This window comes from Meles meles, chromosome 18 (assembly GCF_922984935.1).
Source record: "Meles meles chromosome 18, mMelMel3.1 paternal haplotype, whole genome shotgun sequence".
NCBI classification, from domain to species: domain Eukaryota; kingdom Metazoa; phylum Chordata; class Mammalia; order Carnivora; family Mustelidae; genus Meles; species Meles meles.
Genome location: NC_060083.1, coordinates 19,397 through 89,789, shown reverse-complemented (window position 1 = coordinate 89,789; position 70,393 = coordinate 19,397). Strand labels below are relative to the sequence as shown.

The 70,393-nt window shown below is 46.3% G+C and overlaps 2 protein-coding genes across 6 annotated transcripts; both read left to right on the top strand.

Moving 5' to 3' along the window:
- Positions 1-10,967: 10,967 nt before the first annotated feature.
- COPS3 (COP9 signalosome subunit 3) lies at positions 10,968-39,116 on the top strand. Of its 2 annotated transcripts, XM_045985185.1 has the most exons (12): positions 10,968-11,121; positions 14,347-14,476; positions 16,519-16,631; positions 16,725-16,774; positions 18,473-18,565; positions 19,896-20,075; positions 22,985-23,125; positions 24,740-24,913; positions 26,817-26,903; positions 37,318-37,431; positions 38,402-38,482; positions 38,795-39,116. In XM_045985185.1, the coding sequence occupies exons 1-12, from the start codon at positions 11,067-11,069 to the stop codon at positions 38,846-38,848; spliced, it is 1,272 nt and encodes a 423-aa protein (XP_045841141.1). In that variant the 5' UTR covers positions 10,968-11,066; the 3' UTR covers positions 38,849-39,116. The 2 variants fall into 2 exon arrangements, with proteins under 2 accessions (XP_045841141.1, XP_045841142.1); XM_045985186.1 differs by lacking the exon at positions 14,347-14,476 and having other exon boundaries at positions 10,988-11,121.
- A 4,244-nt stretch (positions 39,117-43,360) lies between these two features.
- FLCN (folliculin) lies at positions 43,361-62,287 on the top strand. 4 transcript variants are annotated; one of them, XM_045984892.1, is made up of 12 exons: positions 43,361-43,606; positions 47,968-48,240; positions 49,603-49,749; positions 51,415-51,636; positions 52,844-53,004; positions 54,471-54,562; positions 56,093-56,283; positions 57,770-57,883; positions 58,687-58,810; positions 59,837-59,968; positions 60,072-60,177; positions 61,021-62,287. In XM_045984892.1, exons 2-12 carry the CDS (start codon positions 47,992-47,994, stop codon positions 61,220-61,222), a joined length of 1,740 nt encoding a protein of 579 aa, XP_045840848.1. In that variant the 5' UTR covers positions 43,361-43,606; positions 47,968-47,991; the 3' UTR covers positions 61,223-62,287. The 4 variants fall into 4 exon arrangements, with proteins under 4 accessions (XP_045840848.1, XP_045840849.1, XP_045840847.1 ...); XM_045984893.1 differs by lacking the exon at positions 43,361-43,606 and adding an exon at positions 43,626-44,643; XM_045984891.1 differs by lacking the exon at positions 43,361-43,606 and adding an exon at positions 43,630-43,764.
- Positions 62,288-70,393: the final 8,106 nt, after the last annotated feature.

Genomic DNA, 70,393 nt, shown 5'->3' with positions numbered 1-70,393 from the left:
TGCAAATGCCTTCCCCACTAAGGAAGTTGCCTTTTAGTTTGATTGTTTCCTTCATTGTGCAGAGCTTTTTATTTTGATGTAGTACCAATAGTTTGGTTTTGGTTTTGTTTCTCTTGCCTCAAGAGACATATACAGAAACATGTTGCTATGGCCAATGTCAGAGAAATTACTGAGTGTTCTCTCTTCTAGGATTTTTATGGCTTCGGGTTTCACATTTAGGTCTCTAATCCATTTTGAATTTATTTTTGTGTATGGTGGAAGAAAGTGGTCCAGTTTCATTGTTTTGCATGTCGCTGTCTAGTTTTCCCAATACAATTTTTTGAAGAGACTGTCTTTTTCCCACTGTATATTCATTCCCCCTTTGTCAAAGACTAACCAACCATATAGTTGTTCATTTATTTCTGGATTTTCCATTCTATTCCATCGATATAGGTGTCTATTTCTATGCCAATACCATACTGTTTTAATTACTATGGCTTTGTAACCTGAAGTCTGGAATTGTGATACCTCCCGTTTTGTTTTGGTTTTTCCAAGTTGTTTTGGCTATTCACAGACCATATTATAAATTTGGTTTTCAAACATTATATATATTTTAAAGAATCTAAGAAGAAAAATTTTAAAGCATTTAAGAAAAAAAATGCTTGACTCAGATAGTCACTATTTCTGTTATTCTTCTTCATTCCTACGTTTTTAGGTTTCCTTCTGGTATCCCTCCCCTTCCATCTGAAGAAATCTTTTCAGATTTCTTTTTTTTAAGATTTTACTTATTCATTTGACAGAAAGACAGTGAGAGAGCATGGGGAGTGAGAGAGGGAAAAGTGGGCTTCCTGCCAATCAGGGAGCTCGATGTGGGTTCGATCCTAGGACCCTGGGATCATGACCTGAGCCAAAGGCAGACACTTAATGACTGAGGCACCCAGATGTCCCTCAGATTTCTTTCAGATCAGGTCTACATGTGATACATTCTTCATTTTCTTTCTTGCGAGAATGTCTTTATTCTGCCTCAATTCTTGAAAGGTATTTTTGTGGGATGTAGAATTAGCTGTTGGCAGTGCTTTTCTTTCAGCGCTTGAAAAATGTTGTCCCACATCTTCTGACCCCCATGTCTTCTGATGAGAAATTTGAAATTATTTTAATCATTCTTTCCCTATATGTAGTTCTTTGTTATTCTTTGGCTGCTTAGAATATTGATTTTGTCTTTTATTTTCAGTTGTTTAATTGCGATGTGTCTGGGGATGGATCTGTTCATCCTGTTTGGATTTTGGTGAGTTTCTTCAATCTGTAATTTCAATCTGTTGCCAAATTTGGAATGTTTCAGACCATTATTTCTTCAAATATTTTTTATACGTAGTGCTTTTCCTACTGTCTTTCTAGAATTCTAATGACATAAGCGTTAGAACTTCTGGGTATTGTTCTACAGGTCCTTATGGCTTTTTTTTTGTTTTTAGTTCAGTTTTTTTTTCTCTCTCTCTGTTGTTCACCTTAAACTGTCTTCATGTTCACCAGCCCCTTCCCCCTTATCTCCATTCTATTAGTCATCCCATCTAGCTTTTTCTTCTTTCAGTTATTGTGTTCTTCAGTTCTATAATTTCTTTTTTGTTCTTTTTGAAATCTTCTATTTCTCTGCCCAAACCATCTATCTTTCCATTTGTTTCAAGAGTGCTCATCCTTTTTCTTGGAGCATGGTTGTAATGAACTTAAAATCTTTCTGATAATCCCAACATCTGTGTCACCTCTGAGTTGACAGTTTTTCCAAGGAGACTGTCTCTCCTCTTGTTAGAATTTGACATTTTCAGGGTGCCTGGGTGGCTCAGTCAGTTATGCATCTGCCTTCAGCTCAGGTCATGATCTCTAGGTCCTCAGATGGAGTCCTGCATCAGGGCAGGGAGCCTGCTTCTCGCTCTTGCTCTACCCCTCCCTCCCACTCTCTCTCTCTCTCTTTCAAATAAATAAATAAAATCTCTTTTAAAAGAATTTGATATTTTCATGTTCTTAATATGCACGCAATTTTGGATTGTATCCTGAACATTTTGAATATTGTGTCATGATACCCTGGGTCTTATATAAATCCTGTAGAAAATGTTGATTTTGTTTATTTGTTTGTTTGTTTTGCTTTGCTTTGTTTTAGCCGTTGACCTGCTCTAGAGGTTAGTTCTGGTTCTCTATTTTCGACCAGCTTTGTGGGCACGACAACGCCATTAGCTCAGTTCTCAGAGCTGCTGCAGTGCCGCTCAGACCTTCCTGTGTGTGCAGCCCTCGCTGCAGTCTCAGACCTGGGGCGTGGTCTACCCCGCAGTTCAATTTCCAAAACTTGGTGTACAGTTTAGGGTGCAATTCACACATGCATTTCTTGGAGGTGAGATGATGAATTCATACATAGCTTTATGGGATCACTTTTTTGGTGTCTATGATTTCCTTAATATCTTCCAGTCTCAGGGGGATATCCCTTGGTGTAGTTTGCTTCATATACTTTGAGTTTGGGGTTCATTGTGCTTCTTGAATCAGTAGGATTATAGTTTTTATCAAATTCAGAAAGTTTCCAGTCATTATTTTTTCAAATGTTTTTCTGCTTCCTGACCACAAGGTTGTCAATTCTATTGTTGTCTCTATGTTATGCATGATTGGAGTCCCTCTGTTTGGGGAAACAAAGACACATCATAACCAAATGGCTCAAAACGAGTAATAAAGAGAAAATCTCAAAAGCCTCCAGAAAAATAAAGACACATTATTTACAGAGAAACAAAGATAAAGATGACAGCAAGCTTTGTGTCAAAACATTGCAAATGACCTTTAAGAATGGAAAATGACATGAATAGACATTTCTCCAAAGAACATATATTAATAGCCCAAAAGGACATGAAAAGATACTCAATATCACTGATCATTACATAAATGCAGATCAAAACCACAATGAGATACCACGTGACAGCCATTAGGATGGCTGTCACAAAATTTATTTTTAAAATAGAAAATAACAAATGTTGGAGAGGATATGGAGAAATCAAAGTTCTGTGCACTGCTAGTGGGAAATGGTATGGTAGTACCTCAAAAAATTAAAAATAAAATTACTGTGTAATCCAGAAATGCCACTTCTGGGAATGTATCCCAAAGAATTGAAATCAAGGACTTGAACAAATATTTGTACACCCATGTTTATAGCAACATTGCTAATAATAGCCCAAAGGCGGAAGGGATCCAAGTGTCCATTAATGAATGAAAAAATAAACACGATGTGGTATATCCATACAATGGAGTGTTACTCAGCCTTTAAAAGGAGGAAATTCCGACGCCTGCTACAAATAGATGAACCTTGAAGACATTATGCTGAGTGAAACAGCCAATCACAAAAGGCCACTCAGTATAGGGTTCTGTTTACACCAGAAAATAGGTAAACCTACAGAGATGGAATGTAGATTACTGGGTGCCAGGGGTTGTGGGGAGGGTAGAATTGGGACTAATTGCTAATACATATGTGGTTTCCTTTGGGGGTGATAGAAACACTCTGGACTTAAATAATGGTAATTGGTTGCACAACACAGTGAATATACTAAAACCCATTGACTACACTAAATACTCTAAAATAGTGAATTCCATTAAATGAATTATATATTTGTCTCTAAATGACTATAAACCAGATAAAAGAAAACAGTCTCTTATAATATATAAATCTTCAAGGAAAAATTCACAATTATTGTCAGAGATTTTTAAATATCTACCTAAAACTGATAGAACAAGTAGACAGAAAACCACAAAGGATATGAAAGACTTCAACAGTGCCGTCAACCAGTTTGACCTAATTAGCATTTTTATAACACTCTACATAAACAACAGTAATGTATGCATCCTTGTTTAGTGCACATGGAACATTTATCAAAATAGGCCATATTCTGGACTATAAAAGAATCCTTGACACGTTTAAAAGGACCCAAGTCATACAAAGTGTGTTTTCTGAACACAGTGGAATTAAATTAGAGCTCTGAAAAAATCTCCAGGCATTTGCAAACTAAAAGCACACTTCTAAATATCCGTGGAGCAAAGAATAAATCAAAAGAAAAATTAGAAAATATTCTGACCTGAATGAAAATTGAAATACAACATATCAAAATGTATAGAGTGCCATTAAAGCTGTGGTGATTACTGAAACAGATATTTCACTCAAGAAGATAGATGTCAAAAAGCACACAAAAAGAGGCTTAACCTCATTCTTCATCAGGAAAATGGAAAATAAATCCGCAATTAGATATCACTCCATATCCACTAAAATGGCTGAAATTAAAAAGATTAGCTATAGCAACATTATTTACAACATTATTTACAATAGCCAAGATATGGAAGCAGCCCAAGTGTCCATTGATTGATGAATGGATGAAGAAGATAAACAATGAATACTATTCAGTTATTAAAAAAAAAAGAAAAAAATTTTGTCATTTGTAATGACCCGGGTGGAGCTAAGTGAAATAAGTCAGCAGAGGAAAACAAATAGCGTATGATTTCACTCATTTGTGGAATTTGAGAAACAAAACAGACAAGCAAAGGAGGGGAGTGAGTGAGAAAGAGAGAGAGAAAGAGCGAGAGAAAGGCAAAGCAAGAAACAGACTTAATAATAGAGAACAGTGTAATGGTTACTGAAGGGGAGGGGTGGGTGGGTTAAATAGATGGTGGGGATTAAGGAGTTCACTTGTCATGATGAGCACAGCGTGATGTATGGAACTGTTGAACTACCATATTGTACACCTGAAACTAATATAACACTGTATGTAACTAACTGAAATTAAGGGGGAAAAGACTGGGATGCAGCCTAGAATGGAAACAGAATGTGGGTACAAGGAATTAGAGGTATCAATTACCTTTTGGAACTTTTAAAGTGGAAGTGGGAGGAAAGGAGAGTAGGTCCTCCAGAAGATAGCTAGGAAAGCTCTTGACTGACCTAGCTCTGTACAATGCACAGCTTATTTGGATGAGCTTGTACTGTTAGCATACAAAGGCCATCTCTGTGATGTTGGCATGTACCATCATGAAAAGGAGTCTGGACTGGGATTCTGGCAATGGAGGTCATCTCTGCCACTAGTGTGCTGTGTGACCTTGGGCAAGTTACAGCTCCTCTCTGGCCTTCATTGACTCATCAGTAATAGGAAGGGGTTGATGAAATGATTTCAGAAAAACCATCTTCAATTCTGTCCATCTTTCAAACAACCAACCAAACAAATCAATTCTGCATTTGGTGGTGGGTAGAAACTTGGGCCTGCTGAAGTGATGGAAGAAAGATGGTTAATCTGAGAATATAAGGTATGTTGGAGCCAGTAATTTAGATCACTATATCGTAGGAAATGAAGAACTGTTGGAAAGCAGATTACAAGGTAGTAGGGCATGGTTTTGTTTGGGTTCTTTCTTTTCACCCTCTCACTCCCCATGCTCAATATACGCCAGCTGCTGTGGAGGGTTGCTACTGTCCCACTGATGGACACTGAAGGCCTTTTCTATCCCCACATTTCCCACTTGCTTGATGTACAGAGTGAGTGGAATTTCAGGCTCTGGAGTCAGATGGACATAGATTTAAAGTCTAGTTATGCCAGTAACAAGCTGCGTATCTTGGCCAAGCCCCTACATCTCTCTGAACATCAGTTTCCTCTTCTGAACAATGGAGAATAAAAGTTGTAACGAATGATGATAGGCTAGGTTAAGCTGCAGCAAAAATCAACCCCCAAATCTCTGTGGACTAGTCAAAGTTTATTTCTCACTCATTGTGGTAGAACCACTCTAAAATGGTTCCCGGCAAGTGCTCCTTTCTGGGAGTCATTATTTTGAAAAATCCCTGCTCATGGGTATGGGCTGGACCTAGGTTACAAAAAAAGGTAGGACTTCAGTATTGCTGCTGCTTCTGTTTCTTCTTCTTCTTCTTCTTCTTCTTCTTCTTCTTCTTCTTCTTCTTCTTCTTCTTCTCTCAATCCACTTGCCATGGTCTAAGTGGCCTTATGGAGAGGCCCAAATGGCAAGGAACTGAGGGAGATCTCCAGCCAACAATCAGCAAGCAGCTGAGGTCCTGAAGCCTGTGACTAGCTGAGTCTTTCCAATAACCACATGGATGACCTTGGAAGCCAACTCTCTCCCTGCCAAGCCTTCAGATGAGACCACAGCCCAGGACAACAACTCAATTACAGTCTTGTGAGAGACTTGAGGTAGCGGTACCCAACTAAGCTGTGACAAAATTCCTGATCCACAGAAATTGTGAGATAATATATGTTTCTGAAACACTCCATGTCAATCCTCTAAGTTATGAGATCGTTTGTTACATAGCTACATGTCCCCAGTGGTCTGAAAAGGAGTGCTTGACCTACTCTAGTCAGGGACCCAGGTTGTTGGAGGCTCCATCTCAACTGCCTCTTCTATGATCACCCCTACAGAGGAGGAATTGCACATTGACTCTTAAAACTCCCACCCCAAGAGCATCACATACCACTTCTATGTGTGTTTCATTGGCCAATGAAGTTACACAGTCACACCTAACTTCAAAGGAGAGTGGAAGGAAAATAAATACAATATTTGTGAATAGCCCCTATGTCTCCCAAAGAGACATAGGGGCTATTCTGCCTCGAAGGATTTTTGCGGGGACCATTAAAGTGCTGTATCAGGATGCTTGTGGCTACACATAAGAGAGAACGCCATGGGAACTTAAATAATAAAAGTTTAAACAATCAAGAGAATTTTTTGACTCATACTTTTTGGCAAAATGTCTAGAGGCAGGATTATTGCAGGTAAGACATGCAGTTACTCAAAGATGCAGAGGATTGATTTCTTTGCCTCTCTTCCCCATATTTTGAGATATTCGTTCCATCCTAAACCTTGCTCCCTTTAGAGTTCCATAGTGGTTGCCAGAAGCCAGAAGATTCCCTACTCAGTCCAGCAGGGAAGAGTGGTCACAGGAGTCCTAAGCTTTCCACTGATTGGATCAGCCTAAGTCATATGCCCAAGATGCCTTAAAGCAAATGGGATGGCATGTGAGGGTTGTTTCCCTGGGTCATTTGCTCAGATCTCCAAGTCAGTTTCCCAGAACCACATGGATCTCCAAGTAGAAGTGGAGTATGTGGACAGTGCTTCCACAAGTGCCTGACATTGTTTTTTTCTCGGTATTATCTACTATTTCTTTCCTATGTATTTAGTTATTTTACTATTCTCTTCTTTGAAGTTTCTTCACTTGATAAAGCTATTTCAGTGAAGGGCATGTGGCTGGCTCAGTTGGTGAGTGACTGACTGATCAAGTGACTCTTGATCTTTGGGTTATGGGTTCAAGCCCCACATTGGGTGTAGAGATTACTTTAAAAAATTGGATATTTTAAAAAGCCATTTCAGTGATGAATTTGTAAATATCTACTGGATTTGAAAATGCTTTGCAAATTGAAAGCACTCGACAAATCTCCGAGATTATTACTATTGTTACAGACAAGCAGTATTCAACTGAGACACACCAGCATCTTCCTCATTCACCCTATTTTAGCCACAGTGGCATTTTTTTTCTTTTCCAGAAACACACCAAGCTTATTTAGGTCTTAAGATCTTTAGATACCACGTTTGTTTCCCCTTCTTTTGATTTCTATTCCCCTGGATTTCTTTTAACTGGCTCCTCTCATCCTTCAGACTTCAGAATATTTCCTCATCTTTATATACTCAATCACTGTGTGACTTTCTTCATAGCATGTATTAATTATCAGAAATTATTTTGTTCATTTGCTTGTTTAGTGTCTTACTCTTCAAACCAGAACTTTGGGTAGGCAAGGACTTTCTGTCTTATTCACAGACACATCCCCAGCCTCTAGCACAGGACTTGACACATAGGAACCACAGAGGAGATGTGTGTTCACAGAAAGAAGGAACAAATGATTAAACAAGTGATTAACAAATGATCCACCAACTGCTGGGCCTCTGTTTGTTGTAAGGTGTGTCTCAAGTAATTGCCAGATTTTACAAATGACTAGCTTTAAAAAAGATGCAAAGAACATATTCAAGGTTATCCTTATTAGCACATCTGTTTTAGTCACTTCATTCTGGAGAGGAACAGAGATGGGTAGAAAGTCTCAGGCGTTTTGAAATGAGTGTAATTTGTCTTGTGGCTCCTCTGTTTAAATTTAGCGTGCATCAGAATTATCTGCTTATTTACCTTATTTAACTCAGAGTTTCTGGTGCAGTAAATCTTGAGTGGGGGTTCAAGAATTTGCATTTCTAGGAAGTTCTCAGATAGTGCTGGTGCTACTGGTTGCAGAAATACTCAGGGGAACGGCTGCCACCATCCAGATGGACAACACACTTTAAAGGAGGATTAGTATCTGCGGCTATTTTGAATTACTGTAGTGCTTTACTCCTCTGCAACATTTTTTGACTTTCACTAAAATCCATGTACATCCATAGACGTGTGTCCTAAAAGTCAAAATATCTGTTTTGTGTGTTGCAAGATCAAAGATTCAGGACCAAATGCTGCCATAGAACATTCAGGGTCATTTCCATCTTAGAGTGCATGTGTTACAGCCATTCATCCAAATATGTCCCCAATTCACCAATTTATTTCAATCCATACTTTCAAGATACAATTATTATTATATTTCATGTTGACTACTACAATATCTTCCTAAATGGCTCTCTAGCATCATCCACGTGAAGCCAGACAACCTTTTCTAAATACAAATCCAATGATTCTACTTGTTTATATAAAACTCTAATTTTCCATACAAATCGAAACAACAATGAGATATCACCTCACACCAGTCAGAATGGCTAAACTTAACAAGTCAGGAAATGAGAGATGCAGGCGAGGATGTGGAGAAAGGGGAACCCTCCTACACTGTTGGTGGGAATGCAAGCTGGTGCAGCCACTCTGGAAAACAGCATGGAGGTTCCTCAAAATGTTGAAAATAGAACTACCCTATGACCCAGCAATTGCACTACTGGGTATTTACCCTAAAGATACAAACATAGTGATCCGAAGGGGCACGTGTACCCAAATGTTTATAGCGGCAATGTCTACAATTGCCAAACTATGGAAAGAACCTAGATGTCCATCAACATATGAATGGATAAAGAAGATGTGGTATATATACACAATGGAATACTATGCAGCCATCAAAAGAAATGAAATCTTGCCATTTGCGACGACGTGGATGGAACTAGAGGGTATCATGCTTAGTGAAATAAGTCAATCGGAGAAAGACAACTATCATATGATCTCCCTGATATGAGGACATGGAGAAGCAACATGGGGGGTTAGGGGGATAGGAGAAGAATAAATGAAACAAGATGGGATTGGGAGGGAGACAAACCATAAGTGACTCTTAATCGCACAAAACAAACTGAGGGTTGCTGGGGGGAGGGGAGGTTGGGAGAGGGGGATGGGGTTATGGACATTGGGGAGGGTATGTGCTATGGTGAGTGCTGTGAGTGTGTAAACCTGGCGATTCACAGACCTGTACCCCTGGGGATAAAAATACATTATATGTTTATAAAGAATAAGAAATAAAAAAATACCACAGAAAAAAATTGTTTTAATTAAATAAAAAATAAACTTCTAAAAAACCACAAAAAACCTCTAATTTTCCGATCTTCTCAAGGAGAAGTCCAGCATCTTTAAGACAGCTGACTTAATGTGGTCCCTGTCTACTGTGTAGCCCTTCTCATACCACTCCCCTTCAGCTCTCATGAGCTCCTTCCAGTTGGTTGATGTCAGAGAGCAAACTGCCTCCCATCACAGGGTCTGACCATATGCTGTTTTGTCAGGAAAATTCTATTTACCTTACATTACTAACTCCTATTCTTTTTTCAGAGCTCAGCTGGTATCATTGCTTCAAGAAAACCTTTCCTATTGTTCCCAGGCTAGGTCAGTTTATTCTGTTGCCCGATCCTATGGAACTTTGTTTCATTCCTTCAGAGCACTACCCCCTTTTTTTAGGTCTTTATTTGTTCATTATCTTCAGGGAAAAATGATCATGACTGTTTTTACTCACCAGTGTATCCCTAGCACCTAGCACAGCACATTGCTTATGCTCAATAAATGTTGGATGAAATTTATTTATTTTTTAAGATTTTATTTATTTATTTGACAGACAGAGATCATAACTAGGCAGAGAGAGAGGAGGAAGCAGGCTCCCCGCTGAGCAGAGCGCCTGATGTGGGGCTCGATCCCAGGACCCCGAGATCCTGACCTGAGCCGAAGGCAGAGGCTTTAACCCACTGAGCCACCCAGGCGCCCCATGTTGGATGACATTTAAAATGTATGCTTATTTGCTCGGCCCCTACTACGCACCAGACGCTATGGTAGGCCCTCAGAGGATACAGACGTGGGTGAAGACAGATGCTCGCATTTAAGGAACTCCATGACAGTTAAGGGCAATGGATCGGTATGGGCTTTGGAGACAATTTTAGGCAACAGACTGGATGTGCCTGTATGAGGGGAACAAAGTGCTTTGGGGGCGACTGGAGGAAGGACAGGTCAGTTCCAGACGGGAGACCCATTCAGGCAACATATACCTCGGATGGACGCGCAGCTCTCACTGTGCTGTGCCCCGGTCATTGTCCTGAATCCCACAGACGAGGGCCAAGGGTCCTGTCCAAACTCACACGGGCGGTAAGCTGTAGGCGAGGGACCTGAAGCCAGGCTGCCTGCCCGATTCCCGTCTTCACGACAGAAGCGCCGCATGGAAGAGGTGGGAATGAAGCCAGGCTGGAAGGATCTGGCCGGGTGGAAAATGGGACCGCCATTCCCAGCAAAATCCGAGAAATATGCGCCTAATTACAAGTTGAATTTCCTCCTTTGCCCATCACCCCATTAAATACCCGGAGGAATTCACAAGCACACCCGAGGAAAAGGAAAAGAACGCGAACTTCCGGCTGCGCGGAGACGCGGAACTGTTTCCATGGGAACAGTAACGAGTTCCCAGGAGGTGTGCTCTCGCGGTGCTTGAGCCGGCGGAAGTGACGTCGGCCGCGGCTGAGGCCCCGTGGAGGACCGGCGCGGCCCCTCCTCCGACAGCGGCCGCCTTTTCCCGCGTGAGCTGCCGCCGCTGCTCGGGCCGCCGGGGGGAAACATGGCGTCTGCCCTAGAGCAGTTCGTGAACAGTGTCCGACAGCTCTCGGCTCAAGGTGAGGCCCTGGGCCGCCGGGCTGGGCCTGGCGGGCCCTCCGGGCTGCGGGGACGGGCTTGCAACCCCAGCCGCCAGCGCGGACGGCTGGGACCTCCCTGTTCGTCCCGAGCCTCGTCTCCGGGGCCGGGCTCGGGGTTGCGGCGCTCGGACCACGGAGGGGTCGGGCGCGCTTTCGGTCTCCGTTGCGCTCTCGTCTGCTCCGTGCGCGCGGCGACCTGGCCGCCTCCCGTCCCTGGGGCTGGCGGGACCCTCCTCCCCCCGGCCCGGGCCCCTTCCACCCGGGCGCTTCTCTTGACAGTTTTGGGGGCGTGACTTCCGCTGGCGCCTTCCCGAGCGCCGGTTGGCCCTTCGGCCTCCCCTGCCGGTGGTGATTGGTGCACGGCCTCGTCTGTCACGGTGGCGCCTGGCCGCCTCTACACTAGGCCTCGCCAGCGGGCGCGAGACGGATCCTTTCTGGGTGCCTTGGCCCGGAGGCTCGTCGGCCGGCGCGCCCTGGGAAGCCTCCGCGCCGGTTCCAGTCGGGCAGAGCGCCGAGCGAGCTCTCGCGGGTCGGGCTCCGCTTCCAGGGTGGGACGGTGACCATTATTGCTTAAGTGTTCGTACCCCCGGGTTCGTTCGTCTCATCACCGGGATCGGGAACGCCGGGCTCGGAACTGAAGCTGCAGCTGCAGGCTGGGAAGGGCCGTTAGCCGCCCGGTTTCTCGTCTCTACAGCACCCGTGTCCTGCTTCAGAGAGGCCTTGGGGTTGGATGGGAGGAAGCCTGTGCCGGCGTTGGAGCAGCTACGCGCGGCGCGGGAGATGCCGCCGTCAGCTAGGGCTGGCCGCGGGGAGCTGTAAAGCTCGAGGGGCTGCGTGACCTTGGACGTGTCGCCTTTAATCTCTTGAGTCTCTCTCCCTTGTAAAATGGGGGCGTGCCCTCACGGTCACCGTCCGTTGACGGACCAGCCGTGCTTAACGGAAAGCCGTGCTTTCCCTTGTCATTGCGGAAGCGAGGTCCGCGGCGAAGGCACAGACTCGCAGTCCCTGGGGCGAAGAAACCGCTCTTTCCTGCCTTCCTTCACGCCACCAACGACTTGGCTTCTGCCTCCTGGGATGTACCGCAGCTGCTTAGATTTGGGTTGGAATCTTGTCAGTCCCTTCCCATGTGAGCCACTTAATTTCCCTGGGCCGGTTTTCTCACAAAGTGGAAGTATTTAGCGTCAAGTGAGGTCCCCGAAAGCTTTGTATGCTTGCTGGGCAAGGCACAGGCTGCCAGGCAGAGATGACCGGGACCCTTCCACTGCCTGTGGCTTCTGTGCCTCACGCTCCCTGCACAGTAAGTGTTGATGAGTTTCTCTTTTTCCTGCTCCTGCTCAGAATTTTCTAATGTGGACCGTAAGCAAAGGCAATTTCATAATATCCAGCTTTCTTTGAGTAGAGGAACTCTCGCCGGCCACAGCTCTGGGCTCATGTCAGAGCACCCCGTTGCCTCTCTCCTTGGCCCGCACGAGTTAACGATCGTAGGGTTTCATAGTGACCCAGCTTTGACTTTAAGTCTCAGCTCTGCATTGGTTACTTAATTGGGGGAAAATAATGGACTGAAATGCTTATTTCTCTGTGTTTCGTATCATCGCAAGTTTATTTAGAGTAGTGAGTAGATTATTTAACTAGAAGAAGCGATTTCACATTTACCAGTGAGATTTGTGATAAAATGATAGCATTTCCCCCATTCGACTTGTGTTATCTTGAAAGATGGTAATTAATTAGATCACAGATTTTTTTTTTTAAATTTTGCAGTGCATGTGATATAGTATATTTCTTTATTTTTGGTGAAAATTTTAAATTATAGTAGGGAAGCGACAGAAACAAAATTACCAAAGTTCCTAGCTATGGTCACTTGGATTTTAAATATTATACTATTTAAGTGCTTTTGGGGGTTTTGATAAGGAAAAAAAGTCCCTTGGCTACTAAGTACAAATAGCTGATGTGTATAGCTTGAAGTTCAAAATACAAAAGAGAACTATAAAGGAGGAGACAAGAGGTTGTGGCGCATGGACTTATATAAACCCCATACGTGTCAACCTCATCCCCCGGGAAAGACAGCTAGTAGCATCTGGAAGTATAGAGTGTGCCCGTACTGTCTGGTATCAGTGTAACCCATCGAAATCAGTGCGTCTCCTGCAGAGTACCAACTCAGGCCTAATTACAGTCTATACCTTTTGTTAAAACATAACATTTTGGGATGTGAGAAAAATTAGTGGATCAATTAGGAGATTAATTAACAGGCTGCTGATTGACAGGCTAATAAGCACTGTATTCTGAAACTGGAGAAATGACACAGCCCATCGGCCTGACTTTATGTTAAATTAATTCACCACCACAACCCCAGGAGGTGCAGAGAGGACACAGAGAGAACACATTTTCAAGTTAGCTAGGGGAGAGGGCATGAGATGAGGGTTCAAAGAAGGCCCAGACTGATTGTTGAATGAAGAGGAAGATCCAGGGGAACAGAGTGAAGGAGGGAAGACCAAGCATGGAGAACAGGATATGTAGAGGCATAAAGGTTAGAGAACATGACATGTTGTGTGAATTTTCTGAGCTTGGTGTGACCAGAGTAGGTGTGTGTGTTGAAACGGGGAGGGCAGCAGGGGGTAAGGCTGGGGAGGGTCAGGGCCCTGTTAGTGGGCTGAGGGATTATACTTCTTAAAACATTTGGAGTTATTTGATTGAGTTTTACATTTTGGAAAGCTCCCACAGGTACCAGTATAGAGAATGGGTTGGAGGAGAGAAAGAGAGAAGCAGGGGGACTGTTTCAAAGATTTATGATGTAGTCCAGGCAAGGAACGATCAGGGTCTGCATTAAGGCAGGGGAGAGAAAAAGGAATGGAGCTAAGAGACTTAGGAAGTCAAATTAAAAGTGAAATTGTGTTTGGTGATGTTTTGGATACAGAGAGGGAGATGAGAGTGGTGGTGACGGGAACGTGTACATTTCTGACTTGGGGAATGGAAGAGAGAACGGACGGAACGGGTAAACTTTCAGGGGCCAGAGGGAAATCAGAGGTCTGGTTTTGAGGTCATAGTCAAGGCCATTTCACGTCTCTGGCCTTGCTGAGTCCTCATCTGAAATGAAGGAGCTACAAGAAATCATCATTAAGTTATTTCTTGCTGGGGTATGAAGTCTGTGGTTAGTTTCTGTAGTTTCTTAGTGCGTAACTGAATGATAGTGTTATTCCTGTTTTCCAGGGCAAATGACTCAGCTTTGTGAACTGATCAACAAGAGTGGGGAACTCCTTGCAAAGAACTTATCCCATCTGGACACTGTGCTCGGGGCTCTGGATGTACAAGAGCACTCCTTAGGCGTCCTTGCTGTTTTGTAAGGGGCATCTTCTTTTACAGTTCTGTGCTTGCTAACCCTGAGTGCTCTGCACTTTCTGGCTGTCACTTTTTTGGTGTAGAAAAGTAAACCGTGTAAACAACATTGCGCTCTTTTGCACAAGTTTGCGTTTAAGTCACCGTAGTTAACATTTTCCTCATCCCAGCTAATCATGGTGTGTTGTATTTTCAGTTTTATAATTTTTCAACTGTTGTTTATGTTTATACACATTTTGAAATTTATTTTAAAAAATCAAACGGCTATCTCAATTGTGGGCCCTATGGTTTGCATGTATCTGAATACTTTTCTTCATGTCGTCTGTCGAATCGTCCACATTTCCTACCTCAGAAAGCTAGTAGGGAGAGTGATGGCACAGGGCACGGTGGGACGTGTTGAGTGAAATTACCAATGATCCACAGCAACGTTGCTTCCGGTTCCCTTCAAACAAGGTCAAGCTGGTCAAGACCAAATGAAATAGATCTTATTTCATTTAGGGTTCCTTGTAACTCTGTGTGCGTGACAGAATTCTTTTCTCTTGGTGTTTTAGTATGACAGATTGGAAGTGTTATGGTTGTCGTGAAAGTTGAAACACTGTAAATAAATCCAGAGGAAGTGGACTTCGAGCAGGGTCTGGCTCCACTGGCCCAGCAATTCTTAGGCAAAGATGTGTTAGAATAGAGTTTAGAAAGGAGACCGTCAGAATAAGTCTGGAGCTGTGGGCTACAACATGGTAGTCATTAGCTGCATGTGGCTCTTGAAATGTAAATTCATGAACGGTAACCCTTCAGTTCCACTGGCTGCTCGTCAAGTACCCAGTAGCCTTATGTAGCTGCTGTGTTGGACAGCACAGGTAAAGAATATTTCTACCGTTGCAGAAGGTTCTTCTGGGATGGTGCGGGCAGGTAAAGATTTCTCCTCTGTGTGTTTGCTGGTTAAAACCAGATAGCACGCATTTTTATGCACACACACACTTCCATCTTGATGCGTATCAAGGGAAGTCAAGTACAGGAAAGCATTTCGAAGCTCGAAGGTATATCTTAAAAGAAAACCTGGAGGGAACCCTGAACTTGTTTCTGAGTACCCTGGATTTGAATTAAGAGCTTTCACTTACAAAGTGTGGGGCCCTGGGCTTCATATTTGTACTTAATAAAATGGAAATCACAGGGCCACACGGACCAATTTTGAAGCCCAAATGAGATTGTTTGAGATACATTTTGATGAGATGTTCGGTTACAGGTGTGTGGTCACACTGTTAAGTTGGGTAATAAACACATAGACAGGAGGACAAATGTGAACACGTAGAAGCAGGTGTGTTCAGGCAGTAATATCCATTTCATTTTTCTTGAAGTTAGTTTCAGCAATTCATTTATTTGCAAAATAGAAGAGCTTGTAGTTTACTTGTACGCGGTGCGGGAGCATTAGTAGCGTATCTGATTTCCTCCCCAAACCTGTCTCTGGCCCCCTCTCAGAGTGTCGTTGAAAGGTCCCATCTGCCAAGTGACTCAGGGTGGATCATCTGTGTCCTCCCTTCCCCCCTTTTCTGGCCTTCCCATCAGTTGGTGGGATGGACCACAGCACCCCGTGACCCACGGCTGCAGCCTCGAGCCAGTCTGGCGTTCTCAGTTCTTGTCCCCCTTTGGTCTGTCCTCAGAGCAAGAACAACAACAACTGCTTTTCAAATGAGTAAATAGCCCTAAGCACCTTGGTGCGCCAAAGAAAAATGGTTTGGAAAATTTGGGGGTAGAAATTTATATTCAGTTCCCTCGTGAATATTAGACCACATGGTGTTTGGCCTCATTTGAGGGAGTTTTCTATTTTCAAAGTTCTTTATTAAGCATATTTTTCTCGACCTTTATTTGTGCCTATGTTCTGTGTCTTGATTGTGCCAAGAATTAGGTCAGTGCATTTCTTAGTTTTTTAAAAGATTGTGGCTCATTTACCTTCATCGAGCACTGGAGAGAGGCTCGCCTTCTGGCCTTAGTTGCTTCTCCGTTTCCCTGATGAAATATCAGGATGGATTGATGCTTTTCTCTTTCTTCCAGATTTGTGAAGTTTTCCATGCCTAGTGTTCCTGACTTCGAAACGCTGTTCTCACAGGTTCAGCTTTTCATCAGCACCTGTAATGGGGAGCATATTCGATATGCAACGGACACTTGTAAGCTCAATAACACTTTGTTTATTTCCCACCGAATGCATTTTGCCTGACTAGCCGTTGATGTTGTCAACATTTTGTCATTGCTGTCTCTAGTTGCTGGGCTTTGCCATCAGCTGACAAACGCACTTGTGGAAAGGAAACAGGTAAGCAATGTTATTCAAGTATTTCTGGTTACTTTTTTTTTTTTTAAGATTTTATTTATTTATTTGACAGACAGATCACAAGTAGGCAGAGAGGCAGGCAGAGAGAGAGGAGGAAGCAGGCTCCCTGCTGAGCAGAGAGCCTAATGTGGGGCTCGATCCCAGGACCCTGAGATCATGACCTGAGCCAAAGGCAGAGGCTTAACCCACTGAGCCACCCAGGCGCCCTCTGATAAGATCTAACTTACACGGTGAACTGAATTGTTAAAGTTCCAGCTTAGTACTGAGCACCCTGGCAAACGTATGTAGTAGCCAAGCATTGGCTGTGGGGACAGCTAGCTCCTTCATTGGGTGAGGCTCTGAGACCCAGGGAGGAGGAGTGCCTCAGGGCAGCCTACTGCTGCTGGTGGATGTTTCTGGAATTACTATCCTAGCCCCCATTTTGTTGTAATATACTGGGGTTTTGTTTGTTTGCTAGAACTCTTAACTTTTGGTTATGACATTTTAGCTTTACAAAAAGTGGCAGGAATAATATGAAGAATCCCCATGTACCTTTCACCCGGATTCTCCAGATGTTAATATTATTTTACCGCACTTACCTTTTCTCTCTCTGGGTTTGTTTTTTTTTTTTTTTTTTTTTTTTTTTTTTTTTTGAGCCATTGGAAAGAAAATTGCAGATACATTGCCACTTACTCTAAATACTTCAATGACTGTTTCCTAAAAATTAGGACATTCTCTTATATAACCAGAATACAGTGATCACTATCAGGATCCTTTAAACAAATCTACTGATTTTGCTGCTGGTTTCCCTAATGTCCTTTACAACAAAAGAAAATCTCAGATCATGAATTGCATTGGGTTGTCCTGTCTCTTTCATCTGCTTTAATCTGAAACAGTTCTCTGTTCCTTATTTGACTTCTTGATACTCACAAGTTTTCATTTGGGTTTTTTTTTTTTCTTTTAAATTATTATTTGAAATTGAACTTTCAGATAGTGCTTGGAAGGAGATAAGACAGAAAGAACCATTTGGTGTTTTGTCAGAATATTAAATTGTGGTTTGAAAGAAATGGTTAAAAAAAAAAAAAAGTCTTTATTGAAAACCCCACATAAGTTATTTAGTGATTTTTAAAGTCACATCGCTTGTCCAGAAACTGACTACCTCACTTGAAACTCGGTCTTGTTATTTATAATCAAGGCAGGAAACGGTCTGTTCATAAGTTATGGTATCAGTTTCAATAGGAATTTATTATCAGGTAAGAGATGGTGGTGTTGGGCTGATCCCTAGACTGCCTTGTGGGAAGATGCCAACATCTTTCTCCACAGCTAAGTTTACTAAGCATAGGCTCTTTATGGTAAATAATTTGGATTTTTTTGTTTGTTTGTTTCAAATGAACTGTTGATAAAGTAATACTCCTTTTTTTTGGTAATACTGCTTTTGATTATTGCTCTGCGTTGAAAAAAAAAAAGCTTTATGATTTAAAAAATGGTGCCGAATTACTCTAAAATGGCGTAAGAAACAGCTTAAGAAAATGTTTTCTGATTGACTATGGACAGAAATTTCCTGAAAGAGTATGGAAACCTCATATTGTTATTTAAAGGAACCTATCAATTAGTGTTATTTTTTATTTGTAAGTGACAACATAAGATCCAATGTGCTGCCATCTTTGAGAACTTATCTGAAAGAGATGTCGTTTCTGACAGCCCCTGCGAGGAGTTGGCATCCTAAAGCAAGCCATAGACAAGATGCAGATGAACACAAACCAGCTGACCTCAGTACACGCCGATCTCTGCCAGGTGAGCTGCCGCGGAGTGTGAGTCACCCTGAGGCAGAGGTGGGAGGTTGGACACGGAGCATTATTGGTGGAGACTGTGATAGGTTCTAGAAGTTGAAAAATATACTAACGTTGTTAGGAAGGGAATTTTCAGCTGGCGGCTGCTGAACACACACTGTAGAATGGGGCTCAGCCATTAGGTTTGTGATGTGAGGAAACTGAGTCATTATTGGGTTTGATGTTAACCCAATAACATTCTTAACGTAGTTAAGAATGTTCCAAGTCATTTTCTTTTTAAGGAATAATGGACCCTGAGAACAAATACAGATAACTGCTTGCACCTTGAAGTGTTACTCATTTTATTTTGTGTGGTTACAAGCCCAGAAGGCAAAAGGGAAGATGTGGAATGAAGTCTTCCTGCCACCCTGCTCACTAGCCACCCATCTCTTCTCTGCAGAGGAAATCCGTGTTAGTTTTTTGTGTATCCTTCCAAAGATATTTTGTGCACATATAAGCAAATGCGTGCACTTTTTCTCTCATTTTTTTTTCACACAAATAGCAATGATCTGTATGAACTCTTGTCTTTTTTCTGCTCACTGTGTCTTAGAGAGGACTCCACTTCAGTGCTTTACAGCTTTAGAGTATTCCATAAGACCCAGGGTAGGGGCGTTTCAACCAGCCTCATGGGGTGTAGATTGTGTCTTTAATAACATGGTCCACGGATTATTCCACACACGTGGTCTAGTATCACATCAAGGTGCTTTCCTTTTCTTTACTTTTTAGCTGTTAAAAGCCCATGGTGATTGAGGGATCACGTACACACAGTAGAGTGCACTGGTCCTAAACGCACAGCTCTGTGTCTACACCTAGACCCGCCCTTGTGCTGGCATCACGCAGTCACAGGACGTTGCCGTGTGCTTGCCTTCTTGAGTTCGAGTTGAGCAATTCTCTCTACTTACCTGCAGGATTCAGCAGTTGAAAAGAAATAATTGAAGAGAAACTTCCATTTTTATCATTCCATACTGATCTCTTTCTCTTCTCTTCAAAGAGAAAAAGGGCTCACTTGTCTGGGCATCTGTGAACAGAATGGGTGCTAGGTGGGCTATTAACAGCTGCTTCCATTCCTCTGTGGAGGACTTTATCTCAAAGCTGCTTCATCCTTGTATAAAGAAATGCTATTTTATACTGAATGCTTAAGAAAATGGGGTACTATGTCAACAATTAGAAGATTTTTAATCAGTAAAATGGTTTAAAATATTTTCTTGATCTTTCTGGAATCTATGAATTTGCTCCTTCTGCTAAAGCATGCCAAGTACAATTAAAATGATGATATAATATAAAATTTTTCACAGCTTTGTTTGCTGGCAAAATGCTTTAAGCCTGCCCTTCCATACCTTGATGTGGACATGATGGATATCTGTAAAGAGAATGGAGCCTATGATGCAAAGCACTTTTTATGTTACTATTATTACGGAGGGATGATCTACACTGGGCTGAAGAACTTCGAAAGAGCGCTGTACTTTTATGAACAGGTAATCATCTCTCTAAATGCCCCGAGGCTATGTTGAACTTGTGCGCTCAGAGATGTGTACAGCTGCGGTGGATTGACCTTGGGCCTCTGAGTTTCGGGTGGAGGTCCTTTCAAACACTGTTTCTCTGTCTTCAAGTAAACAGCGGTAAACGGTTCCTTAAGTTGAAGGGCAGGGGCAGCGGAGGGAGGAGTTCTGCTGCGTGGGGTCTGATAGAGGCTTGCCGTTCGTACCCTGTCCCATTTGGGTTAAGTTCTGTACATCACCCGACCCTTATAGCTTTGCAGAAAGGGGAGAGAGCGAACTGAATGATCTCTGAAGTGTCTTCTTGTTCTAAACTGTGTGTGGTGTTCTGTTGAGTTTTATTTATTTTCATAAGTAAAGCATACTCTTTTTTTTTAAGGTTTTATTTATTTATTTGACAGAGACCACAAGTAGGCAGAGAGAGAGGGGGAAGCAGGCTCCCCACTGAGCAGAGAACTTGATGCAGGGATCAATCCCAGGACCCTGGGATCATGACCGGAGCCCAAAGGCAGAGGCTTTAACCCACTGAGCCACCCAGGCGCCCCATAAGTAAAACATTCTTATGTGGAAAACCTTTTCCTGCTTTGTGTCTTTATAATGGCTACTGGTCTGTGCAATGAGATACATTACAGAATTTGGTAGAATTTTTTAGATTCTGAGAAAGAGACATAACATTGGCCAATACTAGTATTTTAAGAAATTGTCAGAAGTTTATACTTCTTATTATATTCATAGCACATATTAAGGTAATAAAGGATAAAGGAACTCACAATTTAGTTGAAACGTTAACAAATAGGTGTGCGTGGCATGCGTCTCTGACGGAACATTGCCTCAGTGCGTGGGGGGTCGATAAACACTTAAGGGGACTGAGGGAAGAGTCACCAGAAGGCGCTGTTGGGCAGAGATGGTGTCATTAAAGGATGTGTGTTGTCAGGGGCAGCTGGCTGGCTCAGTCAGTAGGACGTGCCACTCTTAATCTCGGGGTCTTGAGTTCAAGCTCCATGGTGGATATAGAGCTTATTCAAAAGAATGACGTCTGGTCAGGTAAAATCTTCAAGGTGACTTCTCTTTTAGAGTTTCAGAGTACAGAGTCAAAAGTTTGAGTTCTTCCCAAAATGATAAAGACACTTTGCAGCCACTGAGTGGATGATCATTTTACAGCCCAGTATGGTAGCTGATAACATACTGATGAGCCAGAAATACCAGGATGATGAGGGCCTTAAAAAGGCAGGCAAGTAAGTCGTGCACTTGGGAAAGAAGCGCTATCACAAGTAGTTAAAATGTTAAAAACAAAACATTTCTGATATAGATAGCCGCCTTTTCGCTGAAAGCATGTTTATACCCAGATTCTGCGCGAGCGACAAACATTGTCTAGTGTTCATCTGCTTCACGCAGCTGTGGAATAGCACACCGGCGGCTATAGATGGCATTAGTACCTTAGTTTCGGAAGGTGGCACAGATTTTTTTACTGCTTAAGAAAATTCCAAAAGGAAGATGCCCTTACTGGAGAAAAATCAGATCATGCAGCATCATAGAAGCAGGAAGTGAAAGCAGCTGCACTCCCACGCCACGTCACACGTTGACCTACTTGACTGACGAGTCCTCGATTGGCGGGAATGGCCGTTGATTGTGCTGTTTCACCGTCAGAGCCGCGTTGTGGCAGGAGTGCTTGCACGTGTACCTGTGTGCGCGTCTGTGAGTGTTTCTGCAGAATCTCAAGTCCCTCACAGGCTCAGTGGTTTGGGTTTTGATTTGGAATATTTGCACTGACTTGGGTATGATAGTTTTCACTTCTCCCAGACCTTCCTAAATCCGGGCGAAACGAAGTGGAAAGGCAGCCACAGAATGGGAGAAGATATTTGCAGATCCCATTTCTGATAAGAGACTTGCAGCCAGAACATTACAAAGACCTCTTACGACCCAACAATAAAAAAAAAAAAAGAAAACATTTAAAAATGGTCAATGGATTTGAATAGGCATTTTTCCAAAGGTGATACACGACCAATAGGCGCATGAAAAGATACTCACCATTGCTAGTGGTCAAGGAAATGCAAATCAAATCCACAGTGTGGCATCAGTTCACACCCAGTAGGATGGCTAGAATGAAAAAGAGACAGCCAACAGTAACCAGTGGTGACCAGCAGGTGGGGAATTTGGGAGCCTCATAACTGCCCATGGGAGTGTAAAATGGTGCGGCCACCATGGAAAACAGGCCGGAGTTCCTCAGAATGTTAAACCTAGAGTTACCACCACGACCCAACAATTCCACTCTTAGGAATATACCTGAGGGAAGCGAAGACAAGGGTTTCCACCAGAATCTGTACACTGATGTTCACAGCTGCCCTATTAGTGGCCAGGCGGTGATGCCCATCAACTGAGGAGAGTAACCAAAATGTGTCCAGCCATGCAGTGGCGTATGATTCAGCCACCAAGTGGAATGAGGCACTGGTAACTGCTACGACATGGATGAGCCTTGACAACCAGTGAAAGAAGCTGGTCCAGTCACAACAGCCCCAATATTTATTATGATGCCATTTCTACGAAATGTCCAGAATGGCAAATCCATAGAGACAAAGTAGAATGATGGTTGCCTGGGGCTGGCAGGAGAAGAGAATAGGGAATGACTGTTAAGGAGTGTGGGGTTTCTTTTTGGAGAGACGGAATTGTTCTGAAATTACGTAACAGTCATAAACTGTCGGACAGCATGGTGAATATACCAAAAGCCACAAACAGTAAACCTGAAAAGGGTCATTTTACAGCGTAAGAATCCTGTCTCAAGAAAGATGCTATTAAAACCACGGGATATGGAAGAATTGTTATTTAATTCAAGTGATACATGTGGCTGATTGCCCTTTCTCCTGTGTTGTGCTCTCTCTCCTGTTGCTCAGGCTATAACTACTCCTGCCATGGCGGTCAGCCACATCATGTTGGAATCCTATAAAAAGTATATCCTCGTGTCCTTGATATTGCTTGGAAAAGTGCAACAGCTACCAAAGTATGCGTCTCAAATCGTGGGTCGGTTCATTAAGGTGAGTTCTGAGTTGAGGACTTAGGTGGCTTGTTAAGTCTATAAGGAGATTATAATGATACCTAATTCTGTAATTTTCTTTCATAATGACACAGCTCTCCCGGCAACTTCAAGTTAGCAGAGTTTTGATAAACTTAATAGCAGACACTTACTGTCTGGAGCCGTATGCCCTCTGATCACCTGACTGGGCTGGAATGTTCCTTAGAAATTTGTTTTCTAACTTTAACTTTGAGTGACTATTGCCATAGATGTTTAGACTTCTCTAAAGGTTGTTTTATTGTTGTTGTCATTGTTATTCTTCATTACAGTTTAGCAGAATTGCTAAAAAGGCGGTTTTGATTTTATTGAACTCAATCTGCCCAAGCGTGGGAAATCTTTCTAGAGCCCCCATATGAAAAACCACAAGTTCTGTGCATTGAACTTTTGTTTTCACTGAGGACCCAGGTTTGGAATCACATTAAAAATAATTATTTAAAAAAACAGTCATTTGGATAACAATTTTAACCCTGTTCTTTGTTGTCTAGAACTCAAACTTTCAGGATATCAGTTAGAAAATCTTCCCAGTGAGAAGATTTTTATGCTGTCTTGTCGAAGATAGCCCCGTGTTCTTTGCTAAAGACAGTTACTGTGGTTCTTAGGGCTCTAGGCTGCCAGTCACAGATTGGGGTGGGGGAAGAGGTGGTTAAGAGAGGTTCCTCGAATCCCATGGAAGAGTGATGGGCAGTGTAGGTTTAGGGTGGCCATTCTCAGATTGTTTTGGAGAACTACATGGCCCCTTCAGGTGGCCCTTGAGCTGGCCTATTTTAGCAAGAGTGTTGTTGTTTTTTAAAGATTTTATTTATTTATTTGACAGAGAGAGATCACAAGTAGGCAGAGAGGCAGGCAGAGAGAGAGGGAAGCAGGCTCCCTGCTGAGCAGAGAGCCCGATGCGGGGCTCGATTCCAGGACCCTGAGATCATGACCTGAGCCGAAGGCAGAGACTTAACCCACTGAGCTACCCAGGTGCCCCAGTAAGAGTGTTTTTATAAAGTGATGTCTTCATGACTGCAGGATGTCATTCATAGGCATTAGTAGTTTTTTTATGAGGCTGTCATTCTCGGTAAAGAGCACAGACTTCAGAGTAGAGACAGAAGTTTGAACCCAGTTTCCGCCTGTGCCCCTCATGACCACCCCACATTGTCTCAGATCTCTGCCCCGATTTCTGAATATTTCAAATAGAGCATAATGTCTGTAAAATCCCTAAGGCAGCTCAGGGTCTTAGTAGGCCCTCCGCCGCTGTTAGTTCTCTTGTTCTGTCTTCTTTTCTCTTATCCAAGGAGAACAGATGGTCCTGTTGGATCCGGTGAGGTGTGTGCGTGTGCGTGTGCGTGTGTGTGTGTGAGAGTGAGAAAGTGTGCAAGAGATTTGAGAGTGCTAGGAGATTCTGCCTTCTTTTTTCCCCCAGTGTAATCACATATAAAAACTAGGCATTCACCTTGGGTAAATTTTAAGTTGTTAGGGAACAGTGAAGGATATTGAATGTACTTGTCAAAACATAGTAGCATGTCTTCTTTGCTTCCTATACGAAGTGTATATCTCTGCTGCTTTAATCCAGTTTTTTCCTTTAAACCTGTAGCCTCTTAGCAATGCATACCACGAGTTAGCCCAAGTCTATTCAACCAATAATCCCTCAGAACTCCGCAACCTGGTGAACAAGCACAGCGAGACGTTTACTCGTGACAACAACATGGGCCTGGTGAAGCAGTGCCTGTCTTCTCTTTATAAGAAGAATATCCAGAGGCTGACCAAGGTGAGGCAAGTGGCGCCCTCATACAGCCTCTCCTCTTCCCCTGGGGCCTCCCCCTCTTCTCTCCTCCTCCTCAGGGCTGAGGAAGCAGAGACGGGGACAAAGTGTGGCAGGACGTCTCTCCTAAGCAGCAGCTCTCACAACTGATGACTTAGAGAGAGTTGGGTTTATACCTCTTGGTCTTCCAGGGCTAGGGCAGGGTATTTGAGAAGAGGAACAGGTGACGAGGCAGACAGGTAGGAGATACGGCTCCATGCGGAGGCAGAGAAAGGTAGCCTGAGAGGGGAACAGTGCCATGGGCAGGGGGCGTGGGACTAACGATGCACACGAGTCCCCTGCGACCGGCGTGGCGCCACCGGGCCGTGTGACCTCTGTTGGAACTTCTTACCCGGACACGGCACCGCCCTGACATTGCCACTCGGGCGCAGCTGAACGGGCTACGCGCAGACGGCAGGCCAGTCCCACCGTGTTTGGTTGGAAAGTGGAAGTGAACTCATGGTTTCGGATGGTAGGAAACGTGCTGATTACCAAGTGTTGAAACAGCACAAAAAAGTACAGAAGAAACATGAAATCTCAGGTGACCTCCAGAGGCCCAGGCTTATAGGTAAAGGAAATGGAGAGCAGCTTCAAGCTACAGGATTGCCTCTACCTCCCGACAGGGAGTCTTCGCGCAGCCGTGGGATGGGGCGAAGAGGCAAAGGAGCCAGAATAGGGGTGTCTGTTGCGTGGCGACCTGGTGGCGGGAGGGCTGCTGGGCTCTGGGTGGAGGATATGGCAGTGGGAGGACCTGGAGAAGCCAGAGAGTGGTGAGGAGGGGACAGTCGTGGAGGCAAGTAGGCCAAGCAAGGATATAGGAAATTAGTCTTCACTTGGGTGAAACTGCTGTGTCCTTCTTTAAAAATTAACAATAATTTCCTTTTCTTGGATGCTACTCTCTGAGCTAAAATAAATGTAGATTTAAAGTAGATGTAGATTGGCTTATTACAGATTCTCCACCTCAGGGTTTTAACATGTTCTGCTCTGAGAAGACCGTTGCTGTAAATATTGCCAGCTTTCCTTAAAAAAGAGCTCTTTTAATGTGTTCCCAAAAGGGGACATTTTCCAGTCCCCAGTGGAGCAGAGGGCAACACTGACTTCCTCCTAATCCGCCATGTGGTTTACACATTTTAGCTTTGAATTTTGAAGAATGACTGCGATATTGTCAGTTACATTTAATAGGTAGTACATTTACAATACAGCATTCAAAGATACAGAAACCTCTGTTCGGGTCCCATACCCTGGCCCAACCCTCTTCTTTCTGCAACCTGCATTACCAGTTTCTCGGGTGGCCTTCTAGAGCTTGTCTGTGCTCAGAACACACACGCACGCACACCACCCTCTCTCACAGATACACACACTCTCTTTCCCTTCGTTTACACAGTGCGCCTTGCATGCTATTCATCCTCCTTTTTTATGTTTAATGGTATACATTATCATCTCAGATTCTCTTTCAGTCCATGAGAAGTACCCTCGCTTTTTCTTTTTTTTTTTCACAACTGGGTAGGAGTCTGTTGGTGCAATTTACTGGACTGTACCAACCTGCCCTCTGTTGGTGGACATTTAAGTGGTTCTAGGCCTTTGCTCTCGCACACGGTGCTGCAGTAAATAACCGAGTGTGTACAAGTGTGTACGTCTCTCAGGCACAGAGGGAAGTGTGTGCAGGACACATTTCTGGAGGTCAAGACCCCTCTAGGAAACTGATGACCACAACCATAGGCTTCATCAACTTCAAGTCATCTTCACAACAAAAAATGTCTTTGCACAGTCATGGGAAGCAGGTTTTCAGTGATTAGAGCTCTGTACACATTTAATAAAGTGTGTGTCCTCAGTTGTTTTACCTGTGATTAATTCTACTTCTGAATTTCAGACCTTTTTAACATTATCGTTACAAGATATGGCGAGTCGTGTGCAGTTATCTGGACCTCAGGAGGCAGAGAAATATGTCCTACACATGGTGAGTGTGTTTTCACTTTTAAAAACTGAATTAGTGAATTTTTCTCCCTATAAAAGTCATAGGTAGGGGCGCCTGGGTGGCTCAGTGGGTTAAAGCCTCTACCTTCGGCTCAGGTCATGATGCCAGGGTCCTGGGATCGAGCCCCGCATCAGGATCTCTGCTCTGCGGGGAGCCTGCTTCCCCCTCTCTCTCTGCCTGCCTCTCTGCCTAGTTGTGATTTCTCTCTGTCAAATAAATAAATAAAATCTTTAAAAAAGAAGTCATAGATATTCATTATAGGAAATATTAAAAAAGAGAGAGAGGGTGCCTGTGGTTCAGTTGGTTAAGTGGCTGCCTTCAGCTCAGGTCATGATCCCTCAACAGGGAGCCTGCTTTATCCTCTGCCTGCCCCTCCCCCTGCTTGTGCACTCTCTCTCTGGCAAATAAATAAATAAAATCTTAAAAAAAAAAAAAGAGGGGCGCCTGGGTGGCTCAGTGGGTTAAAGCCTCTGCCTTCAGCTCAGGTCATGATCCCATGGTCCTGGGATCGAGTCCCACATCAGGCTCTCTGCTCAGCAGGGAGCCTCCTTCTGTCTCTCTCTCTCTCTGCCTGCCTCTCTGCCTACTTGTGATCTCTGTCTATCAAATAAATAAATAAAATCTTTAAAAAAAAAGAGAAAGAGCGGGACATCCAAAAGTCAGAGTCACTTCTGGACATTTTGGTTTACTTCCTTAAAAGCTATGGGGTTTTCCAGTCTTACGTACTCATTTGATACGTGATATGCTACACACGGAGTGTCCTGTTAAAATTTTAAAACACTTGTGAAAGAGTTCGCATGTACCAACCGTCATAAAGCAGTGCTGCTCAGCGTGCTGATCCATGAGGGAGTCGTGAATTTGTGCCCCTGTGTAGGGCGGGGCATTGCTGCCCTCATCAAGGATGTCCTGTTCAGCTAGAGGGTGACAGTCGTTGACTGGGATCTGACTGGAGCCCCCTCCTTGTGGGCCATCATGACCATACTTAGAGTGGTGGCGGCAATAAAGGGGGCTAAAGCAGGCCCCATCTCAGTACCTGCCTTCAGAAATCAGATATTACTGTTATCCCTGCTGGTAACGTCCCAGCTACATCTCTCCACTCCCCAAATTTGGATAAGCATCATTTAAAAGAGTACGTGGTAGGGCCCCTGGGTGGCTCAGTTGGTTAAGTGTCTGCCTTCAGGTTATGATCTTGGGGTCCTGGGATTGAGCCCCAGGTCAGGCTCCCTGCTCCGTGGGGAGTCTGCTTCTCCCTCTACCCCCGCTCCCCGCTCATGCTCTCTCTCTGTCTCTCAAATAAAAAAATAAATGAAATCTTTAAAAACAAATAAACAAGTACATGGTGACCCAGCAAGTTGATACATTATAGTCCACCTCCCTGTTCGGTTTTGTAGTGGCTCTGATCTGACCCATCAAACCAGACTTGCATCCTCCGCCCAGGTCAGGCAAATCTTGAGTGCAGCAAGGCAGCAGTTTACATTTTTCCGCTAATGATCTCCCCTCTGATTTCAGGAGCGCTACCATGTGAGAATTAGAATAATGGTCATAAAGAAACTATTTTCCATTGTGATAATGGAGTATTTTACTTCCCTAGTGCAACGTACAGATGTTGAAGTATTTTTCTTCAGCCCAGTTCTCAGAGCACACACACGCATCCCAAACAGACAAAATCTGTCTGACATGACCAACCTTGGAGTGCCTGTCAAGAGCACCTTGCTAAGTAAACCCCGCAGGGCTTATACAGACTGAGTGCACAGAGTGCCCCCAGGAAACTCACTCTTGGGTGGGTGAGAAGAAACGCACGAGTGTGTATGACACCTGCAAGGACTCACGAACTAGGGACATGCTTTGAAGGATCAAAGGAGAGTGATGGGTTTTGAACCCTGTGTGACCGACCCAGACAGAGCCTCATAGGCTCTGGATCAACCAGGAGTGTTTTGTCTGCCAAGGAACATTTGCCAGTGTCTGAAGATATTTTGGTTGTCACAGTTAGGGCTGCTAACGTCGAGTGGGTAGAGACCAGAGATGCCACTCTCCATCCTGCAATGTAGAGGACCATCATCCAGCGGACGGAGATCCTGCGCAGGGGAGCCATACTGCTGAGTGATGGTGTGAGCTCAAGACTCGCTCTAGAGTATAAAGTCTATGAGGGCGGGGATTTTTCTTTTTTTAAATAAGACATAATTTTTTTAGTGCAGTTTGAAGTTCATAGCAAAATTGAGGGGGAAGGTAGAGATTTCCCATATGTGCCCTGCACGTTCACAGCTTTCCCCGTTAGCAGCAGCCCTCACAGGAGTGGCGTGTGTGTTACAGTTGCTGGACCTCTCCAGGCGCACTCTTGGAGGTGGACATTCTGTAGGTTTGGACAAGCACATAACGACGTGCGTGGAGCCGTCGTTGTGCTGTCACGCAGAGCTCTGTTTACTGCCCGAGAAATCTCTGCGCTGCCTTTCCGTCCCACCCCTGGCAACCACTGCTCTTGTTTATTGTCTTCACAGTTTTCCTTTTTCCAGAATGTCATGTAGTTGGGATCCTACAGTATGTAGCCTTTCCACATTGGCGTATTCCATTTAGTATCAAAATTGAAGGTTCCTCAGTGTCTTTTCATGGCTTGATAGCTCATTTCCTTTTAGTGCTGAGTATTGTTCCATTGACTCGATGTGGCACAGTTTATCCGTTCACCTCCCAAAGGACATCTTGGTTGCTCTCAAAGTTCGGCGATTCTGAGTAAAGCAGCTGTAAACATCCATGTCAGGTTTTTGTGTGGATGTATGTCTTCAGCCGCTTCGGTAAATGCCAACGAGTCTGATTGCTGGGTCATGTGGTAAGATTATGTTTAGTTTTGTAAGGAACTGCCCAACTGTCTTCCGAAGTGGCAGCACCATTTTGCACTCCCGCCAGCAAGGAAAGAGAGGGCCGGCAGGCCCCCATCCTCAGTAGCATTTGATGTACCTTCTTTGGTAAGGTATCTGTTTGGGTCTTTGGCCCATTTTTTAATCTATTTGTGTTTTTTGTTGAGTTTTAAGAGTTCTTTGTTTCTTTGTTTGTTTGTTTGTTTCTTTCTTTCTTTCTAAACTAATCTCTGTGTCCAGTGGGAGGCTCGAACTCACGACCCCTGAGATCAGGAGTTGCGTGCTGCACTGACTGAGCCAACTACGCCAGTTCTGTGTGTATTTGTGTATAGCAATTCTTTGTCAGACGTGTCTTTTGCAAATGTTTTCTCCCCGTCTGCGGCCTGTCTTCTCATCTTGACCTTGTGTTTTTCAGAGAGAAACTTTTCACGTTTGTGGAGCCCAGCTGATCAGTTCTTCCTTCCACGAATTGTGTCAGTAGCGTTATATCTGAAAAGTTACCATCACACCCAAGATCATCTAGGTTTTCTCCTACATTTTCTTCTGGGAGTTTTACAGTTCTGCATTTTACCTTTAGATCTGTGACCCATTTGAATTAATTTTTGTTAAGGATGTAAGGTGTGTGTTTTTGCACGTGGATGTCCAGTTGTTCCGGTATCACTCGTGGGGAAGGCCACCTTTGCTCTGTTCTCTTGGCTTTGCTCTCTGCCAGAGATCTTTTGACTGTTTACGTAGGCCTATTTCTGGGCTCTCTATTCTTTTTTTTTTTAGGATTTTATTTATTTATTTGACAGACAGAGATCACAAGTAGGCAGAGGCAGGCAGAGAGAAGGAGGGAAGCAGGTTCCCTGCTGAGCAGAGAGCCCCATGCGGGGCTCGATCCCAGCACCCTGAGATCATGACCTGAGCTGAATGCAGCGGCTCAACCCACTGAGCCAGCCCGGCGGCCTGGGCTCTCTGTCCTGTTCCACTGATGCATTTATCTGTTCTGTCACCCGGGCCACACTGCCTTGGTTCTGCAGCTTTACAGTAAGTTACAAGGTCAGGTAGGACCAGTCCTCCCGCTTGTTCTTCTCCTTTGATTTTCTGGGCCTTTTGCCCCTTCACATAAACTTGAGATTCAGTTTGTTGATATCCGTAAAATGACTTGCTGGGATTTGGACTGGGCTCATGTTGAATCTTTAAACCAAATTGGGAGGAACCGACATCTTGATAACTGGGAGTCTTTCTCTTTGTGCACGTGGAATACCTATTTAGTCCTTATGATTTCCTTCCTTTTCCTTTGATTTCCTCCTAGATCTTGTACACATTTTATTAGATTTATTCTTAAGTCCTTCACTGGGGGAGGGGGAGTATGCTAATGGAAATTGTATTGTTATTTATTTTTTTAAAAGTTTTTTCAAAGTTTGGGTATCTGTTAGAATTTTTAAATAAAGAGAACTGCAATTTGATTTTCGCATCTTGACTGTGTCTCGACAAAGGAGATGCCGCTGAGAGCACAGCAACAAACTCCTGTCCTAAGGCGGGGATGGACCAGTGTCCCCCCTCCTGGACCGACCCCTCAATCTTAACACCCTTTTCTGCTCACTTCCCCACCAAACCGCACGACTGGCAAATGAATCCAACACGAGTTTGCAGTGAGCCACTGCTTGATGTCACTCTTCCAGTCAAGGACCGAGCATTCTCCCCCACCATTTCTCAGCAGAAGACACACTGACTCTTTCCGTGGTACAGTTCGAAGTGCTGTCACATTGCAAAGATAAGCAGACACCTGAATTTTCCTCCTGTGCTCTTTTCCGGAACCTAACGTGGTTACCTGGGATGGGGACGGGACCGCACGCCTGCACTGGCTCAGTATAGCCGGATGGTTCCGCACAAGGAGGAGGCCATTTTTGGCGATACATAACATTACCGAAGAAATTCCACCCCACAGGACAGAAACAGTGCTTGATGCTCCAGGTTTTAAATTGTATTATTTTTAATTGGCAGTTTCGCTCATTTATTGCTAGTATATAGGAGGGAGATTGACTTTTCTGTGTTAACCGTGCCTCCTGCCCCCCTGTTATAATTGCCTGTTAGTTCAGGAGGGTTTTTTGGTTGATGCTTTCAGATTTTCTACATAAACAACCTTATCTATAAACAAGGACAATTTTATTTCTTCTTTCACAACTTTTTTCTTTCCTTTTTTCGTCTTATTCAACTTCCAGTATGATGTTGAAAAGGAGTGGTATGAGGGGACGTGCTTGCCTGGTTCTGTCTTTGTGGAGAAGCTTTGAGTTTCTCCCCATTAAATGTGATGTGAGCTGTAGGGTTTTTGTAGATACTCTTCAGGAACTTGGAAGACTTCCCCCTCTATTCTTAGTTTACTGAGTTTTTATCATGAATGGTTTTTGGATTTTATGAAATATTTTTTCTGCGCCTGTTGATACGATCACAATCTCTTTAGTTTGCTCATGTGATGAATTACATTGATGGTTTTTGAATGTTTATCCAGCCTTGCATGTCTGGGGAAATCCCACTTGATTGTGGTGTATCATGTAAGATTTATTTAGAGAGTGAGAGAATGAGCAAGAGCAGGAGTAGGGGCAGAGGGAGAGGGAAAGAGAGACTCTCTGCTGAGCACAGAGCCCCATGCAGGAATCAATACCATGACCCTGATAACATGATCTGAGCCAAAACCAAGACTTGGATGCTCAACTGACAAGCCTCCCGGGTGCCCCCGTGCTGTATGGTTCTTTTTTTTTTTTTTTAAAGATTTTATTTATTTATCTGACAGACAGAGATCACAGCCAGGCAGAGAGGCAGGCAGAGAGAGAGAGGAGGAAGCAGGCTCCCCGCCAAGCAGAGAGTCCGATGCGGGGCTTGATCCCAGGACCCTGAGATCATGACCCAAGCCAAAGGCAGAGGCTTAACCCACTGAGCCACCCAGGTGCCCCTGTATGATTCTTTTTTTTTTGTTTGTTTTAATACAAAGTTTATTAATGGGGTGATACAAATAGTTATAAATACAAGACCACTAATCCCATGCCAAGTACTTGTCTGGACCCTCATATTCATTTAAGAAGCCTCCCAAAATTTAGATCTCATAACAGCTGTTAATAAATTTAAAAATTCTTTGAGGCCTCTATAAGGTAGATATTATTATGATCCCTTTTTTAAAAATTGAGAAACTGGGGCACAAGTCAGTAATGAGCCCAACTGAGATGGGAACCCAAGCAGATCAGCTGTAGAGTCTACCCCCTTACCTAGTACATATGTTTGCCTTTCATTTACTTAAATATTTTGATTCTACTGACTGGTGTACTTTCTTGTGTGTTTTTAAACTAAACAAACTATAGTAACGACCCCAAATTTAAAAGCCTCATGTTCATTTGAATATTTGAGCCTTGACTCAAGGATCCTGAAACTGCCTGGCGGTGTCCAGGTGCAGGTGGTACCTCTTAACAGCTCTCGAGCACTAAAGAAAACAAATCCCAGCCTTTTATTAGGGGAACACCTGACAGGGCCTCCACTGAAGCACCCAGATTTGAGACAGAATCCCGTACAACTAGTGGAGCACCCCAGAGGAACAGGGTAAGTAGATCTGAGCCTCTCAGGTTTTGCCTCAAACTCTTCCTTAATTCTTTTTCATGCATTATTTGTATTTAATCACAGACGGCTTTAGTTTTGAAATTACATTTCCTAAACATCGAATGGACACGGACATTCTTCACATATTAGTACAGCTTTCCAAACACTGACACAACCCAGTTAGGATCAAGATCCAAGAGACTTTTTAAAAAAGTTCTAGAGGAACAATCGCTGCAAATTCATATTTTTCTCAATAGTACTTGGGTTTTATAGGACCAAATACAAAAACAATATCATGACATTTGGACCATAAGACATTTCATTTTCAGTTTTGTATTCACATTACATTTAGTATTTAGATAGTTCTTTTTTTTAATTTTTAATTTTTTTTTTTATATAAACATACAATGTATTTTTATCCCCAGGGGTACAGGTCTGTGAATCGCCAGGTTTACACACTTCACAGCACTCACCATAGCACATACCCTCCCCAATGTCCATAACCCCCCTCCCCCTCTCCCAACCCCACCTCCCCCCAGCAACCCCCAGTTTGTTTTGTGCGATTAAGAGTCATTTATGGTTTGTCTCTCTCCCAATCCCATCTTGTTTCATTTATTCTTCTCCTACCCCCCAAATCCCCCATGTTGCATCTCCACGTCCTCATATCAGGGAGATCATATGATAATTGTCTTTCTCTGATTGACTTATTTCACTAAGTGTGATACCCTCTAGTTCCATCCAGGTCGTCTCAAATGGCAAGATTTCATTTCTTTTGATGGCTGCATGGTATTCCATTGTGTATATATTCCACATCTTCTTTATCCATTCATCTGTTGATGGACATCTAGTTCTTTCCATAGTTTGGCTATTGTAGACATTGCTGCTATAAACATTCGGGTGCACGTGCCCCTTCGGATCACTGCATTTGTATATTCAGGGTAAATACCCAGTAGTGCAATTGCTGGGTCATAGGGTAGTTCTATTTCCAACTTTTTGAGGAACCTCCATGCTGTTTTCCAGAGTGGTTGCACCAGCTTGCATTCCCACCAACAGTGTAGGAGGGTTCCCCTTTCTCCGCATCCTCGCCAGCATCTCTCATTTCCTGGCTTGTTAATTTTAGCCATTCTGACTGGTGCGAGGTGATACCTCACTGTGGTTTTGATTTGTGTTTCCCTGATGCCGAGGGATGTGGAGCCCTTTTTCATGTGTCTGTTGGCCATCTGGATGTCTTCTTTGCAGAAATGTCTGTTCATGTCCTCTGCCCATTTCTTGATTGGATTGTTTGTTCTTTGGGTGTTGAGTTTGCTAAGTTCCTTATAGATTTTGGACACTAGCCCTTTATCTGATATGTCGTTTGCAAATGTCTTCTCCCATTTTGTCAGTTGTCTTTTGGTTTTGTTGACGGTTTCCTTTGCTGTGCAAAAGCTTTCGATCTTGATGAAATCCCAATAGTTCATTTTTGCCCTTGCTTCTCTTGCCTTTGGCGATGTTCCTAGGAAGATGTTGTGTATGGTTCTTTTTGATGCATTGTTAGATTTGCTTTTATTTTGTTGAGGATTTTTCATGTGTGTTCATGAGAGATACTGGTCTGCATTTTTTTTTCCTGTAATGTCTTTGGTTTTAATATCAGGGTAATGCCGGCCTCATAGGTTGAGTTGGGAAGTACTCCCTCTGCTTCTGTCCTCTGAAACCGACGGTGCAGATTGGTATAATTTCTTCCTAATCATTCGGTAGAATTCACCAGTGAGTCCTTGTGGGTCTGGTACTTTTGTTTTAGAAGGTTATTAATTATTGATTCAATTTCTTTTTTTTTAAAGCTTTTATTTACTTACTGACACAGTGAGAGATGGCGAGCAGAAGCAGGGGGAGCAGCAGGCAGAGAGAGGGAGCAGCAGGCTCCCTGCAGAGCAGAGAGCCCGACGCGGGGCTCGATCCCAGGACCCTGAGATCATGGCCTAAGCCGAAGGCTTAACCCACTGAGCCACCCAGGCGCCCCCCGACCCAGAATCAATTTCTTTAATAGATATTGGCCTATTCAGATTGTATGTTAGGGATTTTTTTAAGGAAACATTTTTTTGAAATACAGCCTGCACAGAGAAAAGTTACACTGCAGTGTATATGTGGCCAAACACATTTCACAAAGAGAAGACATCAGTGAAAGCAACACCTAGGTCAGAAAGCAGACTGTTTCAGCACCCCAGGAACATCTCAGTCCTTCCTGCTTCCAGCCCTGCCCCTGGCTAGAAAGGTATTACCCTGACTTCTCACATCCTAGTTTGTATTTGTTTTTGAGCTTTATACAAAAGGACGCATCCAGGACATACTTGTTTGGGTCTGGCTTTTTTTGCTTGATATTATGAGTGAAATGTTGCATGTCGTTTCCTTCATTTTCAGGGCTACAGTATTTCACTGTGTGAGTATACTTTCCCGTTAATTACTGGACATTTGGGTTGTTTCTAGTTCTGGTTACTATGAAAAGAACTACTGTCGTAAACCTAGGTTTGCGCTTCATTCGGGTATAGTCCACCCACGTTTTTGTTTTTATTTTGTTTCATTTTTAATATCTAATGCATTATTTGCTTCCGGGGTGCAGGTGACTCATCAGTCTTACATAATTCACAACGGTCCCCAAAGCATGTTCCCTGCCCTGTGTCCCCCACCCAGCCACCCTCCCTCCCACCCACTCCCCAGCAGCCCTGTTTGTTTCCAGAGATTACGAGTCTCCTATGGTTTGTCTCCTTCTTTAGTTTCATCTTGTTTTAGTTTTCCCTCCTTCCCCTATGATCCTCTGTCTTGTTTCTCAAAATGCTCGTACCAGTGAGATCATAGGATGATTGTCCGCCCGCGTTTTAAAGAGGCGGCTGTGTGTGATCACACAGAGAGTGATGTATTCTGTTGTATACGTGGGCCTGGTTGCCGTTGCATAAGTAGCATCTGCCCTTTCCAAAGCTACAGTGTGGAGCAGTGTGTTAAGAATCCTAATAATACCTTTATGAGACTTCCTGGTTTCTCACTATCTAACTTCCTGGACAGGATTTGGCTCTAAGGGCCAGTCAAATAAATCCCCAGTCACTTAGGCAAATAAAAGAACATAGACCTTGAAACTACCTTGGAATCAGCATTAGCAGAAAAGTTTTCCTGAAGGATCCGAAGAGAATTTATAGTGGGGTGAGACGAAAATGTCTTAGGGTTTCACAGTTGAAGAGGCAAGGCCCTTTACCAGCACCGTGCTGGGTGATGCAGGAAACAAAAGAAGCACATGCGGTTCTGGGATGATATGTCCATGTATCTGATACGAGATGTCCAGGGCAGGCAGATCCACAGAGCCGCAAGAAGACTGGTGGTTGTGAGCAGCGAAAGAAGATGGGAGAAGGAGACACTGCTCCAATGGGTACAGGGTTTCCTCTTGGGTGACGAAAATGTTTTGGAACTAGATAGAAGTGATTGTTACACATTAAAAATTATACTGTATTGTTCACTTTATTATTTTTTAAGAGATTTTATGTATGCATTTGAGAGAGACCGTAGGCAGGCAGGGGTGGGGTTGGCAATGAGAGAACGAAGGAGAAGCAGATTGCTGAGCAGGGAGACTGACGCAGGAGCCTGACACAGGGCTCAGTCCCAGGACCCGGGGTCATGACCTGAGCTGAAGGCAGACACTTAACCCACTGAACCACCCAGGAACCCCTGAATTGTTGACTTATAAAATGGTTAGTTTATATTATGTGAAACTTACCTCAATAAAAAAATTGCAAGCGCAGATGTGTGTGTGTGTGTGTGTGTGTGTTTTACCCCTTAGCATCTATAATGGTGCTAAGCACATAGTAGATGTTCAGTAAATACTGAATGAACAGATAGTGCTTAAAAATACACATACAATTTTATTGCTTTTTGTCCTTTCCCCTGATTATATTGAAACACTGTAGATCTGCAGAGTATCTGGGTCTAAACTACTTTCCTGATTTCTTTTTTTACAGATAGAGGATGGTGAAATTTTTGCAAGTATTAATCAGAAGGATGGTATGGTCAGTTTCCATGATAACCCTGAAAAATATAATAACCCAGCCATGCTTCATAACATCGACCAGGAGGTAGATACGAATGCCAGGTTTTGATTTGTTTGTTTGTGTTGATCGACGTTTGAGATGCTGTGTTTGAAATACTGCGCTCCAGGACAATTTTAGTTTTAACTACAAGTAGTTCCCAACTAGTTTCTAGGTCCGTCTTTGTTCTTAAAAAGTTACTTTGGAAACGGGCATTGCTTCAACCTCTCCCAGATTGTATGATTTTAAGTAAATGGTGGGTTGGATTTCCCGTCAGCTCACCAGAGCCTAGTTTAGCTACTAAAACATTTTAGGGTCTTAAAATCGGTACAGTTTTATTCACACCAACCACCATTTATGATGTGGAGCCTCATTCCTGCAGGAAAGTGCACTGAGGTTCCTGGTCCAAGTGGGAGGGAGCGGGGCGGCTGGGAGAGGAGGGCCATGCCACCGTTCCCAGGCAGTAGCTGAGGGCTGGAGCAGGGTCCTCTTTGCGGCTCTTGAGATCATGCTGCTCTGAGTGCCCCTCTGGGTTCAAGCCGTGAGTTGGGACTGTGTGGGCAGTCTGTGTTTCTTATGTCTGACATTAAATCTCAGAAGCCTAAAAGCAATGAAGAGTAACATAGTATACTTCCACACTCCGTTTTTTGCAGTTTAAAATCCAAAAGCCCCTGAAAACTGAAGGTTTTTGGTAACTCAGTGTGATGGCAAATTTCACCCGAAATGATGTATGGTCTTTATTCTGCTTAGTGGGCATATTTTTAGGTTTCACTGCACAAAATATTAATGTGTTTGGTTATGGGGCACCTCCCTAGATCCTGCTGGGGTGTTCGTTAATATGTAGAACTTATATTCTGTTAACTTTCTGCATTCAAAAAATTCTGGTTCCAAAACCTGTGTAGCCCCAGTGTTTCAGATCATGAGACTGTGAACCTGTAGGACCCATATTAATACTAGAGGTTAAAAGAGGTAAATGGACCTGAACTCACTAACCACCTTCAAACGTGTCTCTCACCAGATGCTGAAGTGCATTGAGCTGGATGAGCGACTGAAGGCCATGGACCAGGAGATCACAGTGAACCCCCAGTTCGTACAAAAGGTGACTAGGGTTTCCGTCATTAAATCGAAGTGGCTTGGGTAGAAAAGGAGAGCTATTTCCTCATCAGGAATGTGAACTTGATTTGAGGTTAAATGTTTAATTGCCCAAAGTTCTTGAAAATTTTTGTCACTGAGTTCACAGAGAGATTCACTGAGATCATTTTCAAACTACGGTCTGGACGTTTGCAAACTACAGCCTCTTCATTTGCACACAGGGTGACTGTCCTTGGGAAGGAGTGAGTGTGCTTGTTCGGGGCTGGTGGGAACCCTTTGACTAGCGCAAACATAAATGGATTGTCTCTCTCCTTTACAGAGCATGGGATCACAAGAAGATGATTCTGGAAACAAACCATCTAGTTACTCTTGAAACTCACGTCCATCCTGAGTTAGAGGCGAGAAATTTATCACCTTGGCCAGCGGCAAGTGTTAGGAGGGCAGCGGGGAGGACCAAGCCTGTTTGACCCGGACGTTAAGAGATTACATTTTGTTTGGACACCTTCAGTCCTGTGTGCTTTAAGAAAACCATTCTCCCTGCCGCGAAAGGAGAAAAATCCAAACTTCAAAGTCTGTTGTGGATTTATTTATCCTCAGATTAATGTTGTGATTGCATTAAATCTACCTTTTGTTTTAAATTACTCGAACATTGATGTGTCTTCTGTATCGCCTTTCCCCGCTCTGAACAGTTTTTAAAGGAGATACTCACTGTGAACAGAAATAGTTTAACTTCAGGGATTTTGGGAAGATTTGAATCTCAAGTTTGATATCGGTTGCCTTTAAAGAGGAAAAACAAAGTCCGGAAGAGTTCGTAACGCGGACGTTGATTTTTCATAAATAGAACCGACAATGAACCGAATTCAGGAGATGCTCTTGCGCTTCTGACCTCTGGTGTGCTACGCTTCTGTAGTCTTGGGAATGGCTTTTTTTTTATGAGATCAATGCCGGACTTCATGCATTTTCTTCCAGAAGCATTTTCAGTTAAGCTACAGGGCTGCCTTTTGATTATTATGTTCAGAGTCTCTTGACAAAAGTCTGAAAACGTGTCTGACGAGGACTCACTGATTAAACCGGGGAACGGTGTGGGGTCTTTGTAAAGTGTGATCAGATTAAATTACAGTTTGGTCCTTAAAAATGTCTCTCTTGCTAGAAACATTCACTTTTTAAAATGTCAACTTGTCTAGTCAGTCACGTTTTCATTATCCACAGAAAGAAAGTGACACCTCGTGAGTCATGTAAAAAGTTGTCCCTAAAGAGGCTTTGGGGTCATATGGTCTGGGGCGGTACCACAGACCATGAGTGCCAATAAATGAGATTCAAAAAGAGACAGATGGCTGGATTTAACCCATCTTCAAAACTGTCAAATTCTCTAGCTCAAATTAGTGCCGCTTGTGGGTCATGTCATTCCCGCTTACATTTATGTGGATCTATAGTTAGGAAAGGAAAAATATTTCATGTGATTTTCTTTTTATCAGCATCGTGAATGACAGACTTTTTAGAAAATAAATTGGCCAACTTTCTAATTTACCTGGATCTAAATTAAAATCACCTAAAATATGTTTGAGAACCCTAGTAGTTATGAGTCATGACGACTTTAAGAATAATTCTCTTGTGGGATTCTAATGAAGTGGTCACGGTTCATTTTTTCCTATAATAATTCATTAAAACCCCACCATCTGTGAACCACACATCCTTGCCCCTCCTCCGTCTCAGTGCAGTCTCTTAGCGTCATACCCATCTTAACACTTTCTGATTCTGGGGCAAGACCTCTGCACACCAGCAAGAGGCAGACGGGAAGGCTAGGGAAGAAAAAAGGATGGACTCCCCACTGTCTGCTTCCTGTTGAAGAGTAAAATCCCAGCAACAGCTCTTTGCCCCTAATAAGGATGGTTCGGTGCAACAGTGAGGCCCCTGTTGTGTTTCCTGTGCTCCTAGAATTAGGCTACTCATACCCACTGAGATGCTGACCTCAGAAGGCGCGCCTCCCTCACCTGCCCATGTAGCCCACCTAGCCCAGCTCTACTGGGCACCCCCAGCCTTCCAAATGCTGCTAATGCCAACCTCTTCCCCCTGTCCCGCAAGCCCCACAGGTGGGATCTACTTCCTGCAGTGTCTACCTCGGTGAGATGTTTCCCCGCTTCTCCAACACCTGGTTAAAGCATCTATTAAATTATTTCTGTTAAAGAGACTAGGGAGTGGTTTCTCTTGACAGGAGTTAACTTCAGAAAATCTTAGATCAAGGAGATGAGTGGCCTCATTTGTTACTAAGAGAAGACTTCACACATGCTGCCTCTGGAAAACATGGGGCCTGGCTATGCCCGTGTTTTGTTTTTGAAGAGCTAATCGGAATCTGCTGAGTAGTCCGCTTGCTGAAACTGTTTGCAAGAATAGTTAAGATACTCTTAGCTGTTCCTCTGAGTTAATCTCAGCAGTAAATTACTTTGTGAACAGGTTTGCTTAGGAATACCTGTTGTGTTTTGATGGCACCAGAAGATGGTGAGTTTGCGCCCAGGGAAGTAAGGCAGGGATGTAGCCTTGGATTGGTGTCTTAGCAGACCTACCAGGTTTCCGTGGACTTTTCTCAAGTCTGTCTTTTCATGGTCATATCAAATGTTAATACTCTGGCGTAACGAGAACAATTGTCTTCAGATGTCGGTATTTGCTTTACGTATTTATGTTTCTATTTCTTTTTTTTAAATTTTTAAAGATTTTATTTATTTGACAGACAGAGATCACAGGCAGGCAGAGAGAGAGGGAGGTAGGCAGGCTCCCCGCTGAGCAGAGAACCCAATGTGAGGCTCGATCCCAGGACCCTGAGATCATGACCTGAGCTGAAGGCAGAGGCTTTAACCCACTGAGCCACCCAGGCGCCCCTGTTTCTATTTCTACTGGTACAAGTAAATCACCCAAAGTGATGAGGCTTAACTTTTAGTATAGACTTTCTTAAATGTGTATGCTTGATCTGTGTTAGCTCTAATTTGGGATATACTAGGACAAGGTATTATTTAAAGAAACACCTGCTTGCATGTTTTTTAAATGGTGGGAGATGTTTTCTGAGCCTCAAAATGGTACCAAGGGCAACAAAGCAGTGAGATTCTTCTGCCTTGTATGGATGGCACCTCCTTTGTTTAGCAAATTAAAACCCCAATGAGAAGTAGGTGATACCGTAGTACTGTAAAAGGTGCCTTAGTAACAGAGTAGTGCCTGTAATCTAAGCAGGGACAGATACTTTTCTAGCAAACAATTTGGGAGAGGGGAAACCTAAGTCGTGGGTTTTTAGGAGCTGAAATGTTGGTGTTTTTTCAAGTTCCCTCCTCAAGTTATGCCAACGGTCAGTTGTATTTTAATTCTCTCCCCTCTGCTTGCTTTTCAAAGATGCAGTTTGGGCTTTCTACATTCTCAGTTTCTGGGGTGCAACTTGGAATGGTAACCAATTTGTAGAAGAAAACATTATTTGTACACAAGTCTGAGCAATTGCAAAAGGCCCGGAGAAGAGAAACGAATGGGTTAATGTCTGGGTAAATGAATTATTGTGAAAAGGAAAAATCAGTGGTAGCTTTTATAGGCAGTTGAATTAACGGTGGTAAACAAAAAATCCGACCCTTTCCTAAAACCAAAAGTTGAGAGCAGAGAACTTCTGCTAATTGTAAAAGGCATTTAACAAGCTTGAATCCATAATGACGTGGTAAAGTTTATTACTGGAGGGAAAGGAAGCGCTTGGGATTTCATATTTAGCCAACTAGTATCAAGTTAACACACCAAAGCAGATTTGTACTGAGCATTGCTGCTGCGGTCATTTCCAAGGGGACCCGTCCACGCTGACAGACTTGAAATGTTTTCTCCGAAGTGGTCAAGGCACAGCCACAGCAGGAGGCTTTCAAACAATTTTGCAAACTCAGTAAAATCCAAGTATCTGAACTGTTGACGGCAAAAATAAAAAACAATTCCAAATCCGTATTCCTTGTGGGTTTTCCGTCGCTTGGTTCCTACCAGCGCTCCAGGACTGGGAAGACCAAGCACACCTGCAACCCCTTCACCTGCCATCACAGCACCAGAGAGCAGAGAGCACACCGCAGGGTCCCCTCTCCAGGGCGACGCGCAAAGTCGGCCATCAGAGAGGAGAAAACACCCGCAGCTACTTCTGCTTCACAGAGGTGGGGCTCGTTTCCCCAACACTCGACAACCACCCCCTGGTCACCCCTGCGGGCCACAGACACCCGCACTCCGGGAGAGGCGCGCACGGCGGAGGTCAGCGTCCCGGGCCGACGGGACACGAGCGGCAGCACCGTCCCGCGGCCCCAGCCCACCCCGCCGCCCGGGTGCGACTCCCGTCCCTCCGGCTCTTCCCTCAGAGGGCCCACATTGCATCACGCGCGCGCCGAGGCCTCTAAGTGAGCCTCTGCGCGGACGGGCGGGCCAGCAGGCGCCCCGGGGCCGGAAACACGGACCACCTGGCGGCGCCCGCAGTTTCAAACCCGCCGACCGACGGCGGTCCGGGAGGCGAGCGGGCCCTGCACATGCGCAGTCAGCCGCCCCGCCCGCGTTACCCCCCCCAGCTTCCCACCCGCGTCGCGCGGCAGCCTCGCGTCACGTGACGGCCCCTCCCGGCCACCTGCCCGCACGCCCCACAGAAGACGGGTTTCATCGGCAATTTAATGAAAGCCAAAGGTGACACCACAAGCCGTTGCCCCGCTCTTCATAAAGTCGAGACGTTATGTTTCTTTCTCTATTATTCCATGTGGACCGCGTGTACTACGCCGGCTACATTTTCCCTCGAATTTCTTTTTTAAATGTTTTTTATTTTAAGTATTTCCCCCCCGCCCGCCTTGAAATGGTTTCCTCCACTAGCCCGGCCGGTGCGGCTGGAACCATTCCGCACTTCTCCGCGGGGGGAGGCGCGGAAATCGGGCGGCGGCCGAGGCCGAGGTCGGGCAGCCGCTTCGGGTTCCCCGCCAGAGTTCGGAGCTGTCGGGCTCTCGCGGTCTTCTTAGGTGTGCGGGCTGGACAAGGCCTCGCCTCGCTTTGCGGGGCAGAGGCGCGCTCGGCCCCCACGCGAGCCCCCCGTGGGGTGGGCGGATGGTACGTCCCGGCCGAGTCACGCGCCTCGGGCTCAGCGCCGACGCGGTCCCGGGTGAGTGAGGCGGCCGGGCCGCAGCCGCGGCTTCCCGGGCGGACGGGGGCTGCGGGGGCTCGCGAGGCCAGGCTGGCGTCCCGGCGGCGCGGGGCGCCCGGGGAACGACGGGCGCGAGGAGGGCACTCGCGGCGGGTCCTGTGAGGCGGAGCCGTCAGGTGCGCCGCGGCCCGAGCCGGGCTCTGAGCGCGCCCGCAGGCGGCAGTGGGCTCCGCGCGGCCGCGGCCGTTAGTGCGGTGCGGGAGCGAGTCCCCGGAGCGGCCCCCGGCTTGTCCGGGTGGTTCGAGCCCGCGCTGGGAGCGGCCCCGCGGAGGCTGAGGAGAGCCTGGCTTCCGGGAGGAGGTTTAGGAACGGACGCGGCGCGGCGGCGGGCGGGAGTCGCTGCGGGCGAGGAAGGGGAACGGTCGGGCCTGCGGGCCTTGGAGAAGCAGCCGTGGGGGTCGCTTGGGGCACCGCCGCGCTTCGAGCTGGTGTGCGGCGTTGGGTTAGAGATTGGGGCGGGGGCGGGTCCACGGACGCTAAAGGGGCGAGGACCGGGACCTGGGCGCAGACCCCGTCGGCGTCGTTGAGCCGCTCCCCTCTGCTGACGGCACCCGCGGTCGCCCCGCGCAGGGCTGGCCTTGCCTCTGGTTTGGGGCCGAGGCTGCGCCGCTCCGCTCCTGCAGGCTGGCGTCCGGGGCCGGCGCGCTCGCGGGCGGGAGGAGGCCGCGTCTCTCAGTCTGCGGGTCTCGTGGGCCGCAGCCCAGTCACCTGGAGGAAAGCTTTACCCTGAGGCCGCGCACGGTGCATCGAGCTTCGGGAGACCCGCAGCGGCCGCTGGAGGCAGAGAAGCAGGAGGGAGGCGTCTCCTAGAAGGAGGTGCTGCCCCGCAGCCTGTGGACCCCCGGCATCGCCCGAGGTGCCCAGCCGGGGTGGCGGCAGGGGCTCCCTGGCACAGCCCGCGACGTGCTGGGTTGTCACCGCTGCGAGACTGAGCAATAGTGGCACGTGACCGTGTTTGCCCTTGGCGTGTCAGCGGGACTTGAACAGGAATCCAGGTGAAGCTGGTGGACGTGGGGCCGCGGTGCGAGTGGGTTTGGGCCGGAAGTCACCCCTGTGCGACGGTTTACCTTGGCCTTGCTGCGGTGGGCGGCTGAGCTCGTGCGACTGCCCTGAAGACGTCGAGGCAGAGAAGCAGCCGGCGTCGTGGGGCTGTTGCTGGCTAAGAGCTGCCGGATGCTCTGCTTACTGGCAGGTGCTCTGAGCTTCCAGGGCCCACCGAGGACCGCGCAGCAAGCGGCGGAAACAACCCGCCGGCCGCACCAGGGAGAGGGCCGCACCCCCTTGAGGTCTTTGGGTCTTGCTTGGCGTGTGCGGTTGAGGGGATGAGGCCGCCGCTGCTGCTGCTGCGGGTTCCAGAAAGCTGCTCACAGGGACGGGGACCTGGGGGCATACGCAGGCCAGTTTATTGTCTTCGGTGACGTCTGGTACAGACTGGAAGTGGGGGTGGGCAGAGAACGGCCGCCTGTGCTCAGAATTCCGACCGCCCTGACAGGTGCGGGGTGGCCTGTTTCTCAGCTTAACGGTCCTTGTCAGGATGACAGAGGCTTGACGTCATCGGGCACATAAAGGCTGGAGACAGGCTCTTTTCTGGTGATTTTGGAGTTAAGTGGTGCCTTCTTGTCTCCCACTCGCGGTCTGGGGCTGTGGTGCTCCTGACTGGAACCGCTTTTCTTTAAAAAAAACCCAAACAACAAAAAACTATTCAGGAAAGTCTGCCATGTTGACGTGGATGCCGGGAGGTGGCTTAGCGACCTCTGGTCTGTCCATCCCGTTCCCGGAGGAGGGAGACTTGCAGGCCCAAGGTCTGAAGGGTTAACGTGGCATGATGCTGTGGGTGCCGCAAGGCAGTCCCTTGTCACCTGAAGTAGGAAGGATGAGGACCCAGCGTTGTAAATGTTGTGTATCTTTAAAAGACGGAGACGTGTTTGAGAAGTCCTTCATGAAAGAACGCCGTCGGGTGCAGAAGTTCAGCTCCGGGTTCGGCCGCACTGCCAGTTTGCCGTCAGTGCGCAGAAGGCAAGAACCCGCTAAGCCGTTAGAGCGTCAGGAACCCCACTCCGGGTCTGATTTTAAGTTGGCAGTAAGCTGCCTGATGGCGGCTCGTCACGTAAGCTGCTGAGTGCGTTGCTCTAGAATCTGCTCGTTTTCTCCCTCTTACCTGGAAAACGTCAGGCCTTGGAGCTGCAGTGTGGCCGCTGCTGCCCTGCGCGACTCATTTGGATTGGCCTCGCGTGCTCTCGTCTAGGCGGGCCGGGACACACGTAATTTTGCTGGGCGTAGAGGCTCGTGTGGGTGCTCTACGGTAAACGGGGTGCGCCCTTCGTCTTGCCGGAGGGAACCTTGTTTCCCGTTTATGCCTCTGAAGGGAAGACGTGGCCTCTCTCCGGGGTTAATGCCTCTGCCTTTGGGTCTCAAAACTTGTTCCTCTGGGATTCTTGCTCCAGAGAGCAAGTTGGTTGCCTCGCTCCTCTTCCACGGCACATGCTTAAACCATCATTTTCCTTGATCTCACCAGAGTGAGCCTGGTGGAACCCCTGTTTAAATTTGTCTGTTTGATAAAATCTTAAAAAAAAACAAGTGACTCTGCCTTATTTGGGTCTCACGACGCTAGGGGCTCAGAATCCGGTGTTCCCATGCTTCTGCTCTTGAAGCTGTCCTGCCCGTAGGTATCTTTGAGGACCTCTCTGCTTTCTGTGGCAGCAACTGTCCTCTCTCCGTGGGCAGCTCCTAAACCCACTCATCTCCAGTGCACACCCCCGGTTTGTGTGTCAGGAACTAGACCCCCACCCCCACCTTAGGGAAGGTTCATGCAGGGGAAGCACGAACAATACAGCTTCCAGGAGAACTAAAATAAAGCGGAGGAGGGGAGAGAGTGATGCGGTGCAAGTGGGCAGCTGTTCTGGGGAGCTGGTTTGGGAGGCCCATCAACAGGGACGTGCGAGGAAGGAGTGAGTGGTGAGATGGTGAGTCAGGCAGGTCTGTGGAGTGTCCTGGACCTTTGTCCTCCGCCAGCCCTCTCTGCTTCTGTGGTCCAGAATCTCCATGGAACTCTCGGGATTTTCCACTAAATGTCCTGCTGCCTCTCAAACGCTGTCCACTGCCCACCTCTCTCTAGGAGTCTCTTGCGCCCCAGCTCTCCCTGCGTGCCAGGCACCCGCAAGTCCCCCTCTGATCCACCTGCCTGACTCACATCAGCCCAGCTGACTTTGTCTTGAGTTGTCTCTTTTGTGTTGGCCTCTGCTGTTGCCGTGGCCACTCGAGCTCCAACCCCTTCCTCAGGAACACAGACGGGAGTAGCGGTGGTCGTGTCAGCTGAGAGGTGGTCTGCAAGATGCCGGTGGGCGGCAGAGTTAGCGAGCAGGCTGGAGAAGGGAGTCTGCTGGGAGGATGCGGTGACGGACAGACCACGTGGGGTTTTGAGGATGCCGTCACCTGCGACTCGCTCCCCAACATGGGAGCACTGGGTTCGGGTTTCTGGGCAGGTGTGTCTGACTGCCAAGCCTTGGTCACACCCATGTGGGGGGATGAGGACAGAAGATGTCTTCTTTGGCTCCATAATGGGGGAGAGGGTCCCCAAAAGAGAAGGGTTGAATCCTGGCCACTGTCCAGTACTCACATTTATCATATTTTTCATCAGAACCTGTCAGAGACTCTCCAGTCTGAAGAAAATCAATGTTCACTGTGGCCTAGAAGGGTCCCTAACGTCCACCTCCTTCTAGTCTTCTGCCCGCGTCCCCCAGCTGTAGACACCCCTTGACATGCACGGCTCCCTTCCTCCCTTCAGCTCTCCGAGAGCCCCTGCGTCCAAAATCACACCCCACCTCCTCCAGTGAGCCTCCCCGCCCCCACCAGCCACACGTCTTCCCAAAGCTGTCTCCGCAGGAGAGCACGCAGTTTGTCACGTGTCCCTCCCCTCCTAGAAGGTAAACGCCATGAGGGCAGTCCCCTATCACCCAGCACAGCAGCTGTTGATAGAATAAAAAGTCTCTCCAGACGCCCTTGATCTGTGTCGTATTTGCCGCATTGGCCTGCATCCTTGTGTTCTTCTCTGGGCTGGCCACCTCCTAGCCCTGTCGCCGCTCTAACTGAAGGGTTTTCTGTGTGATCCTCGATCATACGCTCCCTCCTCCGCTGCAGCCCCTGGTAGGCAGGCACCGTGTTCTGTCTGCTGAGGCCGGGTGGCCGGGTGACCTGCCTTGCTGGCCGGGAAGCCTGCTGATGACACCTGCCCAGTCCCTGTGCTCCAGAGCAGCGGGTGCGTTTTGTGGTGTGAACAGAGGCTGGCCGGCTGATGGTGTTTCCTCTCCTCCCCCACGCAGGCCTCCTGCTGTCTCCAGGACACCATGAATGCCATTGTCGCTCTCTGTCACTTCTGTGAACTCCACGGCCCCCGCACTCTCTTTTGCACTGAAGTTCTGCATGCCCCGCTTCCTCAGGGGGCTGGGAATGGGGACAGCCCTGGCCAGGGCGAGCAGGCCGAGGAGGAGGAAGGCGGCATTCAGATGAGCAGTCGGATCCGCGCTCACAGTCCTGCGGAAGGGGCCAGCGCAGAGTCCAGCAGCCCAGGACCCAAAAAGTCAGACATGTGCGAGGCAAGTGCCCCTCGGGGTGTTGGAGACGTTTCTTTCTTCACTGGGGTTCATGCTGATGTTGTGAATTTGACCTGGAGGGTGGGCAGGAGACCGTGTGGAACCTAACCGTGGACATGACCTCACAGAAAGGTGTGCGCTTCCTGTGATGTGTGCAGACCATTCTTCGTGGGCCCTGTGGAATGGGATCACTTCTCTCTGTGTCCCTGTGGTTCTTTCCCGTGATCCCAGCTTTAGCTTTTTCCTCCTGTCCTGTGCCGGCAGTTGACACAGTTGACGGTTGCCGTTTGCTTTCCGGCCCTTCCCTCTGCGCGCTCCCGTCTGCACACTGGCCCGTGCTCGGTTCCGCTTCCCTCAGTCCAGGGTCTTGGAAAGCGTCCTCCTTGTGGGGGCCTGGCTGTTGCTTTCGGTGTCATTGTGTGAGCGCTAGGGAATGAAGTTGAAGTTCCCTCAGCAGGCTGGGGCTTTGTGTGACAGACCTGGGTCGGGCTCTGAAATCAGGAATGGTGTTAGCCCTGCCCCCGCAGGCCGGACAGGAGTCTAGCCGCTGTAGTTCGGCTGCACTGAGAAGCGGACCGCATGCGCCAGATTGCTCTCTCTATTGCTGGACACACCCGTGAGGCAGTAGAAGGTGGGGAGAGCCTTGCGGCTTCGAGCCAGTCTGACATCTCTGCAGGAGAGGAAGGAAGGAAAGAGTGCTGGATGGAGAGAGTCCTTGAGCTGGCATTGCCACAGGAAGGGTCCCGCATCTCACAGGGAGGGCTTGGCCTCGCCCCATCTTGTGCGCTCTCTGGGATGCGTGGCCTCGGTGCCAAGTGTGGTGGCTTCCGGGGGGGCAGCAGACAGGGCCACCAGTCCAGTCCACTCCCTAGCACAGGCTCTGAGTTTGTGTTCTCAGGGTGCCACATCCCAGGGAATTCGGGCAGCCTCCTGAGGCCCCTGCGAAGTGGTTGTGTCAGGACCAGGGACAGAGGCTAGCACTCTCCCTGTGTGAACCACTGTGCAACCCTAGTCCTCAGCTTTGCCTTCTGGAAAGGGAGGCTTCTCGCTGTAATTATCACATAGGGTTGCCCTGTGGATTAAACGAGACGGTATATGCAGAGCCCTTCGTAACAGCTGCTACGTAAGTGCCCAGGAGATCCGGTCTCTTCCTCTTACTCCGACATCTCATACCCATACATTGACGGTCTTTGTGATCGGTGTTCGGTTTTCCTATTCGGGAAACATTGAAATCTTGAGAAGCGTGACTCTAGAAGGCAGTTATTTTTATGTGAAAGTAGATTGGGTTTTTTTGTTCAGGTGTGCGTAAGAAAGTTTGTTTCCTGCTTCTTGACTAATTGGTTTTCTTCTCCTTCTCGGTGGCAGGGCTGCCGGTCCCTTGCTGCCGGACATCCTGGGTACATCAGCCATGATAGAGAGACCGCGATTAAATACGTCAGTCACCAGCACCCCGACCACCCCCAGCTCTTCAGCATTGTCCGCCAGGCCTGCGTGCGGAGCCTGAGCTGTGAGGTGAGCACCGTGACCCTGGAGGGAGCTCTGTGGGAATATCACACACACTCCCAGACGCCCTGAACGAGTTCAGTACCAGTTACAGGAAGGAAGGCAGAGGTCAGTCCTTCACGAAGAGGACGGGGTGATCAGTGAGTAGGGAGCAGCCCCAGTTCTCTCGAACTCCCGAATAAGTAGGGCTAGACTTCCGTGTTCTGAATGGTTGCTAGCTTATTCCAGCCCCAGACTTTCGTTATCTCAGTTCTTTTTTTTTTCTCCCAAAGATTTCATTTATTTGTCACAGAGAGAGGGGGAGAGAGAGCGAGTGAGCACAGGCAGACACGGTGGCAGGCAGAGGCAGAGGGAGAAGCAGGCTCTCTGCTGAGCAAGGAGCCCGATGTGGGACTCGATTCCAGGTCCCTGGGATTGTGACCTGAGCCGAAGGCAGCTGCCCAACCAACTGAGCCACCCAGGTGGCCCTCGTTATCTCAATCCTTGATGAGAATATTTCTAAGACGATAACTGTTTCTAGGTTATGTGGTTATTGTTTCCATCATCATCATATGCTTCAGTGGGTCACCATGTACACCTCCTGGAGGGTGAATCAGTTTGTTCCTAAACTACCTGGGCCCTATTGTTGAGTTCGAGTCTTAGCTTTTATAGTTTTTGATTTTTTGGTTTTTTAGATTGATTTATTTATTTTATTTTTTAATTTTTTTTAAAAGATTTTATTTGTCAGAGAGAGCGAGAGTTAGCACAGGCAGACAGAGTGGCAGGCAGAGACAGAGAGAGAAGCAGGCTCCCCGCCAAGCACGGAGCCGGATGTGGGACTCGATCCCAGGATGCTGGGATCATGACCTGAGCCGAAGGCAGAGGCTTTAACCCACTGAGCCAGCCAGGCGTCCCTGATTTATTTATTTTAGAAAGAGAGAGAGTGTGTGTGTGTGCGCGCATGACTGAGGGAGACGGGAGAGCATCGCAAGCAGACTCTGCTAGACACCAAGCCCGACGCAGGGCTCGATCTCACAACCCTGAGATCACGACCTTCGCTGAAACCAAGAGTTAGAGGCTCAGCCGACTGTGCCACCCAGGTGCCCCTTAGCGTTTCTGTGTTTATCTGTCCAGAAGAATTCATGATTCAATTACAAATCTTCCCTTCTCCATACTCACCTGATGGGACACGCTGAGCCCTCCTCTCAGTTCTAACTATGGCGGCAGGGTGCCTGTCTTCAGCTGGTTCCCTCTGGTTTCCTGCTGCTAATCTGTTGGAAGCAGATAATTGTGTGAATTGTGTGTGAAGAGTGAATGTGAGTAAAGTATGCAAATTTTACTGTATGGGCTACAGTGACTGCTCTGATCTTCTCCATTGTATCCTGAATGAGTGATGTTGGCAGATTGGGAGTCCGGAATAGATACAATATTTGAACAGGAGCTTTTCATGGCTCAAGGTAGAAAAAAGTCATGAACCTACTTGGCTGGCCCTTGCAATCCATGGTAGTAAATGTTATCTTTAGAAAGTGTGATCCCAGGAACAGAGGAATGCAGTTTCCTGTCTTGCCCCACCTCTCCGGCTCTTGCATAATTAATGCTAGTTACTTAGTGCAGAAAGCTAAGTTAGAGAAGGCGGGGTTGTGTCGCTCGAGCAGGCACAGGCCTGTGTCCTGCAATGGCTGTTGATTTTGGCAGGTCTGCCCTGGCCGGGAAGGCCCCATCTTCTTTGGGGACGAGCAGCATGGTTTCGTGTTCAGCCACACCTTCTTCATCAAGGACAGCTTGGCCAGGGGCTTCCAGCGCTGGTACAGCATCATCGCCATCATGATGGACCGGATTTACCTCATCAACTCCTGGCCCTTCCTGCTTGGGAAGATCCGAGGGATCATTGATGAACTGCAGGGCAAGGCGCTCAAGGTGACCCCACGTGGAGGGAGCGAGGGTGGCAGTGGGGGACGAGCCTGGCACTGACGGGCTCAGAGCGCGGCTGGTTTCGCGGTCTCCGGGTCTGGCGGCTGTGGCTCTGTCTGAATTGTGGTCTTCCGGCTTCAGAGTCGGGCTGCGGCAGTCAGTCCTGCCTGCTTCCCCGGGCGCTCTCGAGTCCGCCGTTGTCCCCGTTCTTGTTCGGCTCTGGCTTCTTTGTTGTGCTCACATATCCTGCTTCCTCCCTGGCGTCTTGGCTTCCTCTGACCTTCGTTTGAAAGCCTGTGCACGAGCCGTGCTGTAGACCCGTGGCCAGCGTGGGCCTCCAGCTGTGGCTTCGCGCCTCTCGGAACGGGCCAGGTTGTGCCGTGATGACAAACAGCCTCCAGGCCTCAGTGGGCTAAAACCACACGGTTCGGGGGGTTTTTTGTTCGTTTTGTTTTATTTGGGTATTTTTGTTTATTTTTTTTGTTTCGTTGTAGTTGTTTTGAGAGACAGAGCAGGGTGGGAGCAGGGGGAGAGAAGCCCAAGCCGCCTCCGTCCCCAGCTAGGGGTCTGACGGGGCTCGATCCCACAACCCCGAGATCATGACCTGAGCCAAAATCAAGAGCCTCAGGCTCCACTGACTGAGCCACCTGGCGCCGCACACAGTTTGTTGTGGTCGGTCGTATTCTGGTCCATTGCAGGGACTGGGAGACCTGCTCGTTGTGGTCAGCCCAGCAGGTGGGGCGGCAGCCATGCTGGAAAGTTGCGGGTTTCCCCGCGACAGGGCTCAGATGGAGCTGGAGGGCCTCGTTTCTCTCTCGCCTCAGTGGTAGGACGGGGCACGTGTGCCCCCCACAAGGTCTTGCAGTGAAAGCCTCCATGTGCCGGGACCGGGGGAGACTGGAAGCCTGTGGAGAACAACGGTAGTGACCACGCAAGCATGTGTGCCCCCTAAGTACCCGGCAGGTGCCTGGTGCGTTGGCTGGTTGTGGAATAGGGGGCCGGAGAAATCGGTGTCTTGTAATCAAGCTGTGAGGCAGAAACCATTCTGTTTGGAAGGAGGAGACCGCTGGCGCTTTCTGTGCCCCGCATCAGGACAGCAGAACGGGACAGAGTCTTCCGGAGCAGGAGCCAGGAAGTTGGCTGGGAATGAGCGGCTCCGCGCTGCTCGCGTCTTTGTTCGGTTCAAAGACCGCCGCTTCCCTTTGCATTTCAGGTGTTTGAGGCGGAGCAGTTTGGCTGCCCACAGCGCGCCCAGAGGATGAACACGGCCTTCACGCCCTTCCTGCACCAACGCAACGGCAACGCGGCCCGTTCGCTGACATCCCTGACAAGCGACGACAACTTGTGGGCATGCCTTCACACCTCCTTTGCTTGGTAACGAGATTTGCAGTCTTTCAGCGACCGTCAGAATGAGAGCCGTCATTGGTTGGATGCTGCACGAATCTGGGGAAGCTGTTGTGGGCTGAGTTTCCCGGGTGCCTCTGTGATGTGTACCTGCCGGCAGGCACTGACCTGCGTCCTCCTTTTCCTCTGGGCATCTTCTCCCGGGCACGTGGAAAACGGATTTAGAGGGCACTCCCTTCCGCGCGTGTTTAAGATGATGCTTTCGCACCGAGAGCAATGATCTCCCTTTCTTGTCTCCAACAACAAATTTTTCTGTCACACAGCGTTGTGGGTCAAGGATTTGGGAGTGACTGGCCTGGATGGTTCTGGCTGAGCTTATCAGGGGTTTGTCATTCGGGGCTGCAGTGGTCCAAGGTTTGCAGTCCCCTGGCAGCTCGGTGCCGGTTGCTAGGGCCTTTCTAGCCCAGGCCGTTGGGAGTGTGCTGTGGCGCTCAGACCTGCCCAGTCAGGAGGAAGGGATTGTTTCTGTCTTCCGACAGTCACCACAGTCTTTCCTCGCCTCAGGTTGTTTCTCTTCCTTCCAGTGCAAGATGTGCCTCTCCCAGAGACACCCTCAGGTTCTCCTCCTCATGCAGCCGTGGCTCGACATCTGGGGCCTCGTCGTCTGTTTTGGTTCCAGGTGCAGAGGAGGTGCCTCAAACGGAGGTCTTTGAGGGTAGCTCCTGAGGACCTGCATGCTGACATAAAATCATCTGGAGAGATTTTCAGACCCAAAATAGAAGAAATAATATAATGCGCTGCATACCTTCATCATCTAGCTATACTGGTTGCCAGCATTTCACTGCTTTTTCTGTACCCTTTTTTTGGAAATTTTTTTTTTTTTAAGATTTTATTTATTTATTTGACAGAGAGAGATCACAAATAGGCAGAGAGGCAGGCAGAGAGAGAGGAGGAAGCAGGCTCCCTGCGGAGCAGAGAGCCCGACGTGGGGCTCGATCCCAGGACCCTGAGATCATGACTTGAGCTGAAGGCAGCGGCTTAATCCACTGAGCCACCCAGGCGCCCCTGGAAATATTTTTTAAAGCAAATCTTAGTTGCAGCATTTCAGATGTAAAACCGTATCCGACAAAATTGACAAATTCCTTCGCATCATCCAGCCCGATCCATATTTGGTTTTCCTGTTTCGCCTCAGGATTGAGTGTTCAGGTGGGATCGGGTCACCAGTGCACAGCGCGCACCTTGTGTACTTAGTCTGGAGCGGTTTCTCTGCTGCCTTTGCCACGAGTTTCCCCAGGGCTTTCGTTGGAGGACCGGAGTCCTTTGTCGTGTAGAATTGTCCTTCTGGATTTGGCCAATTCTGTGTTTGTGGCATGTGCAACCTGATCTTTTGTGCCCATATTTTCTGTGAACGAGGAGTGCGATCAAAAGGTGTGACAGGCTTCAGGTTCCATTTTCTTTTGGCAAGAAGGCATCACAGGTGGTGCTCTGTTCTGCAGGCTCCTGAAGGCGTGCGGCAGCCGGCTGACTGAGAAGCTCCTGGAGGGCGCGCCCACCGAGGACACCTTGGTCCAGATGGAGAAGCTTGCAGGTGAGCCGGGAGTGCTGGTGCTACACGTCTCTGCCAGCGGAGGCTGTCGGGGGCCGTCTCGTAGCCACCCGGCTCTCCACCCTGGTGACGGGGACCTTAGGATCAGTAACCCAGGGGGAGAGTCTGCAAGCGCTCGCCCTTTAGCCTTAGTGTTTTTACTGTGGTTTCCTGGGTCCTTTTCCTTGACAGTCACGTGAAGGAATCTACCACCCTGGGCAACCCAGGAAGGTCTGCTATTTAGGGCCGCTAGGCTGTGGAGAAGATGGGTTGATGTTTTAGGATCCCCAGGTTCTTGCCCTCTCTAGACACTTGAACAATAAAGTGTTGTGCTTTGGGTAGACCCCTAGGGTTTCCATCATGGGTGGTTCCCAAGCCTCACCAATGTCTGGGTACTGCTCCCCAGGTTTTTGATCAGAGCTCCGTGTCCAGGGTTCAGGATCCTGTGTGTTTTAAGTAACTGCGCAGGGGTTTCTGCTTTGTTGTGCACCGGCCCAGGAACCTCTGGTCTCAGCCCTGGCTGTGGTCCTCCTTCGGAGATGATTTGATTCTTGGTGATCTGGGTCAGCAGCCTCAGCTTTGGGGTTGGGTAAACCAGATTTGCAATGTGCGTTGTGTGTAGTGTGTTACTAATAATACTTGACGTGCTAAGGGTTGCAAATAATTGGCCTTCTTAATGAATTGGAACTGTTTCCAGGTTATTCCTGCAGTCAGGTGACTTTACGTGCACTCGGATTCAGCATGCTTTCCTGAGGGGGAGAAACGGAGTAGTTTCAGCGAGGGCAGAGTACGCTCCGAAAGACAAAACCTTTGCAATGTACCTTCACGCCCTCGCGGATCAGCAGGGCCTAGAACCATTTATTGTGATTTCCAGTTTCTAGGCTAGTGAAGATGGCGCGGATAGTCAGTTGGTGGGAGCTTCTGGGCAGGATAGACGGGCAGGCACGCAGGGCTCTCTGTCATGTGTTGGACTGTATTTTAGTTGAAGCACACTTTGGATTTGGACAGCCCTGCCTTCAGATCTTGACTCTGCTGCTCTCATGCATCCTGTGTGACCAGACAAGGCCTCCTCCTTGTGGATCTTATTGGGATCGTGGAGAGATGTCCTTATTTGTGGTGGTTGCCACAGAGATTCATGAGAATGAGAAATATTTCTTTATCTGTAAAATGGGGAGAATAGTACTGACCTCGGGACCGTTGAAAGGATGAAATGAAATGTGTGGAAGCCTTCAGAATAGCGCCTGAGGGAGGAAGTGTGCAGTGACCGAGCTAGGCTCGTTCTTGTCATTGCTTTGAATTATCCCGCGGTCCTGAACAGCTCGTAGTCTTATGGGTGCCGGCTTCACAGTGCAGTGTAAGGCTCTGGGCTAAGTAAATAAACAGACTAACCCTCCCCGCACCCCCAGGGCTCTGAAGACAAGTGGTCTAGGTAGCTGACCCGAACCGGCAATCAGGAGGGCTAAGGTGGGCACCACGACACTGTCACATCCAAGGACTGGTGTTTTGTAAACGTCCTTGCGGTCTGTCTTGCAGACTTGGAAGAGGAATCCGAAAGCTGGGACAACTCTGAGGCTGAAGAGGAGGAGAAAGCCCCTGTCCTGTCAGAGGGCGCAGAAGGGCGGGAACTGGCCAAGTGCCCGACAGATTCGTCCTTGCTCTCAGACTGTGGAAACTGGCAGCCCCGGAAGTTGTCCGTCTTCAAGTCCCTTCGGCACATGAGGCAGGTAGGTGACCGAGGGGTGGACCTGCCCTCAGAAACTCTGGGGCAGAGCCCAGTCCCCACCTTCTCATCCAGCACACTTTGTCCTTCAGGCCCATGACGTTCAGACCCAGCGGGGACTGACTGGTTAGGAATACCAGAAACCCTCAGTGGCTGGCCAGAGACAGCTGGGGCCGTCTGGGTTGCCTTGGCCACAGGCACAGTGCTCCCCTTCTAGTGATGACGTAGGCGTCTGTTTTACAGAAGGCCCGCGTGGTTGGCTTCTCGTGGTCCTTCCTCTGATCTTGTCACGCCGGAACCTTTTAAAGGAAGCGCTGCCCAGAGCACTGTTGCCTTGCATGCTGCACTGGACGCTTAGCAGACTGGAAACGCTGGCCCTTCGCACAGAACACTGGGGAGAATCTGATGTCCAGCCGTAGGAATTGCACCCAAACAGTGGCGTGTCCTTGAGTACAGAGAGGAAAGCCTCCACTACATCTTGCAGGCTGGTACGCGTGTTTATATACACGCGGGCTGGAGACGCGAGTCTCACGGAGTGGTGTTGGCCATGGTTATGTTTGGTCACATGGGAAGAAAGATGACAAGGGCAGCCCCTTCTCCTGTTTCTCTGTGACTGTTTTTACAATGAGCAGGAGTTTTAACAAAAGATAGTTATTTTCTTTTTGAAAAACGGGGTAAAGACTGATTCAACGGCAGTTGCTCTGTGGGCCTTCTGAATGAGGAACATTGACCCACCAAAATCATGTATTTGGCTAAGCTCATCCTTGTCCGTTGCTTACGTGGATTAAAGTTAGAAGGAATCTTCAATCCCATGGGAGGTGGGAGTGTTTCGAAACTATAGCAGTTTTGCAAAATATATTTGTAGCGTCCTTATTTTTTTTTTTTTAAAAGCCATGACTGAACTTTCCAAAAACTGCAGTGTCAGAGAAGTTACAAAAAGTCAGGTGGAGAGAGGGACTGTTCTAGCATCCAGCAGGACAGACAGCAGAATAAATGAAATAGTCATTGGTCCTCAGGTGACTCCTGGAATGAAAGAAAACAGCGATCAAGGACAGCGTTAGAGAGTTGGGGCTGTGGATACTGGGTTGATGGCACATTTGTGTGGTATTTCTGGTGGTGGTGGTGTGTACTGGGGTTCTGTGGGAGAGCCCATGTCCGTCCTGGGTCCTGAAGCGCCGTGCTGCTTGTCCCTAACTTGGAAATGATTTAGCAAAGTAATGAGAGAGAGAGAAAGTGAATGTTACAGATCACTAACATGTTCTCTGCTTCGAGTTTTTAAAGATAAAATTGGGATCTTACAGTGTGCCAGGGCTTTGGGATCAGGCTGCCAGGGGCTCATCCAGACCTCTGCCTGCCTGCTCCTGACCACGGGCAAGTCAGCCGGCCCTTCCCTCTCGTGACCCATCTTCCTTCACCGTAAAGAGAACACACAGATAACCAGTTGCACAAAAGGAAATTCAGGGCAGAACACACTGAACTGTGTTTTTCAGGTTCTGGGTGCCCAGTCTTTTCGCATGTTGGCCTGGCATGTTCTCATGGGGAATCAAGTGATCTGGAAAAGCAGAGACGCAGACCTTGTCCAGTCAGCTTTTGAGGTTCTTCGGGTAAGAGTAGCTTTTCTTGTAAGTGTTTTGTAGTGGGACAGTGTTTGTCTGGTGGTTTTTTGGTTTTCTTTTTTTAAAATCCTGACGGTGGGTGTGAATGTTAGGATGCAGGGATGGCTCGGCCCAGACGTTCATGCCTGAATCTGAGATCCGTGCTTTTTCTGCACCGTTGAAAGTGGCAGTCGTCAGTGGTGCCTATTTCCAGTGGAAGGAGTCTGTGGTGCCTTGGCGGAGTGACAACTCCCCTGCCCCCACCCCCAGATCCCTCTAAGAAGCCATTGCATGGTTCCACAGCTGCCCGAAAAGCAGCTTTGGGTCATCGCACGTCCCTGTGCACAGAACATTCCTGATGAGTCAGGTGGGTGCGTGTCTGCCATGCTGTCTGCACCTCAGAGGGGTCGTGGGTGCCAAGGCCCAGGCCAGGCTGATGACGTCTATGTCCTCAGAAACCTCGTTCATGCCTGACATCTGCCTAGGCCTGTGAGGGCACAAGGTGAATATGCCAGAATCCCTCAAAAAGTTTATAATCTCTTTGTGGGATGAGGGAAGAGACCGACATCTCAGGTCAAAGAATAATAGATTAACACCACAAAGAAGAGGTAGCAGAAGTCCCGTATGACGATTGCCGGGTTAGGAGTTGGGGCCACGCGGGAGACACCCCAGTCATGCCGAGTGACCGGGAATGCCTTCTGGGAGGAGAGAGGCTTTGGCCTGAGCTGCGGAGGGGATGTGGGGTCTGGGTGATGGATTAGGGCAGGGGACGTTCTGGCTGGTGCAGGTCTGTGTCACTGTGTCCTCTCTAGACGATGCTGCCAGTGGGCTGTGTCCGCGTCATCCCTTACAGCAACCAGTACGAGGAGGCCTATCGCTGCAACTTCCTGGGGCTCAGCCCTCACGTGCAGATCCCCGCCCACGTGCTGTCCTCAGGTACGTCCCTCTCCTGTCGGACCGAGCCCTGCACCTCAGGGCTCAGAAGTAGAACTGCGTCGTAGCCATGGACCTGAGGACGCTGCCTGCTCAAGCAGGTGGACCAATTTTCCCAGTGTCTTTGGGCCTCTGTTTTCTGTCTTTACAACGGGTGAGGATTGGACAGAACAGCCTCCGAGTGAGGGTTATCTGCTGGGTGTGGTTCTCGGTGGAAGGCAGGTTACAGTCCCGGGAGTGGGAACAGCACAGATGGGAGTCAGAGGTTTGTCATGTTGTTACGCTGAGTCGGTGATGACAGCAGGATTCGGAAGGCAACTGTTTTCTTATATGTGCCTTAAATCATCTTCAGCCTTGACATTCAGCAGTGAGAGCCAGGAATCTGACGAGCATCCTTTTGTTTCGGTTTGAGGAGTTCAGGAGTCAGCCTGGGGGTGAATCCCAGCCTACCCCGGCGAGCGCACATTGAGAGCTGGCCAGAAAGCTGACTGTCAGAGCGCTGGGTGCTCAGCAGTCCCAAGCTGCCATTCCGTTCAGTGTCCGAGGCTGGGTCCTGACTCGTGGAGACCCAGCACCTTTTCTGGGAACACAGGCTCCCGGTTTAGAAGATGAGCTTGAAATTCTTAAGCAGTATTGGCAGTGAGGGAAGCACTTAGCAGCCTCTCTCCCTGTGATGAGATGGGACTGACACTGGGAGCGCCCTTAGGAACCCTAACCCTAACCCTAACCCGTAGCCTAACCCTAACCCTAACCCTAACCCGTAGCCTAACCCGTACCCTAATCCGTACCCTAACTGTTGGGCGTTCAGTGAGTTCAGATGTATAATTAGTTACCGGAATGTAGTCCATTAACTGAGGCAAGAGTTAACCCTACTCTGCTAACAAACACACTGCAAGATGTTTTCAGCGGCCCCGCATGAGCTGGGCTTCCGCTCTTTGATGGGAGACGCCTTGGGAGGGGCAGCAGCGGGAAGCAGGTCCCTGCGGGGCACAGGCGCGCCTCCAGCACCTGCACTGTGTGTTGCTGCAGAGTTCGCTGTCGTCGTGGAGGCCCACGCAGCCCCTCGGTCCGGACTCCACCCGGCCGGCTGCGAGGGCGACCAGTCCCTCAGCAAGTACGAGTTTGTTGTGACCAGTGGAAGTCCCGTAGCTGCGGACCGAGGTGGGTGCCGCCAGGCCGGCCGGCCCTTCAGCACGGTGAGTGGGGACGAGGCGCTGAGGCCGCCTCTCGCAACCCCATGCTGACGAGCCACCCTTGTTCCCAGTTGGCCCCACCATCCTGAATAAGATGGAAGCCGCTTTGACCAACCAGAACCTGTCTGTGGGCGTGGTGGACCAGTGCCTCGTCTGCCTCAAGGAGGAGTGGATGAAGTAAGCACACCCACGCTGGCCCCTGGAGGCCGCTTCCTCACGGGGGTGCTGGCCAGCGGGGAGCCGTTGGGTTCGGCTGGCAAGAACCAGGAGCTGTTTTCAGAAAAAACTGTGGCCTCCCTGAGAAATGGGGTAGAGTAGAGGTTAAGAGCGTGGGTTCAAGTAGCATCTTTGCCACCGAGTGACTTTGTGCGAGGTCAGCACTTCTAGTCCTCACGGTGCTCCTGTGTGAGCTGCCTGTGACACCTGCTTCTAAGAGAAGCAGTTATTTTTGCTGCTTAATTAACTTCAAAAATCTGAAAGCCAGGGGCACCTGGGTGGCTGCGGTTGGTTAGGCGTCTGCCTTCGGCTCAGGTCATGATCTCAGGGTCCTGGGATCGAGTCTTGTGTCGGGCTCCCTGCTCAGCGGGGAGCTGCTTCTCCCTCTCCTTCTCGCCCCCTCACCCCCGCAATGCTCCATTTCCATCTCTCTTTCTCTCTCTCAAGTAAATAAAATCTTAAAAAATCTGAAAGCCAGATAACAGATGTTTCTTTTCTATTAAAGTTAGTTACTTTATTTCCTTAATAAATTTTCGTTAGTAATTTTTATTCCAGTTCAGTCAGACATTGTCCTGATTCCAGCAATACAGTGAAACTGAGGAGCAACAAAGTCCTTAAATAAATTGAAAGAAAATGGGCTTTTCCCCCATTTTGAGGCAGCGGCCTGATGGTGCAGGGTTAGAACTGGGCACGCAGCTGTGAGCAGCCACTCCGCGTGCTGGTCTTGAAGCCCTCAGGCCTCGAGACCTGAACTGTGGTGATTTTGCTGTGGTGTCTGAGCATTGTGTTTTTGGTTTTTTTCAGCAAAGTGAAGGTCCTTTTCAAATTCACCAAGGTGGACAGTCGACCCAAAGAGGACACGCAGAAGCTCCTGACTATTCTTGGAGCGTCTGAGGAAGACAACGTCAAGCTGCTTAAGTTCTGGATGACGGGCCTGAGCAAAACCTACAAGTCGCACCTCATGTCCACAGTCCGCAGCCCCACAGCCTCAGAGCCTCGTAATTGACCCCACTGTGCGAATCTGACCCCGTGTTCACCTTTGGAGAAGTGCTGGTGGCCATTTTTGCCGCTGAGCTCACGGACAGGTCTCTATGGCAATCACAGACTGCTTTTGTCTCTGAACTGCCGGCATGGAGCCCTTTCCTAGCGTGCAGTTGAAACTTTTGGGGCCAGACTTTGCCCTCTGTGTGGGATTTGGACCTGGTGTAGTTTTTGGCACCCTTCCAGAAGCTGTTTGAATTGCTCTTGCCCTGAAAAGGGCTGTGGGAGACGTGGGACAGTGGGTCAGCTGTGTTGGAGCACCCCTGTGAGGGAAGACTGAGGAGAACATGCATCTTAGGCTCTCAAGGATTTAGATCTCAAAATTTACAGGAAAACATGCCAGGCCAGTCCCAACCTGGGTATTTTGGCCGCAGTAGCAAACCTCTCAAGGTTCATGTTTGAACCTTTCTATTCTGAAATTCAAGACTTTTCCAGGTTTTGTAATATGAACGTGTGTACGTCTTGCTACAGTTGTGAGTGTGCACGATCTGGTTTTGACTGGGAATGACTTGGGGAGGAGTAGATGTTGCCTCATCTTTGGTATTCATGTTCTGGAACCATGTGACTACGAAGTCTTTTGGCCATGCTCTCCTGTGGTTGCTTTGACATTTCCCTGCGGCTTGCGGACAGGCCCCTGATCCTTTTTACACAAAGATGATACTTTGCTGAAATGTCAGATGGAGCCATTTGACTTGCCTGACTCACTGGACGTGAAGTTTAGAAACCAACCATAGTTTTATTCCAAGTCACTTTGCCCTTTATTGCTTCTTTAAACATTTAGATTCGGCTGCAGGTAACAATTTTCAGAGTGTGGTGATTTAAGATGGTTTAATCATCCTAGTGTGCACTTTTAATAAGGATTCATGGCTTGGAGGGATTTTTCCAGCAGTTTTGCTGATTTGTTTATAGTTTTTTTTGTGTGTGTGTATTTGCTTAACTTATATTTAACATGGAAACTAAGTTTATATGACTGGGTATCTATCATGCAGGAACATTGAAACACAATAAAGTTGTATTTTTATAAACTGTTGACTACATGGTTTTATTGATAACCTAGAATTTTCGTGGGGTCAGTCACAAAATATTACGACTAAGATAACACTGGTGATAGAACTGTTTTGAAACTGAGGTCTGCTAAAGGGTTGTAAGTTCTAGGAGACTCAGACTGTACATTGTGGTTACTTTTGATTAATTTCAGCTCAGCGCAGTAGCACTACCTGTCCCCCACCCAGCCACCCAGCAGGTGTGCAGGCGTTTCTGGAGCAGGCTGCACATACCGTATGGGAGCTGTGGTGGGTGGGAAGAACCCTAGGCTACAGCTGTGGGGGAATCTGAGCTCTGATCACTGCTGCTTCTGACCATGGCAGTCATTGTTGCAAGCCCCTCCCCCTCTGGCTGCCAGGAGACTTAATGGTCCAATGCCCTTCCCCTTCCTTCAGTTGTGCATGTGTTTTCCCCCTTTCAGGAAATTCAGGACAAAAAACAACGGCATTCAAAAGCAAGTGCATGTACAGGGGAAATTAGGAACTGCATGTGCAAAGGAAGGCGGAGAAAAGACCTGAGAAAAATGTAGGTTTATACCTCAGTCTGATCCTTGGCAAAGAGCTTACAACCGTAAAAATAAAAGACAAAACCAGGGAACCTTGGGAAGGAGGAATATCTAATTTTCAGTTATCACATTATTAGATTTAAGTGTCCACTGTTCAGCAAAAAAATCACAAGCCAGATAAAGGAAAAGGAAAGTGGGGCACCTGGGTGGCTCAGTTGGTTAAGCCTTTGCTTTCAGCTCAGGGCATGATCTTAGGGTCTGCATTAGGCTCTCTGTTTGGCGGGAAGCCTGCTTTCCCCGCTCTGTCTCTCCCTGCTGCTCTGCCTACTTGTGATCTCTCCCTCTCTGTCAAATAAATAAATAAATAAATAAAAAAGAAAGTATGTCCCATTCAAAGAGAAAAAAATCCACAGAATCTGTCCCTGAAAAATCTGATGGCAGAGATACTGAACAAAGACTTTAAAACAACTGTATTTAAAACAAACAAAAAACAAAACTGTCTTAAAAATGCTCACAAAACTAAAGGGAAATGTGAAAAAAGCCAAGAAAATGTGTGAACAAAATGGAAATAAAAAGAAACAAAATGAAACAAAATCCAGAGCTGTGAAAACTACAACTAAAATGAGGAATTCATAAGAGTGGCTCAAAGGCCAATTTGAGCAGGTAGAAGAAAGAATCAGTGAACTTGAAGACAGTGGACGTTACTGACGCCTAACAGAAAAATTGAAGAAAAGCGAACAGAACCTAAGAGAACTATGGGACACCATCAAAAGGATCAACATGTACATTGAGGGAGTCTCAGGAGAGAAAGGGGCAGAGAACATTCAAAGAAAGAATGGCTGAAAAACTGCCCAAATTTGGTGAAAGATAGTAACATAAATATACAAGAAGCTCAAAAACTCCCAAGTAAAATGAACTCAGAGACACAGTGAAAACGTTCTAATCAAACTTCCAAAAGACAAGAGCAAATCTTGAAAGCAACAAGAGAGAAGCAAATCATCCCTCACAGAAGATCATCAGTAAGAATACATAGAGATTTCTCATCAGAAATGTTGGAGGCCAGAGGACAGCATTGCCATTAAATGTAAAGCACTAAAGCAAACAACAACAACAAACCCTATCAACCAAAAATCCTGTATCCAACAAAATTGTTCAAAATGGGGAAGAAATCAAGATATTCCCAGATAAAAGGGGACTGTTTGTGACCACTAGACCTGCCCTGCAGGAAATGCTCACGGGAGTCCTGCAAGGTGAAATGACAGGACACCATCAGCACCTCAAAGCCATGTGGAGAAATAAAGATCTCAATAAACGTAGAACCTGGGCAATTATGAAAGCTAGTATTGTAGCAATTGCTTATAACTGTACTCCTTGTTTTCCACATGACTCAGGAAGCATTATTAATGACTTTTAGTAATACTTCCTAAATCGATACTAAATCAATTAGTATTACTAATAACATTACTAATGACTTTTAAAGAAAAAGTCATTAGTGATGTAAAAGTTATTATTGTTTTTTTATTTCTTTAAAGATTTTATTTATTTATTTGACAGATCACAAGTAGGCAGAGGCAGGCAGAAAGAGTGGGGGGGGGGGAAGCAGGCTCCCCACTGAGCAGAGAGCCCAATGCGGGGCTTGATCCCAGGACCCTGGGACCACGACCCAAGCCAAGGGCAGAGGCTTTAACCCACTGAGCCACCCAGGTGCCCCAAAAGTTAGTATTATGTTAAGGTTAGTTTGTAATTCCAGATCTTGTTTTCAGCATAATGTAGGAGACGAATGCATTTAGAAGAATTATTAGTTTATATTTTGAAGTACACAGTGTATAAAGATGTAATTTTGTGGCATCAGCAACCAAAAGAAGTGGGAAAGGAGTCGAGTTTTTGTATGTTATTGAAGTTAATCTGCTATAAATTCACATTAGAGCATTCTAACTTTAGGATGTCAAATGTAGTCCCTAGAGCAACCACAGAGAAAATAGCTATAGTCTATACACAAATGGAAATTAAACAGGAATTTAAACATTTCACTACAAAACAAAACAAAACAAAACACTGAAAGAAGACAGGAGTGTAGGAAATGAGCAAAAAACCCCCTATAAGATGTATAGAAAACAGCACAATAACAGAAGTTAGCACCTTGTTAGTAATCAAGGTAAATGGATTAAACCCTCTGATCAAAAGACAGGTTAGCAGAATGGATAAAAACACATGATCCAATTCAATGGCCTCTAGAAGAAACTCATTTGAGATCCAAAAACACAGTTGAAAGTGAAAGGGGGGAAAGGATATTCCATGCAAATAACCAAAAAAGAGCAGGAATGGCTATACTAATACAAAGTAAAATAGATTTTGAATCACAAAAAGCTGCAAGAGACAAAGAAGGGTTGTTTATATTAATGAAAGTCTCAATATGGCAAGAAGATATGACAATGACAAACATTTACATGACAGACGATCAAACTATATGAAGCAAAAAAATGGAATTGGGGACGCCTGGGGGGCTCAGTGGGTTAAAGCCTCTGCTTTCAGCTCAGGTCATGATCCCAGGGTCCTGGGATCGAGCCCCGCCTTGGGCTCTCTGCTCGGCAGGGAGCCTGCTTCCCCCTCTCTCTGCCTGCCTCTCTGCCTACTTGTGATCTCTGTCTGTCAAATAAATAAATCTCTTAAAAAAGTGGAATTGAAGGGATGAATAGACCGTTCTATAATAATAGATTTAAATACTCTACTCAATAACGAATAGAATGAAACAGAAGATAAGGAACTAGAGGGCCAAGCACAATGAACCAGCCAGATCTAAAAGACAGACACAGAGCACTCCACCCAACAGTGGCACATAATGCTCTTCTCAAGGGCACCTGGGTCATTTGCCAGGATAGACCATATGTGAGGCCACAAATGAAAGCTCAGTAGATTTTAAAAGATATACAGAGTATCTTTTCTGACTACAATGGGATGAAGTTAGAAGCCAATAAGGTGACACTGGAAAATTCACAAAATTGTGGAAGTTAAACAACATGCTTTTCATTTTTTAAAGATTTTATTTTAGAGCGCACACAAGTGGGGGAGGGGCAGAGGGAGAGAATCTTTAAGCAGACTCCCCACTGAGCACGGAGCCTGGCATGGGGTTTGAACTTTTGTCCCCCAAACCAAAACCTGAGCTAAGACCAAGACTTGGAAACAACCGACTGAATCACCCAGGCGCCCCCAAACAACATGCTTTTAAACAACCAGTGGACAAAGAAGGATTCATAAGGGAAATTAGAAAATACGTAGAGGTGAAGGAAAATGAAGACATAATATGCCAAAACATGGGATGCAGCAAAGCAGTACTGGGGAAATTTGTAGATAAAACTGCTTACATTAGAACAAAGCAAAACAATAAAAACAAAAAAGTGTTGTGTCTCTTCTTCCCCTTTTCAGTTGAAATAGCACTATGTGTAAAATGCAATTGATGATCTTTCAATCCAACAAGGTTTTGCAATATGTAGACTATGTAGTAAGCATAGTTCTTTCAAAATGTTCTTTTTGAACTGTTTGGTAAAGAACGATTTCTGGGGCAGCTGAGGGTTTGGTGCCTTAAGTGACATCTGAGTCAGTGGTTTATTGTTCTCTATTCCTGTCCTTTTTTATGTGTAACACTATTTACTTCCCCCTTCTTCCTTTCTTTTTCCTTGTTGATTGAATTCCTTCATTCAACAGAATTTTTGAGTGCCTAAGAACACCACACGTTATTCCGGGACTAGATATACAGCTCCCTGATCTTTTGAAACAATATCTTGTGAGAAAGTTGAACAACAAACAACTTAGACAAGTGAGACTATTCACTGTGACGAGAACAAGAGAGAGCAGCGAGAGAACAATGTGATATTGAATTGGAGGGTGCAGGAAGGCTCACTTCACTGGGAAGCTGAAACCTGAATAAGAAAGATCAGACTGTTTCTTCCTTTTTGTGTCTTTCTTTTTCCTTCACTCTGGCCTCTGGATTAAAAAAAAAAAAAAGCAGAGATCAATGAAATAGAGCATAGAGAGACAATAGAGAAAATTAATGAAACCAAAATTTGTTTCTTCAAAAAGATTAACAAAATGGACCAGCCTTTAGCTAGATGAATTATAAAGAAGAGAGAAGACTCAAATTACTAAAATCAGAAGTGAAAGTGACATTATACCTATTCTAATAAATAATAACATATGTATCTAAAAATAAAATGACATTACTCCATCTTCTAACAAATAATATATATAATATATCTAAAAATAATGACTAATAAAATTAAAATGATTATAAGAGAGCAATATGAACAATTGTGTGCCAACAAATTGAATAACCTAGATGAAATGGACAAATTCCTGGAAATACAAACCTACTGAGAGAAAGTCATGAAGAACAGAAAATATGAATAGACCTATAACTAGTAAGGAGAGTGAATCAGTAATAATAATAATAAAAATCTCCCAATAAAGAAAACTCCTGCTTTTTACTGGTGACTTCTACAAAACATTGAAACAACTAATACCACATCTTTTCAAACTTTCCAATAACTCAAAGAGGAGAGAATACTTCCTGGTGCATTCTGAGCCACCATAATCCTAACACCAAAGCCAGGAAAACACCACAAGAAAACGACAGATGAGTATCCCTTATACACATTGATGCAAGAATCTTCGACAAAATACTGACAAATAGCATAATAAAAGGACTGTACATCGTGGCCAAGTGGGATTTATTCTTGAGATGCGAGGATGGTTCAATATAAGACAATCAGTATAATATGCCATATCAATTAGATGAAAGGGGAGGGTACCTGGGTGGCTCAGTGGGTTAAAGCCTCTGCCTTCGGCTCAGGTCATGATCTCAGGGTCCTGGGATCGAGCCCCGCATCGGGCTCTCTGCTCAGCGGGGAGCCTGCTTCCTCCTCTCTCTCTGCCTGCCTCTCTGCCTACTTGTGATCTCTGTCAAATAAATAAATAATCTTAAAAAAAAAGATGAAAGGGGAAAACCACACTCATCTCAACTGATGCAGAAAAAGCATTTGATATAATTTAACACCATGATAAAAAAAAACCACTCAATGAAATAGGAATAAAATATAATTATGTAATAAATATAAAATCATGTGTAATATATATTATAAATCATATACAATAAAACCTCTATATGAAAAACCTGCAGCAAACCTAATACTCACTTGTGAAAGATTGAAAGCTTTTCCTCTAAGATTAGGAACAAGGCAAGGATACCCACTTTTACACAGTACTGGAAGTTTTAGCCAGAGTAATTAAACAAGAAAAAGAAAAAGCATCCAAATTGGAAAGGAAGTAGTAAAACTATTTCTCTTTGCAGATGAAATGTTCTTATGTAGAGATAACCCTAAAGACTCCACTAAAAAGCTGTTAGATATAATAAGGGAATTCGGCAAAGTTGTGGGATACAAAATCAACGCACAATAAACAGTTGCACTTCTCTACACAATGAACAACTTGAAAATGGCATTACAAAAACAATTCCACTTATAATAACATCAAAAAGAATAAAATATTTAAGAATTAACCAAGGAAGTGACAACATGTAAAAGGAAAACTACAAGACATTGAAAAGAAATTAAAGAAGACATAAATAAGTGGAAACATATTCCATGTTCATGGGTTGGAAGGTTTAATATTGTTGAAATGTCAATTTTGCCCAAAGCAAACTACAGATCCAATGCAATCCATATCAAAATCCCAAAAATGTGTTGTGGTTTTTTTTCAGAAATAGGAAAACCCATCCAAAAATTTATGTGGAATTTCAAGGGGCCCCAAATAGCCAAAACAATCCTGAAAAAGAACACAGCTAGAGGACTCATACTTCCTGATTCCAAAACTTACTACAAAGATAACATAATCAAAACTACGGTATTGGCATTAAGACAGACATATAGACCAGTGGAATAGAACAGAGAGCCTAGAAAAAAATCGTCACAGATATGGTCAAATAATTTTTGACAAGTGTCACAACACCATTCAGTGGGGGAAAGCATGATATATTCCACAAATGGTTCTGGGGAAATGATATCCACATGCAAAGAACAAAATTGGACCCTTACCTAAGAACACATACAAAAATTAACTCAAAATGAATCAAGAATCTAAATGTAAGAGCTAAGACAGTGAGGCTCTTATTAGAAAACACAGAACAAAAGCTTCTTAATTTTGAATTTGGTGGTTTCTTGGATATGACACCAAAGTTGTAGGTAACAGAAGAAAAAACAGACAAATTGAACTTCATGAAAATTTAAAATTTTTCTACACTGAAAGACTCTATCCACAGAGTAAAAAGGCAAGCCACAGAATGGGAAAACGTATTTGCAAATCATATATCTGATAAGGGATTAATATCCAGAATATATAGAGAAGTCAAAAAACTCAACAACAATGAAACAACCCAATTCAAAATTGGGAAAAAGCTTTGGATAGACATTCCTCCAGAGAAGATCTATGAATAACTGACACATGGAAAGACCAACATCATTAATCATTAGGGAAATGTCAATCCACAGTACAATGAGATCATCTCACACCCATCGGGATGGCTACTGGGAAGAATACAGGAGATGAGGGTCAGGGAGAATGTGGGAAATTGGAGTCCTTGTGCACTGTAGGTGGGAATGTAAAATGGTGTGGCCACGGTGGAAAACAATATGGAGTGTCCTCAAAAAATTAAAAATAGAATTACCATATGACCCAGCAACTCCCCTTTATGGGTATATAACCAAAGGATTGGAAAGCAGGGTGCCAGCGCGAGATCATACACCTATCACCATAGCGCATTATTTGTAACACCGAAAACACGGAAGCAACCCAACTATCCATTGACTAATGAATGGATAAGCAAAATGGGTCATATCCATACAATGGAATATTATTTGCCTTAAAAAGGAAGGAAATTCTGGCATGTGTTACAACATGGATGAACTTGAGGACATTATGCTAAATGAAATAAATCGATCACAAAATGCCAACTACTGTATGATTCCAATTATATGATGTACTTAGAGTCAAAAATCCTAGAGACAGGAAGTAGGATGGCAGTTGCCAGGGGCTGGGGGAAGGGGAGAATGGGGAATTCGTGTTTAACAGGCATGGAATTTCAGTTTTCCAAGATGAAAAGAGTTATGGGGATGGATGCTGGGGATGGCTGCCTAATGATGTATATTTTTTTTTCTTAAAGATTAAAAAAAATTTATTTGACAGATGGGGTGCCTGGGTGGCTCAGTGGGTTAAAGCCTCTGCCTTCAGCTCAGGTCAAGATCTCAGGGTCCTGGGATCGAGCCCCGCATCGGGCTCCCTGCTCAGCGGGGAGCCTGCTTCCTCCTCTCTGCCTGCCTCTCTGCCTACTTGTGATCTGTCTGTCAAATAAATAAATAAAATCTTTAAAAAACAATAAAATTTTTAAAAAATTATTTGACAGAGAGAGCAGCAAAGGGAGGAGGAGAAACAGACTCCCCACTGAGCAGGGAGCCTGATACGGGTCTGGATCCCAGGACCCCGGGATCCTGACCTGAACTGAAGGCCGATGCTTAACAGACTGAGCCACCCAAACATCCC

Coding starts and splice junctions, on each gene's coding strand:
- COPS3 (XM_045985185.1), top strand. CDS start 11,067: ATGGCGTCTGCCCTAGAGCAGTTCGTGAACAGTGTCCGACAGCTCTCG. Junction 14,477..16,518: donor TTAGGCGTCCTTGCTGTTTT/GTAAGGGGCATC, acceptor TCTTTCTTCCAG/ATTTGTGAAGTTTTCCATGC. Junction 16,775..18,472: donor CACTTGTGGAAAGGAAACAG/GTAAGCAATGTT, acceptor CGTTTCTGACAG/CCCCTGCGAGGAGTTGGCAT.
- FLCN (XM_045984892.1), top strand. CDS start 47,992: ATGAATGCCATTGTCGCTCTCTGTCACTTCTGTGAACTCCACGGCCCC. Junction 54,563..56,092: donor CCAGATGGAGAAGCTTGCAG/GTGAGCCGGGAG, acceptor TCTGTCTTGCAG/ACTTGGAAGAGGAATCCGAA. Junction 59,969..60,071: donor TCCCGTAGCTGCGGACCGAG/GTGGGTGCCGCC, acceptor CCTTGTTCCCAG/TTGGCCCCACCATCCTGAAT.